General features: G+C 37.7%; 1 pseudogene; it reads left to right on the forward strand.

Moving 5' to 3' along the window:
• Positions 1-17291: 17291 nt before the first annotated feature.
• On the forward strand, positions 17292-47693 carry LOC149840698 (fimbrin-2-like; annotated as a pseudogene).
• Positions 47694-72089: the final 24396 nt, after the last annotated feature.

Here is a 72089-nt window from a genome sequence, read left to right on the forward strand (position 1 = left end):
TCTGTCTCCAGTCCGCCCCTCCCCATCACCTTGGAATGGACTGCACTTAGTATGACCTTTTCACATACCGTTTGTAATAGGTGTGCCAGTACCTGGTATGGATACACTTGATGGCCCACAAGGGCTTCACTCATCTGGTAGGGGTGATTTGTAAATGTCACCAAGTTTACGAGACTTCACAAGTTTGAAACCCATTGGGTGACGTCCCTTGCAGCAAGGTCGAAGCTAGGTGTATTCTCTAGCAGGCAGAGGGGACCTCAAGGGTTTTACCAACTAAAGGCCAGCCAATGTTCTGTCCGAGATGGAGATGGAGGGATTTTCTCCTTGGATTATAAAAAAAACTGGATACTCTTGATATGCTAATTACTTCATGTCCTTTTCTATGAAAGACTTTCGCTTTCATAGAAAATAGGGCCTTTTTCCTATGAAAACGTGAAACAAACATGTCTGAAAAATATACGATAGGACCCACCTGATAAATGTAAAAATAAAATAACTTTTATGTCAAAATGATTGAAAAAACTCTCCTTCCAAAGTGGCTCTTTTAAAGGAAAGAGGTTTTTCTTGAGTGGGAGTGCTACAAAAGCTCCCAAGATCAAGTGCCTCCTTGAAAAAGTTTCACGAGGTGTTCATACTGTGAATGATCACATTTAGATAGATGTGTATTGGTCACTTTTTTTTCATGGTAATTTCAATGTTTTATTTTTCTTTAGATAGTCAAGCTAAGGGTTTCCCTTAATGGGATGAGAGCATGTGGGCTGGACCAGCGATCTTATTTGACTCGACTTACTGAACTTATATCCATGAGAAATGAACTATAATACTGATGTAGAGCATCTAGAGATTCAGAGTTTAGAAGCGGAGTTGGATCCCAATCTAACTCTCTAGACCCAATTCAGGCATCGATACCTAAGGCGATCCACACGCTTGCAGGACATCTCTTATCTTAGTGGATCTGTAGTTTAGTCGATGCTCGTCGTGCTCCTTCTTTAGATGTTTCGATTCCATTGCATTTTTATGGAATCATATTTTTGAATATTTTATCGACATTCTTCATTTCATGTAAATTTTCTTTTTTCTTTTTTTCTTTTTGTTAAGAGCCAGATTCCACGGATCCAGATAGTTCTAATGCCCTGTAGGATTCTTTTATGGCACTAGAAGGTGTATGGAGAACGTTGATAGTTTTTTTATTTTTTCGTAATTGCATTTTCTAATACGTTTTTGTGCAGGATCCAATTCGCTGCATGTTTTGGATCTAGATCAAGATCCGTTTCTAAGGGGTCCCTAGTTGGTGCCATTTGAGAGTGGACTATCTTGGTCCTCATTCAAAATCCAGCCTTGACTAGTGCAAGTCAATATGGTTGTTGGATCTCTTAATGCCTTGGCCAAAAATAGCCTCTCAAAAAATTCATTTTTTGGAGCATGACTTGAGAAGGCCATTCCATCTTTATGGTGGCTCTTCCCCATGCTCCAAGCCTATTAATGAAGGGAGGCCAACCAAGGGGGGGGGGTGCTTCTCATTTAAAAAAATTTGGCTGTGTGGCTAGTGAGAGAAAAGCGTTTTTGAGTGAGAAGAAAAAAATCTTATTTGAGCGTGGAAGGTGCTCTTGAGAAGATCAATCTTGGCGTGTAGCTATGTAAGCATTTTGTTCATGACTGCTGAGCTTCAAAAAGGGTGCTTGATTTGCTATTTATGAATCTTCGTTTGATGTCGGTTGCTTCCTAATGACATCCATTGCTACCTTCATCCGAAAAACTAAATCACTCGTTCATTAGTTAAAGTCCATTGTTATTTTTTCTTTGTTTCTTGTTGATTATTGCTTGTAGTTGCAAGTCGATTATATGTTGAATATTTGGAATGAATATTTTAAAATATTTATGTTGATTGATTCTATTGTTCACAAAAAAATTCAATTCGTTGTGATATTACATAATTTGGTTTCCTGTCAAAATCTGAATTTCTGAATCCCGAGTTGTCTAGAATAACTTCAAAGAAATGATCATATTGGTCTCGATATTGATTGGTTTCTAGCGTTCTTTAGCTTTCCGAAAAGCTAAGACGATTATCTACAACTTTGTAGTTGAAGCCATTGCATGAATCAACCTTCTGCACCATTGAAAGGTGATGTTAAAGTGTCGGACCGACAAGAATCCATTGTCACCTGTTTGGTTCAGAATACACTTGGAGGTGTTCGGTATTTTTTAATTATCTTGAGATTCTTTACATGAAACTTTGTGTTGTTTGATTTTGTGGAAAGCTAGAACCTATATCTAAAACTTTTGTGTTCATAGTCTTAGCTGAATCCTCGTTTAGGTGTTTCAAAAATATCAGTTTTTTATTGTAGTCGAATAGTTGGAAATTTAGTTCATTTGATAATATCTCATACCATTTCCAGAATTCAAAAATTTGTAGAGACTTATAGAAAACTCAGAAAATTTCAAATCTTGGTTTGTTGAAAAGGTCTGGATTTGACCTATATTTTTTCAACGGTAGTTTTCGCGAACTTTACTGTCTGATGAGTCAAAAAACCCTTTAAACAGACTATCCACGGAGTCCGGAAGTCTTTCATAGATGTGTCTGTCTGTCCTAGTCCCAAACTCAAGCCAATGAAACAGATACCTCTGATCCAAATTCAGTGATTTTAGATTCGTTAGACAGGTGTGTGAATCGCGCACAATTTTCCTTTGGACCGCCTCTGTCGAAATAGAGTGCATAGGTCCCGAAAACCCTATTTTCCTAAGTCCTGTTCAGACTCATTTTTGTGAAAAGCTTCTACGTGTGTCAAGATCCATTTGGATCTTGAATTGGTATTCACCGAGTCCACATCAAATACATTACACACATGTTCAATAGAACTTAATTGAACATAGTTTAACATTAGTTGTAGATTGCTTACAAGGGGGTGACTTGTGAAGGTCACCAAGTTGATGGGATGTCATGATTTCGAAACGCACAGGGGTGTCTTTTGCAACAAGGTTGAAGTTGGGTGTACTCTCGGGAGGGCAAGGAGGACCTCAAGGGTTTTACCAACTAAAGGTCAGCCAATGTGCAGTCTATTGTTTGGAGGTGGGGGAATGGGGTGGGGGGGGTTTGGTGGTGGTGAAGGGTTGGGCTTTGTTTCCTTTGGCTTAGCCGAAAAGCTAAAATAAAATTAGTCATAGATCATATTGTAGTTTTTGAAATCCTGCTTTGGGCACATCACTTTGAGATCTGCATTTTGGGTGTTGTACCAATAAAGACATATGGAGTGAGATGAGCATGTTGTTGGATTTTTTTGGATCGAATCGGATCCAACCTAGATGTGACTCGTATTAACATGGGCACGTCAAGGGACAACGTGGTGGCTGTGGTTTTTTAGTTTTATGAAGGTTATGACTGTAGGAGAGTTACATGAATATGAAGAGATCACATAACTGTCCATGAATGTGATCATAACCTCCCACTAATCTCTCACTATAAGTAGGCCACCATGGGAGCTGGATGAGAACTATATGGGTGATACCAATTTCTCATTCTATCTGGTATTCAAGAATCTTGCTCACCTCTCGACCTAACGACATGTGCTCTTCGAGGACATTGATTGGCTAAGGAGAATGCCAACAACCTATCTTTTTCGAAGCTTTGTTCAAATCGGCCATGGCCGCTTCTGGTAAGTGGTATTTTTCTCGACTGTTTATGCTAACATTGGGTTATAGCCGCTTTTGGTAAGTGATCTTCTCCACACTGCTTCAGCTGCACGTGTTGTGGTTGTGGGTGTGTCGGTGCTCATATAGTGCTCATTGAATCTGTCGGCTTGATCTTCTCCCTTGCAGGACTTTCATTTGGTTTATGGAAGTCGGGTGGCGAAGGGGCCGGGATATGTCGCCAGGCGACCGACCACCATGCAGGCCCTATTGAGACCGACGACGGTCACCATTGAAGAGCAGGAACATCGGGTATTGGGATATATTTTGTGTAAAGTATCTCTTGTTTGTGAAGAGAAAATAACAACATAATAATATTAAAAAGATCAAATAAAATGAGTTAAAGACCAATCCGTTCATAAAAGTACTCTTGACATGCTAAACATTTGAATTGAATAATATTGTAGTATATGAAAATATGATAACTCATACAGAGATAATTTATTTTTATGACTCGTATAATTCTTTCTTGTGATTCAGTATAGCATATGAATCCACATGAAAATTGAATTGAGATAACACTAAAATAACCTTGATATTGTGTTTTTTCGTGTCAATGGGTCAAGTGAGAGTGCTGGATTTGTTTGGATCAAATCAGATCAAATCCAACCTAAATGTAACCCGTATTGGCAAGAGCACATCAAGGGACACCGTGGTGGCTGCGACTTTTCAATTTATAAAGGTTATGATTATAGGACATTTATGTAAATATTAAGAGATCGCATAACTGTCCATGAATGTGATCATAATCTCCCACCATAAGTAGGCTACCATGGGAGCCTGATAAGAGCTATATGGGTAATACCAATTTTTCATTGGGGGTCCAAGAGTCCTGCTCACCTCTCGAGATAATGGCCTGGGCTCATGGAGAACATTGATTGGATGAGGGAAACACCCACAACCCACCTCCACCAAAACTTCATTCGAATGGGTCATGGTCTCTTCTGGTAGGTGGTGTTCTCCACGGCAGTTTATGCTAACACATGTAGTTTTAATTAAATGACCAAGACATCATGTCAGACTGTGCTAATGGGGCAGGCAAAATCTTACAAACAAGCATAACTACATAAAACAGAGAGACACACGAATTGTTCCTCAATCTGTGATTAGATTTAAGTGTTTTATAGTCCCAAAGAACATGACTGTTGGGGCACCAAAAATGAAAACATCCACGAGAACCCAAAAGACAAGAATCAAACCCTTGGGAAATGTGGATTCTTACAACAATTCCAAATGCAACCCCACAAAAACCCAACCACAAGACTCAAGAAAGAGCATAAACCCTCCCCCCTTGGGAATGTCAAAATTACTCTAGTAACTATAGTACACCGTGCCAGTGTTTTTACTCCTTTCTAGGAAAAGGGCGAGCTACTCATACTCATGACTCAGCTCGTATTCGGCTCGTAAAGAGGTCGTTCAAACTCGTGAAACAGGCTGAACACAATCAATAATGAGTGTTCAGTTCAGCTCGGCTTGTACAGGCTTATTTACTAGTAATGAATATATTTTATATCATATGGTAATGGTTTAACTGTATGGCTTGGCAAGAAATACGTTTCCTGTTTTTTTTTTTGGTTGAAGGGAAGGGCTGGTCGAATGGTGCCCATCGTCTTTTTGTTCTTTATTTCAATATTCAATGAATTTCTTTTTTCTTTTTTCTTTTTTCTTTTTTTTTTTGCCTCCGTCGGATGGGAGGGGCTTCAGTCTTTTTTTCTAGGTTGTTGTCGGCCTTCGTCGGGTGGGAGGGGATTGTCGGCAAGGGTTCTTTTTTTTTTGCTTCCATCGGATGGGATATCAGTGATTTTTTTATCAATGCCTTTAAAAATGATATTTTAAAAATATCACCAGTTTAAAAAATTATGTTTTATCCTTGATACGAATGCAATAAAAGCAAAACCTTGTTTTTTTTAGAATTATATATTTTTATTTTTTTATGTATACTAATATTTCTTGAGTTTTCTTTTGAAAAATAAAAAAAAAATCAAATTTATAATTGGTGATATTTTGAATATTTCAATGTTTTTTTTTGTTTTTCTAAGAATGTTATGTGTGACATTAGTTAAGGACTATTTTAACGATTTAGTGAGGGTGGTGTTTTTGGAGTGCAGCATTTCTTGGTTTATTTCAGAAATTTTGTAATTGTAAAATCCATGTTCAAAAATCTTTAATTTATTTAAGCTACTTTATTGGATCCAAACTTAAGCCTAACTAGATCTAATTATGATAAATCCAATCCATGATGCATCCATGTCCAAAAATTTATAATTTGTTTAAAACCACTTTATTGAATCCAAGCTTAAGTATAACTAGATCCAAATATAATAAACCCAAACCATGATCCAATAAAAATCCATGTACAAGTCCATTAAATTCAATCCATGATCCACTATAAGCCATTGATACAATCCGATCCATTAAATTTCGCAAATTCATGGTCCATTATATTAGAGGTGTGTGGAGCCTGATTCCTTTTTTTTTTATAGGCAAGCTAGGGTTAGGCAGACCCCTACCAGATTTCTCTTAAGCCCCATGTGGCAGAGGGATCCGAACCTGGGCAGCTTGGCACAGGACCCCGCTTACCACTTGGGATACCACCTGGGTGGTGTGGAGCTTGATTCCTACCTTGATATAAATCCTTAATTCATGTTATAATTTTTACCTTTATATATGTTGCCCTAAACTCTTTGTATTTAAATAGGGCAATCCATTTTCTGTAATTGTGAGTGTGTGTATCTCAATCTAATAGGGGATCACAGTGGGGCGTTAAAAGCAGGCTCTTGTTGAACCACGTAAAATCTTTGTTCTTTGTCTGTAGTTGATTTATTTCTCTTCTTTCTATTTTTGTTCAATCTATCGATAGTGTGTTGAGTCATTCCCAACACATTACATTAAGTCCATGGTCCAATAAATTCAATTCAATGTCTATTAGATCCAATTCATGGTTAGTATCCAATTCATGATCCAATTATGTATAACATGAGAAAATGAATCTCATACAAATACGATTTCTTTCCTCAAACCAACCAAACATGAAAAGTGAAATCTCATGAGAATTCATTTAACATAATTTTGATTCTCAAGAGATTTCAAATCTCATAAGATTTACTTTCACATTTGTAAAGAGCAACCAAACATACCTTTAGAGTATAAATTCTATTATTTTCAAATTTTCTTTTTATGAAGTAACATGAGGAGCTAGTGTTTGCTATCTTTTTTTTTCCTTCTCTCACAAGGGCTCTGCTCATCAGGCAGAGGTGACTGGTGAATGTTTACAAGTTGACTGGACGTCACAAGTACGAAACCCATGGGTGGCGTCCTTTGCCTCAAGTCATTAATTCACTTTATAATGCCACCTCTACAAGCATCTCAATATAGATTAGCTAGGTGAAGATATTTGCCTTTTACACATCCATTCTCACATTTACTTCATCCAGCTATACTTATATCATCAATCATCATCCTACTGACATCATCAACATCATAGTTAACAATTGGGAATGCATTCAGACAGGACCTAAGTTTGGACAACCATCTTCCACGTCTTCAAAGAAACACAGGTTGCAAACCTCATCCCATGTCAAGCCATTTGGTGCTTGTTAAAATTTAAAGCCATGACATGAATGTAAAGAAAAGGTTGAAAACATCAATAATACTAGGGTTAGATTTTGACCAGTCCAAAATGTACTTAAATTACTTGATCGTGTCCTATATACATGAGAAGTGAAAGCCTAAAAGATGGCCATAGTGTTAAATGAAACATGCTAATGGATTTTTGATGTTTTTTTTCTAAAATTCTGAACCCATAGATGTGTTAAGCATGATTGTTTTACTAGAAATTAGCACTTGGACCATGCATTTTGGATAAAAAAGTGGTATTTGGAGCCTTAAAAATTTATGAAAATTGTAGGTGAATTTTGGTACGGAATGTTGGGCTGCCAAGAGACATCATATTCAAAAAATGAGTGTAGCTGAGATGCGTATGCTGAGATGGATGTGTGAAAATATAATAAAAGATAAGATTCGGAACGAGGAGATACTTAAAAAGGTAGGCGTTGCACCCATTGAAAATAAGATGAGAGAGAATCGTTTACGGTGGTTTGGACATATTCGGCGTAGGCCTAATGATGCTCCAGTTAAAAGGATGGAGAAATGGGAAAATATATTAGTTAAAAGAGGTCGGGGTAGGCCTAGAAAGACATGGATGGAGGTGATAGGAAAGGATATGAATGCTTTGAACCTCACCGAGGACATGGCATTGAATAGAAATGACTGGAGGAGAAGGATTCATGTGAAAGACCCAGAATGATTTTCTTTTTTGGTTCATATCGCCGACCCCAATTGTTTTGGGATGAAGGCGTAGTTGTTGTTGTTTATTATTGTAGGTGAATTTTGGTATGAGCATATTATAAAAGCAAACACTACAAGAAAAATGCCAAATAGCGACGAAGTTTTGCGACAGAGTTTTTCCGTCGCAAATTTGCAATGGATTAGCGAGAGAAAACCATCTGTCGCTAAGTTCGTAAATATTTACGAACTTAGCGATAAAAAAATTTTCGTCGCCAACTCTGTCACTACTTAGCGACAGATTAGCGACTAAAATTTTATGTCGCAAAACCCATTGCACTTAGAGACGGATATAGCGACAGAATACCTCCGTCGCTAGTTTGCGACAGAAATATTTCATCGCTAAATGTCGCTGTAAAATCTCACTGATTAGCGACGGAAAAAATTCGTCTCTAGTTTGTCGCTAATTGTTGATGTAAAATGCCCTAGGGCACGAAATCAAATTTTTTTTTTACTCACCTGTACTGCTCTCTCTCTCTCTCACCCGCACCGCTTTTCAGCCTCTCTTCGGTTACCGGCGATCGCCCCCCTCACGCTCTCCGGCTACCGCCCCGTCCCTCTCTTCGGCTACCAACGACCGCCCCCCTCACGCTCTCCGGCTACCGCCCCCTCCCTCTCTTCGGCTATTGGCTACCGCCCCCTCCCTCTCTCCGGCTACCGGCGACCACACCAACCACCTGCCGCTCTCTGGCAACCGCCCTCCTTTTGGTCTCCGATGACAGCCCCCTCCCTCTTTGGACGCCCGCTATCCGGCGACGGCCCCAGTCACCTCCCGCTCTCCCTCTTTCACCTCTCGCTCTTCAGCGATGGGCCCCGAATGCTACAACATCGGGATTTCAGGTGAACGATCTTTCGATTTCACGATTTCTAGATGTTGATATTGTTCTTGAAAATTTCTGTGTTTCGTTTGTTTGTTCTGATGCAGAGATCGTGCTTTTAGTTTCTCTTGCTTCTCTAGCTGAATCTTTCAGTAGCGTTCTTGTTTTTATTTTTCCTTCTTTTTTTTTGTTTAGAAAGCTTCGTCGAATGAGTAAGCTTCCGATTCTGGTTCTGGAAGTTTCAGACTACTCGGTTTGTTTAATTAGAGAAATCGAGAGTTCTAGTTTCCAATTTTCTAGAATTTTTTGCTAGAGCAATTGTGTTTTTTATTTTTTTTGTGGTTGTACTTCTTACCTTTATTTTTGTCTAAGAAATTGAATAAATCCTTTCAATTTTGTGAACATATATAACAAGGTTGTTTCTTGTTCTTGAGTCTGAAAATTTCTGCCATGCTGTCGCCCTAAGTTTTCTTCTTCTTGCTTCTGTATTAGTATCTGGAAATTCGTAGCACCAATCGATTTTTTAGGGAATACGAGATTTTTGTTTTCTACCATTATTTATCTCAGATTTATAGATTATTGTTAATTCCATTGCGGAGGACATGATTTTGAGATCCTCTTTCTTTTATTTGATATTTTGACATTTCATTATTGATGTAAATGATATATTGGCATTTCTGTATAGATATGAACTGTTTTGGTTAAATATGCTTTATTGGAAAATATTCAGAGTATACATTTTGATAATCTTGTTTGTTTGATTGGTAAAGCATCCAACAAAGGCTCTTGCACCTTTGATGCTCGAAGATTTCTGGAAGGTTATGGTTGAAAGAAGAGGGGAGGAAGAACAATTTACTGCTCTGCTCATCAGAATTTTCAAGCTTAAGGAATTAAATAATTTGGTGGCTATTATTTGCATTTTGCTATTTTTTTCTTTATTGCTAATAAACTGATGACACTTTGAATCCACATGCATATAAGCACCATAGAATCAACATTGGAAAAATATATAGAGTGGTGCATAGCAATTGGTTGGAATATGTTGCTTGAAAATGGGTGGTGAGTGTTCAATATCCATTGTTATTAACCTTAAAACAAAACCTTTTTTTCTGTTTGGGAAGATTCAGATTGGTTTTGGATTGAAATCACTACTAGATTAGGATCCACTTGATGTTAAAAATTTTTGTTTCTCTTATGTTACTTTGATGACTTCTTGCCACCTTATTGATTAATTTATGCTAAACCAAAAATACTAAAATTATATCAATCATAACATGAATGATATTTTAATGATTAGCCTCCCTGCTAGTTTGTTAGAAAATTTTTTAACTTTGATTTGGTGGAGCAGCCTCGTCAGAAGAATTTCTAACTTCAATTTGGTTGAACCTGTCTTACTCAGTTTGTGCACGATGAGTGTTCCAACATGTTTTGGGTTCAATAGGACTACTGGTGTTTGGAGAAGAAAGGCCTTGGAAGGTGGTCGTCAGGTATTTCTAGAAAGTATGTCGAATAATCATTTATGGCTAGTCCTTATGTGATGTCCAGATAATGGATGCAATATGATGAGGCACGCCTCACTACAAGGTGTGCGCCTCAAGGCATATGAGACGCACACTTCAAGGCATATGAGGCGCATGCCTCAGGGCTCTTTTTTTATTTTTTATTTTATTTTTGTGACGGATTACGACGAAAAGTATCCGTCACTAATGTCATCGGTAATTTAGCGACGGATTTGCGATGGAATATAATTCATCGCAAAACTAAATCCGTGCTTATTTAGGGACAGATCATGTTCTATGCGACGGATTAACGACAAATAAATTCTGTCGCATTTTAGCGACTAGAAATGTATGATGGACGCTATCTGTCGGTATTCCATCGCTAAACTCTATAGCAACGGATATCATCCATCGCTAATTAACGTTTTTCTTGTAGTAAAAGCTAAGCTTTCACAAAATCCAATGTTTTTGTGGTCTCCAATTAGTGGAAACTTATGAACATTTTTCCAAAGCCAAGCATCAACAGTGAGAAAATCGCCATCACTTCATCGACGAAAAATCATCGTCGATGAGTTTTTCGATAAGAGCATCTTATGGTATGGGTAGCATTGAAAATGAAATTTGCAATCCATTCTCTTCATAGAAAGCGGGAATGATGATAATGTAGAATAGATGATATATTGTATTTTCTCTCCACTAACACATAGTTGATGTATCTCAGAGTCAGTGTTTGATCACGTTATATGGGTGGGATAGAAAGCGGTGATATGCAGCATTCTTGAGGTCCAAGAGATAGAGGTAGAAGCGGTGAGAAAAAACCAATATAAAAGTAAAAAAAATGGGACAACAAATGCTCATACACATGCATACACACGTGAACAATAGGTGAAAAAAAATCAAAACATCATATGAATAAACAAATTTTCTTTAAAAACAATAGTTATGATTCATGCTTCTCATTGCATTGGAAACTCAAAATAAAATATGAAGAATGAACATATATTAAAAATAGCATTGATTTCATCAACAAGTATGATATAGGATCATGAAAAAAAAAGCATCAAAATCACATATAAAAAAAATATAAATCTATGAATAACATATCCAAAGCAAAATTGATTAAAAAAAAAGTTGAGTAGTAGGCAAAGTTTTACCTCACCAAACCAACGAAGCAACCATCACATGTTCTCTATGAAATCAACAACAACAAAATCACCTAATCTTGTTGTAAAAAAATAATAAATCATAAGATGCATCTTTTGCTCTTTACTATTGGGTCAACAATGATGGCATAAAAACATTTAGGAGCTGTTGATATTATGCGTGTTTCTATGTGTGAGAGAGAGAGCTCAAAAAAATGCCAACTCTTAGTCATGCAAGTTGAAAACTTAAGAACTGATTTACTTTCAAAACATGGTGAACTTTGAATGTGTTTTAACTAATACACACTTCAAAAGCTCAACCATGTAGCTTTTGAGTCTATTAAATAGGTGTAACAAAGGAAATTTAAGGTGTTCATATTGAAACCTTATAAAAACCTATCCATGCATCGGAATCAAATGCTCCAAGAAGTGATTCCTATAGAAACAAGCAGGTAGATCACATCTGTACTGTCAAAATTTCGAAAAAAACACAAGAAATCCATTAGCATGTTTCAATATATATATATATATGGAGTTGGTTTTTTATTTTGGTGCTACCAACTAAAGTAAATTTAGTATTATTCGCTGTTTCATGCAAGAATCATCCAGTTTCAATGAGACAGGAAGCCAAATTTATTGGTTCTAAAATTAAAAAATAGAGAGCCACAACCAGTGCCGTCCAATATCTCATTGTGTGTTGATGAAGGGTGGATTAGAGATAATCAAAACTTTTTGCATGAAATGACTTCTCAATTAATTAGCACCATAGTCACAAAATATTACCGATATGTTAAAAATGTCGTGACTTTATCGTGATATTCTCAAAGGGTGATATTATACAACAATGCCTGCTTGTTTTGAAAAATATCATGTTTTTAATCTAGCATCAATGCAATAAAAAGACCTTTTGCCTATTTTTTCACATATATATTTACACATCAATATTTTCAGGATATTTTTTAGAGAAACTCTTTTTTTTTTTCGTTTTCAAAATGTTACAATGTCTTATTCTCACCAAAATTTTCTTGAGAAAGAGATGCGTAACTATGCTCATCACTTGAACCTGCATTCTCCATGCTAACAGCTCAAGCACTTTACTTGCACAAAAAGGCTTCTCACTTGGCTATGTTGATCGGCTTAAGGCACTCAAGCTGAACGATGTTAAGAGTTCAATCCCCCAGGTGTGCATCGTTGCTATAAAGCTGAAGGAGCTGCCTTCCTAGTGAGCAAGAAGGAATCTTTATATATATATATATATATATATATATATATATATATATATATATATATATATATATATATATATATATATATATATATATATATATATATATATATATATATATAAACACGAGTACTTTACCATAGGGGTGGCTATTGGGCTGGGATAGGCGGCTCTGCCCAGTCTGACTGACCCGATACATATTCTGGCCCAACCCAGTTATAATCGAGCTCGGTGCAGACTCTTTAGACCGCTCCGAAACGTGCCGGGTACCCAGCTCGATGGTCACCCCTACTTTACCCTAATACCAAACGTTGTAAGGTGCAAGCCAATCAGTTGAGGTGATAATAGTCAAGCTGGGGGACCCTAAATTCTGAATGTGCAAGTGGTGATATGGGAACCCACTTTAGGTCCTAAAACTCAAGCCAACCATAACCCATAATTGGCGTTCACTAAAGAGAGGAAGATCATTGTTGCAAGAAAGGCGGCCCCAATTTGGGGTGTGTGAGGAGACATGGTGATGGCGTTGGGGCCATCCCAATTTTTTGGGTATTTATTATTTGTTAATAATTTCATGCGGTTCCACCTAAGGAAATAATGTGTTTGGGTCCCATCTCTATCAAAATCCAGTTGTAAAACTCTCCCCTTTCTCCTTTTGATCAACACAGGATCTTGGTCTCAAATGTAGGACACCCTTGCCTCAAGAAAGAATGAAAAGGATAAAAGAATGAGGCTTTGTTTGGGAGCCTTGCTTTGGAAACACCCATTTTTATGTGTTGTCAAAGTACGGTTTTACCGAAATATGGTGTTAGTTGTCAAAAAAAAACATCCTGTTACTAATGATGTTGAAATCAATGAAATGTGGTGTTGGAGTTGCCAATTCCATCCCAGCTACCTTTTCATTCAATAGAACTATGTTTCTAACCTCATTATTTCAAGAACTTCAGATAAAATGGTTTTCAGTTTTGTTCCCTTTTTCATACCCTTTGAATATTGAATATGGCTTCTATGTACCTCTTGAGTAGTAGTACCACGGTTTATTGTCTAGATTTACATTTACTCGTTGCTTTTTAGGTTTTATCTATTTTCCCTAGTGTGGTGCGTTTAGGGACTTTGCTCAAGTCCACAGCTTGACCACCCCGGGGTTTGCTCATGTGGTCAGCCAGGTGGTTGTGAGGGCGTTGAGATGAAGACGCCGCATCGAGCCCTGCTGGCGTATATGAGTGTCTGTTTCTTAGGTGGACTACCTAAGGCAGTGTGGTCGTGAACCCCACCTGAGTTTTATACCTCATAGAGGGGCAAGCCTATTAAGTGACTCAATTCTTAGCGAGGGTTCCTCGTCATAAAAAAAGAGTCCCTGGTGGTTGGTTCTTTGTCGGTCTTGACAAATCTTGAGTCCATATCCAGAAGGGTGGCATGAGTCCATATCAAAACTGTTAGCGTCCTCTACCTTAACCAATATCATGTGGTTACATGGTGCTCATTTTTTATATTATTCAGTCATTGGCTACACAACCAACTTGGTATATACTTTCCCCCGAAAAAAATGTGATTTTCATTACAAAGGTATGACTATGATTTCTGGGGTTAAGGGGTAAGCCCATGAAATTTTAGACAATGATCCTAAGTATGGTAGGCAGAATCATGATAGTAAGTATGGAATCACCGAACCAATGGGGGCTCCGACGTGGTTGGTTGGAGCAGTCAGTGCATGTCTCCTTGTGGTTGGTCATTGCAGGTTCAAACCCCAGTGTTAGGTTGAACAATAACTGGTGGGGGTCTCCCTAACCCCAGCTTGGCCTTAAAAAAAAAAAAAGTACGGCAGCACCGCTAAGGCTGCGTTTGGCACCTCGTCCTGGACTCAGGAAGGTCGTCCAGGACGTAAGCCCCATATGTTTTAGATGAGGAGTTTGTATGCTTTATTTGTTAGATCATGTCTTTGCTTGAACAAGGCAATATATATGGTTGTTGAAATGGATCGAAATGATGGCAATAAGGAGCCTCAATTACAGGCAAGTTCACTTGTTTCGTAGATGCATGTACATTGAATGTTTGGACTTATGACCATTAATCTGGGTTCTTACATCTGAAATATTGAGTTGACTACCATGGTCTTTGATTGATGAAAATGTTAAATTCTTTTTTATGGTTTTAATTTGTTTTATATTCAACCATTTATATTTTCAGTTGCATCTCTTTGCAAAAGGTTCAAAGAACAAGTTATGCAGCTCCAAGTGCCAATACAATGGATAGCTCCATTGCGTCTGGCTATTCGTAAACTTAGTCATCATCTGAACACCTGACTGCTCTACATTCAGACTTTCTGCTTTTATGCTTATTAGCAAAGTGCTATAAAGCCGGTTTAAGCATCTTGGGTGATGACATTTCTGAAATTGATCAGCCTAAGGACTTCTTTCTATACTGCTATTACGGGTTGGTTTGTTTCTTATGCTTGATTTATAGGTCTTATGGGTTCTCCTAGTTTTTGTTATTTTAACTTTTTCTTCCTCTTGAAAATTTTGATTATCATTTTCTTCGTTGGTCTATGTGTTCTCAATAGATTTTATCTTATCCATATCTTGTCCACAGACTTCTTTTTAAGCTTAATATTTCTGTTTAGTTTTGACTCGGGTTCATGCTTTGTCAGTGTAGTGGGCTGTAATTATTTTGATTGTTCATATCATGCAGAGGAATGATACATATAGGACTGAAGTGATTCCATAAGGCATTGGAGTTTTTCCATCATGTATGTTGCTAATGCAGCTCAACACTGTACTGCTGTTGAATGCTGTAAGTACAATTCACAAACCATTTAATATTTTATGCTGAAAGTGAATAAATTGTATCATACCATATACTGCAATATGATGTTTATGAAGTTGGTCGAGTTTTGGGCTGTTTCTAGATCCTATTAAAGTTCATTAAATGCTATATCTTTTTGCTTCTTGACATAGTTTATATTTGGAAAAATTGTCTTGGATTCAGTGAAACTTGTTGGGTTTTGCTTAATGTAACCGATAAAAGAGTATAGGATTTGCTCTGTTTGAAGAAGTGCAGCGGCTAACAGTTTTGCTGTATGGAAGCTTTTCTTCTAACACATTTCAATAAGTTAATTTTTTCATTCTATTAAAAAATGTTTCTTTTGGTACTAAAAATTTGATTTTAACTTTTTTGGTTCTATTCCTTTTATTTTATCACTCTTTTGCTTTGGACTGCCTTGTAATCTTTCCTATTTTTAATGTTCCCTATTCATTTTTGAGTTCTCTTTTATTTTATTTTTTTCAATAAACACTAGTCCTATTTTTTTTTTTGTTTTTTTATTCAATTTGAGTCCTTCCATTTCAGCTTCTTTAGATATTTCCTTGCATTTTCTACCTTGTCATTTTGTGCATAAATCCTGACCGACTCACCTCGAGTTAGGTGCAGGTTGGGCTGGGTGGGTTTAACCTATACCTGATCTAGACCCGAGCCACCTCGAGTTGGGCTGGGTGGGTTTAATCTATAACTGACCCACCTCGAGTTGGTTTAGGTTGGGCTGGGTGAGTTTAACCTATACCCCACCCAGACCTGACCCACCTCGAGTTGGGTTCAGGTTTTCCGGTCCCACCTTAAGTTGGATTCAGGTTGGGCTGGATGAGTTTAACCTATGCTTGACCCAAACCTGACCCATTTTAGAAGGCCGAAGGTAAGTTGATCCTTTACTACAAATAAAAACAGTGCTTTGGACAGCCTTCTTAACTAATGCGCCAAACACACCATTAATGTTTAAAAGTCCTTTCAAGTTACAGTTTCCAAACAACATTTTTTTTTATCTTGTAGATGAACTTCTAAACTGTATCGTCCAAAACTGACTTCTACATACCTTCATCCTCAATATAAGAAGCCAAATGCACCCTGAGACTCTAATCTTGGGGCAGTTTCTGCGGGTAAATATGAAAAGAAAAGGTATGACTATGATAGTCAAAATGTGTAACTATCAATTTCCAGGGCGATATTTGTCTAAGGAAAATGAATTCTTGACCCATGAAGAAGTATGAAAAACAAGTCTTGGTAATTTCTTTTGCCATGTCTACATTGCCAACATTTTTCTCTAATGGTCCTTAAAATTTTCCAGTAAACCCCATATATACTCTCAATTTTGTCAAATCGTCATCAGGTGAGCTTGACCTTTGGGTTTAGTACTGTTTTTATCTTGGGCTTTCCTCTTTTATAATACAAGAAAAAGAAGAAGGCACAGGGCAATAAATAAAAGGTGAAAAAAAGAGCCACAGAATTCAAATGTACAAGAATAGCGTTTTCGAATGACTCCTTGCCTACTGCAAATTCAAACGTTTATGCAGAGTACATTAAAAAAGAAAAAAAGGCGACCCTTCTCCTTGTTGGTTTCCTATTGCCCTACTGAGATCTCCTTTCTCTTCATGTTTCATCTTCCTTTTGTGTTTTCATTGGTGCCCACATCTTTTTTATTGCTCTGTTTGGCTTTACACTTTTTGGGTTTCCATTTTTTTGCCTTAGCAAAGGGGTGTTGTGTAGAACATCTTTGTGGGTTTTGGTTTTGAAGGCTTTGTTTTTCATCCCCAAGATGGCTGGCTTTGTGGGTGTCTTGGTTTCAGATCCATGGCTTCAGAACCAGTTCACCCAAGCGGAGTTGAGGAGTTTAAGGTCTCATACGTGAGTGGAAACTGTCCTCATTTTGACTTAGGGTTAGACCATTTATTCTTTTTTTATTGTGTTTGAATACTGATACTGGGGATTGGATGGTGGTGGCATGTTCCTCTTTTTTTTTGGATTGGTTGTGTGTGTTAAAGTTTGATTCTGTAAGGAGGGAATGTGGTAAAGTGACAATTGGGGACCTGCCATCAAGAATGTCAAACATGAAAGTGGTGGGGGAGTCTCTGACTGAGGAGGAGAGGGCCTCCTCCTTGGAACAAAATTATAAGAATATTGATGAAATAGACTTTGAGATCTTTCTTAGGGTAAGCGTTTTCTCCTTTCCTGTTTTTATGCAATTATTGCAAATTACGGTTTCTCTATTCTTTTTTCTTTCTTTCATAACTTTTTTTTTTCAAAAAGAAGCATAGAGCATGAACTCGTATCTAAGCCCATTGGTTAATGTTTTGTCTGAGTGTAGCGTATCTTAGACATCACAAATTTATTATCTCATTGTGGCAGTGGAAATAAGAAGGTATGGGTTTGTGATTATTGGACTGTGAAAAATTGTACGACCCAGATGATCAAAATTACTGGATAACACCAAAGGCATCGGTACACGGGTAAAAAACTTCTGTCCAGAAATAAAATTTAATGTATGTGATCTTACTTCCGAATTCATGCATTTTCATTATAACAACTGCTAAATGCATAAACTAGATAGATGCATGTATAGCTAGAGATTTCACTCTACTTAGTGTAACCCCAAAATCCTAAACGTGTAATCGTTTAGGAGAAATTTAAATGCTTTGCAATCAATCCTTTTTCAGAGTTTAAAATGACAGTTCAGCAAAAAAAAATAATGTTTGAAATAACAAGTCAACAGACCTTGTGCGCATTATAGGCGAACTTTCCTTTACATAATAGATTTGTATATCTGTATAAGCATTGAAACCGCATAGATTCAAAAAAATATTTTTGATAATTAAAGTCTATACAAAAAAGAAATTTCAAAAGAAAACCCTTATGCAAAATTACAAAACATGATGAGGAACGAAACGTCAGAAAAAAAGTAGGATCTTGATATCATTACGTCATCGCTTCTCGTATCGACCTAATCATTACCTGTATCTTATAAAACAGGTCAGACTTATAAAATGTGATAGGTGCCTAGATATCAAAATTTAGAACAAGACTAACATATTCGTTGTTTCTTTCGTGATGTGTAGTTCAGAATAAACAAAATGAGCATGATAATTTTGTTTCGATAATTACTTGTCCTGAGGGTATGCACAAGAAAAACATAAAAATAACTCAGACTGCCCGAGAATTTGTTATTCTATGTATTTTAATACCCCAGACAACTAGCTAAGTCTGTTCTTAAGGGGACGATCAATGACCAAGAGAGAATTCTTCATACGCCACTTGTTCAAGGAGATGCTGTTAGGAAAATCGCGAGCAAGAAACAACAAAAAAAAAATAAACAAGAACGATCAAACAAAACACAGAAAGAACACACATTTACGTGAAAAAACCTTTCCTCAAATCCGAGAAAGAGTAAAAAACCACGGCCGTCAGAGAGAAATCTTATTGCTCTTTTTCGACTGTTACAAGAGGGAAAGAAAAGAGAGAATTTATACAAGGCAAGGGCAACAATCCTAACCCTAACCAAATCAGGTCTGATCCATAAGAAACCGGGTCTCAAACATAAGCTCAAGAAAAAATTTCTTCGGGGGGGGGGGGGGGGGGGGGGGGGGGGGCGCTGCCCCCCTATAACCCCTCGCCAGGGGCGGCCCCCCTGGACCCCAGTCCGTTGACCGCGCAACGGGACCCGCGCAGGGGGGGAACCCCTGTACCCCCCTTTTGAAAGGGCAAAAACTATGAATCAGGCTTCACAACTCATCAATCTCCCACTTGGAGACTGATACAAAGAAAAATTCTCCATGTATCTTGTCTTCCTAAACTCTTCTCAACATCTCTAGAACGGCAACCCTCCTTCATGCTCAATGAAGGAGTCCAACTGAGGCAATGCATAGCCTCAGTTTCTCAGTTGTCACACCCTTTGTCAACATGTTTGTTAGATTCTCGGTACCAAGGATATTCTCTAATGACAACGTCTTATCATTTATCTTCTCTCGAATGTAATGATACTTCAATTGAATGTGCTTTGTCCTTCAATGAAATACTGGATTCTTTGCAAGGCACAAAGTACTCTGACTGTCACAGAAGAGAACACTTCTCTCTTGTTTCTTGCCAATCTCCTTCAGGAAATTCTTCAACCACACCATCTCCTTTTCGACCTCGGAAATAACAATATATTCAACTTCTGTGGTTGAGAGGGCAACACATTTCTGAAGTTTTGATATCCAACTGATAGCGGTGTTACAAAGTGTAAACACATATCCGGAAGTGCTCTTCCGTCCGTCCACGTATCCACCAAGGTCTGCATCTACAAAACCTTGCAAGTTTGCACTTCTCCCACTGAAACAAAGTGACATACCTGATGTCCCCGTTAGATATCTCAATATCCACTTCACAGCTTCCCAATGCTTTGGTCAGGGATCCCCCATATAACGGCTCACAACTCCCATTGCATGAGCAATGTTCAGTCTAATGCACACCATGGCATACATGAGACTGCCAACGGCTGAGGCATATGTGACCTTAGACATTTTCTCTCGCTCCTCGTCTGTCTTTGATGACTGTTCCTTCAAGAGTTTGAAGTGACTTTCCAGCGGGGTGCTTCTAGGCTTTGAATCTTGAACTCTAAACCTTTCCAACACCTTTTCAATGTATTTTTCTTGTGATAGATTTAAAGTTTTCTTCTCTCTATCCCGAGTGATCTGTATACCAAGAATCTGGTTTGTTGGGCCCAAGCCCTTCATCTCAAACTTTTTTGACAATTGTCGCTTAAGTATGTTGATTTCCTTCATGCTAGAACCTACAACAAGCATGTCATCTACATACAAAAGCAAAATAATGTAAGACTCACAAAAGCTCTTATAATAGCAACAATGGTCCATCTCGGATATTTTAAATCCACAGTTACACATGAAAGTGTCAAACTTTTTATACCATTGTCTTAGAGCTTGCTTTAAGCCATATAGGCTCTTTTGCAGTTTACACACCAAGTCTTCTTTACCCTTGCTTTTGAAACCTTTAGGCTGCAACATATAAATCTCCTCCAAATCTCCATGGAAAAAAGCAGTTTTCACATCCAACTGCTCTAGGTACAAGTTTTCTGCAACCACAATACTGAGAATCATTCTGATGGTGGTCAATTTTACCATGTGGGAGAATATCTCAGTGTAGTCAATACCCTCATTTTGCAAGAAACCCTTGACTACCAATCTCGCCTTGTACCTCTTGCTACCATCGGGCTCATCTTTCACTATATACACCCATTTGTTAAACAATGCTTTTTCCCCTTCGGTAATTTGGTTAGCACCCAAGTCTCATTCTTTTGTAAAGACTTGATTTCATCTTGCATTGCTAACTCCCACTTAACCAAATCTTTCACTTGCATTGCCTCAGAAAAATGTTCTGGCTCTCTAGAGCCAGTCAACAGTAAATAGTGTAAAGATGAGAAATACCGAATCAAAGGTTTAGGTACTCTAACAGATCTTCTCAACTCAGGTGCAACAGTGGTTGGCTCTGTGTTAGAGTCTACCTCGACTGTCTCAGAATTTTCAACAGGGGTATTTGTTGAGATTTCCTCTAAGTCAATCTCTCTCGTCATATCTTCCTATTTTTTGGTCTCCTCTTATTCTATATTGGACCTATATTTGTAAAACATATTCTCATTAAATGTTATATCATTAGTTCTTATTACTTTCTGATTTTCTTTATTCCAGAAACGATAACCAAAGTAATTAGAACCATATTTAATGAAGTAACATTTTCGGGTCTTAGCATCTAGCTTATCCCTATTCTCAGAATCAATGTATACATAAGAAACACAACCGAAAATTCTTAAATAAGATAAATTTACTTTCTTCCCCATCCATTCTTCTTTTGGCAGTTTCATATCCAATGGGACTGAGGGACCTCGATTGATCAGATAGGTTGCAGTATTGATAGCATCAGCCCAGAATGCCTTGAGCAAACCCGTGTGCAGTCTCATGCTCCTCGCATGCTCATTGAGAGTTCTATTCATCCTCTCAGCAACTCCATTCTGTTGTGGTCGGTTCGAAACAGTCCGACTCATTTTAATTTCATTCTTCGCATAAAATGCTTTGAACACTGCATTGTCATACTCCCCTCTATTATCAGACCGTAGGCCCTTCACTTTCAGCCCGGTCTCATTTTCCACTTCTTAAAAGTGGTAAAAACATCAGATTTATTCTTCAAAAAGTAAACCCATACCTTTCTGGTGGAATCATCAATGAAGGTCACATAATATTGTAAGCCTTCAAGGGAACAAACAAGGGCTGGTCCCCAAACATCAGTGTGTACTAACTCCAATTTCTCTGCCCTTGGTTCTCTTCTGATCTTCGAGAAACTGACCCATTTATGTTTGCCTAACACACAATCCTCATAGAAACCAGTTTGTACAGACTTCAAGTCTGGCAATAGTCCCTTTGATGCTAACACCTTCATCCATTTCTCGCTCATGTGCCAAAGTCTACAATGTCATAACTTAGCATATGCTTCCGAACTCACCGAAGCAACAATATCTCGATCGTTATCAGTCATGTACAGGGTCCCCAATTTTCTTCCCTATGCAACAACCAAGATTCCTTTCACAATTTTTCAGGAACCATGTCCAAATACCGTTTTATACCCGGCATTATCTAACTGACCTATTGAGATCAAATTTTTCTTTAAACCAGGTATATAACGAACATTATGCAATATCCATTTGGACCCACAAATAGTCCTAATATGCAAATCACCCCTCTCCATAATATCTAACTGCTCATCATCAGCTAAATAAACCTTACCGAGCTTTTCGGTCACGAAGTTGTGCATAAGCTCTTTGCATATAGTGGAGTGAAAAGAGACGCCTGAGTCTAGAATCCACGACTCGATCAGACTGTCTACGCTCAAGATCAGAACATCCTCAAAACATGTAGTTTCTTCAACTGTCGCATTCACAGATTGAGCGTTGTCCTGGTTCTTCTTCCTCTTAGGGCTTTGCAATCCCGCTTTATATGACCCTTCTTATCGCAGTTCTAACACACAAAGTCACAACGAGGTATCGACTTACTCTTTCACTTCAACCTTGACTTACCACGGTTTGAACTCTGGCCTCGTTGAAAGTTTCTCCTTCTACCTTTGAAACTCAAGGCAGCGCCTGAGGATTCTCTCGACTCCTTTCTCTGAATATCCTCACTGAAAATAATATCTCAGATTTCCAAAAGTTTCAACTTCTTCTGGTCAGACGAACTGCTCATCGCAGTTACCGTCGCACTCCAACTCTCGGGTAAAGAGGAGAGTAGAATAAGGGCTTATACCTCATCATCGAAATCGCTGCTCACCGAACTCAACTGGCTCATGATGGTGTTGAACTCATTGATATGATTTGTCACAGAAGCACCCTCAACCATCTTCAGATTGAACAATCACCGTATCATATATACTTTGTTAAAAGGCGGATGGTTTCTCATACATGTTTGACAATGCCGCCATCAAATCTATCGTTGTCTTCTCATTTGCAATGTTAAACGCAACATTGCAAGACAGGGTGAGACGAATCACACCTAGGGCTTGCCGATCCAACAATAGTCATTATTCTTCTCCCATCGTCTGTGATTTCTTTCTCGATAAAGGCTGATACAGTTTCTTCTGATACAGTAAATGCTCGATCTACATCTTTCAAAGACTGAAAACCTTGTCGTCGAACCAATCAATCTTTATCTTTTCCTCTTCCATTCTTGCTTCGACGAACCTTGCTTTGATACATGTTAGAAAAACCGCGAGCAAGAAACAACCAAAGGAAACAATGAACAAGAACGATCAAACAAAACACAGGAAGAACACACATATTTACGTGAAAAAACCTCTCCTCAAATCCGAGAGAGAGTAAAAAACCACGGCCGCCCAAAGAGAAATCTTATTGCTCTTTTTCGACTGTTACAAGAGGGAAAGAAAAAAGAGAATTTATACACGGCAAGGGCGACAACCCTAACCCTAACCAAAACAGGTCTGATCCATAAGAAACTGGGTCTCAAACATAAGCCCAAGAAAAAATTTCTTTTGGGGGGACGCTGCCCCCTTATAACCCCCCGCCAAGGGCGCCCCCGCTGGACTTTCGCCTGCTGACCGCGCAGCGGGACCCGCGCTGGGGGAAACCCCCAGACCGTCCTTCTGAAAGGGCAAAAACCATGAATCATGGCTCCACAACTTATCAGATGCATCCAAACTTCTGCATAAGTCATTGAGACCTACTACCTATCATAAATTTTAATAGCCTAGTTCTCTAACTCCGATGACTGGGGACACCGAGTCGTTGCTATCTGAGGAGTGTAGTTATTAATAACCTATCCATCAGAGTTTTTGTATCATCCCATTATCTCTCTTGACGAAATCAGAGAGACGAATGAGTATGTCAAGTTTTATTTTAACTGACAATTCATTTTATATGCTCTAGTCTTTTAAACCAAATCGAGCATCTTGCCTGTGAAGGCAAATAATCATCATTTTTGTGATTTTCTTTTAATCATCGTGTATTTTCACGCTACGAGTTTACCATAAATCTCGCATCCAATCATCGTAGTACTAACATGTTGTGCATGTCTGATAGTACCACTACGATGAGAGGGATATCAACTTCTCAAAAAGAAACCTTGACATTTATTTAAAAATTTCAATGTTTCGTACTTTAGATCAGAGAATATCTGGGTCATTTTGGATACTAAAGAGAAGGATCGAACGTACGTACCACCTAGGGCTACGTAGTCAAAGCTGTTTCGTTATGCAGGTTTGAGAAAAAAACTCAATTGCGAAAATGCAAATGCCAAATACTTGTTTTGCTTTTCAAGACAACGAATGAGCTTGAAATTTCGCATGTGAAACTCTTTTAAAAATAGAGATTTGGTGAGGATGCACAAATATACGTCTTTAAATGCATGCGTAATTTGAAATAGGTAGGAGTACGCGTACCTTATAAGGTTATATATATATAATAAAGTATAAGCTTGTGCACGTTACGATGCAACGACAAAGTAAGTGAAATAAAACAAGGCCTGGTATGCAAAACTGTACATCGAGCTAAATAAATTGCATAAATGATGCATGATGTATGAAACCGTACATCAGCTAAATAAATTGCGTAGGTTTAACTTTCCCCCACCTCGAATATGGTCTAACTTACTGACAATTTCGAGCATGAGTTCTTAAAGGCTTGGGCCTTGGTAAGCATGTCTCGTTCGTTTGCGTCGATATGGTATGCTAAAAGATATTTTATTGTGCTGTGAAAAAAAATAATGCACCAAACTTAATTTAACAGAATAAGTGACGTTTGTATCGCAGGGGTCGAAGCCAAACCCAATTCGGGTCGATCGGACCAAGTCGGCGTCCATTCCTGTGCAAAAAAGGAAGGAGGTCAGGCTTGGTAATAGGGTAAGGAGAGCAACGTCCTTCCACTGCCAAGAGCGAGAGAAATGCACGACCGAGCAGGGCTCAATTTTTACTAACAGAGCCGGCTTGGTCTGAAAGCATGGACCAAGCTGAGCTCGGTTCCTAACCGAGCTCAGTTAGGCAAGCTGTGCAAACCGAGGGAGGGGGTGAGGTTTATGGTCAGGCCGAGCCCAGCCTGGTCCCATTTCGCGACAATACCGAGTCTTGCTCGGTCCACCAAGGGGGAGGCGAAAGGGCCGACAACCCGATGCTGACGGTAGGAGCAGAGGCAGGGATGGAAGGTGGGTGGTGGCTTCAGCCGCCCCACCTGGTCGGCATCCCAAGGCCACAGCAGTAGCCAGCGGCTGTTGGTGTCCTCTGAGAAAACAGGGGAAGGAGAAGAGGAGAGGGTGCTCGGCACCCTCTCTCCTGGCGAGCCAAAACCACCATCGCAGGTGGCTCTGGTCTGTCTGCAGAATCAAGGAAGAGGAAAAGAAGAAGGGAGGTGGAGTCGGCTGCCTCAAGCGGTTGGGGAGAGGCGGCACCAGGGTGGTGTCGCTGCTCAGGGAGTCGCTGGGTAGTCCCGGCGACAGAGGTGGTGGTGGTCCCGTGGCTAGAGAACTGCAGTGTGGGTGTTCGTCAACACTCACAGCAAACGATGAGAGAGGGTGAGCAACGAGAGGGAGAGAGACTTACAGGGAGAGATGGGTCTCCGGCAAGGTGCAGGGACGGGGTGTCAGGGTTGTGTGCGCTGGCGTGAGAAAGAGGGAGACAAGGCAGGAGGCGATGAGGGGGTTTCAGCAGGGAGAGAGAGACGAGGTCGGGGCTGGTTGTGCCGACGAGAGGAAGAAGAAGACGAGGGGAGAGAGGTTCGGGTACTTACAGTGCGAGAGAGGCGTCGGGAGGTGGTTTCGGAGAGGGTCCGACGAGGTCAGGCGAAGGTGAGGCGTTGGGTCACGCTTCGGGTGCTCAGGGAAGAGTCGAGAGAGGGGGGAGTTCTCTTTTCGTAAAGAAGAAAGTTTAACTAAGTAGACCACGGGGGGGGGGGGGGGAGAGGGGTGTGTGTGTGTGTTCTGTGACCCGGATCTGGGTTGGATCCAAAACCCTTTTTTTTAAATGCACGAGTCTTACACTTAGTATGATGTTGTTCATTTAGCCATATTGAAATAAGGAAAGAACTCAGAGAATGATACCTCATCACTCCCTGGTTTTTGTATTAATTCTTCCCATCTTTTAATTTGAGTTAACTTTGTTTCGGAAAAAACTAAAGAACTGGAAGTCCTTTTACGACTCCAATTGCACACAGTGTTGCCCAAGTATTTGCAGAAATATAGGCAAATAAGTTCTGGTTGATTTTGCTCTTATGGTTATTAGATTATGTTATTCATCTCAGTATGTTTTCCAGAACAAACGTGAAGACTTTTGGCTGTAGTGAGAGCAATATGAGGATCTATGTTTAGTTGACATGAAGTTTGTGATCATTAAATTGGTTGAAACCAATCCTGGACTAAGTGCCCTCTCCAATATGAATTATTAGAATTGCCAATGTATTCTTCATTTTTCATTGATGTCACTGTGATATTTCTTGAGGAATATCATATTACATTCTTCAGTTCAGAATGATTCTGTCTTGTTCAAGAGGGCCCATACTTCTAGGTTATTAATGAATGCCAACAATCATTTAGTGTCATATCAGAAGTTTGAGTTTGGTGGTGAGTCATGAATGTTTATCTTTTTAAAGGTTACTTTCCATCCATATATCTGCAGGTTTATTTGAGTTTACAAGAACACGTAAATGCTAGAGTCGGCAACACAAATAACTCATCAGTATTCTGAAGGCAGCTACAACCACCTTGTTGCACACCATCAGTGAATCAGAGAAGGCTTCTTATGTTGCTCACATCAATGGCTACCTTGGATAAGACCAATTCTTGCAAAAATATCTTCCTATTGATCCTTTGACTAATGATCTTTTTGAAATTGCAAAAGATGGCATCCTGCTTTGGTACTTTTATGGAGTTCCCTTGTTCTTCTTGATGGAAATTTCAAGATTCCTGTAAAGGTTGACAACTTTTATGACCATGATGCAGTAAGCTTATCAATGTGGCTGTTCCTGGTACTATTGACGAACGGGCAATCAATACAGAGGGAGCACCTAATCTATGGGAGAGGAATGAAAGCCACACACTTTGCCTTAACTCTGCCAAAGCCATAGGATGTACAGTTGTAAATATCGGAACTCAAGACTTATAGAAGGGTGGGTAAGTTCTTAGTGCTTTGGCATCTGTTATGGCAGCCCAAATTTATAAAGCTTGTGTATAGTATAAATATGTATTCTTCCAAAGACTCTTCAGTGAGCCATTGGCAATCACTTTCATGAGAAAATTTGATGCCTACAATATGTAAGTTTCTTGATCTAACAATAAAGAAAAACTCCGAATTGACATTCAACTATGGAATGAGTCGACTCAGGCAACTCTTTTTGTTTGGAGGAGTTGCCTGATTCATTTTGCTAACTTTCACGTATGCTGATTGATGTTCATGGATGCTGCTTTCACAATGACTTTATGAGTTACATGATGTATATATTTGTTTTCCATTTTCAGCCACGTCTTGTGCTTGGATTGATATCTCAAATTATCAAGGTAAAGTATATATATATATATATATATATATATATATATATATATATATATATTTCTAAGTTTTCATAGGAGTAATCTTCTTATTAGATTATGTTTAATTCTAATCTAGAAATGGGGTGGATGCAAGGTGGGTGTGGGGGTTGGTGAAGGATTTAGAGATGATGGTTTGTCTATACAAAATAATGACTTTGGGTACGTGTCATGGTATATCTTACACATTTGAGGTTTTTTCATAGGGCACATGCACATTACGTTAAACAGAGCAACACTGAATGCTTGATTTTTATTTTGTTAATGTTAGATACAACTGCTGGCAGACCTAAACCTGAGGAAGACACCTCAACTAGTGCAGTTGGTGGGTGATAGTAAGGTGAATTCACCGCAGTCTGTCTCTTCCACATTTCTCACTGACTTTTGAAATTTGCTCACTGATTCTTGTTTACCTTTAGTATATGATTTGCTTCCATGATAGGATGTGGAAGAGCTTATGAACCAACCACCTGAAAAGATCTTATTGTGATGGATGGATTTTCATTTGAAGAAAGCAGGATATAAGAAAACCATAACCAACTTCTCTTCAGATGTGAAGGTAGGCAATAAAAGGTTAATTCTAAAATATCTTTTTCCTTTTACTCTAGTATGATGTTGCCTGTTTTAGGAAGCATGCATGTTTTAAATAAAAACAACTTTGGAGGTTGTGCACATTGGTTCTGATTTTGTTTTAATGTGCTAAAAATTTTTGTTTAGAGCAGCCTGCACCTTCTGCATTTTTCTTTTCTTGTATTACTTCTTGCACTTGGGTGCGATCATGCAAGCACTAATGGACAGGATCCCGTCAAAACTCTTGAAGGTAATGCTTGGCTGAGAGTAGAGTTGAGATGGTTGACCTCCTGGGAAGTCCTTGTATTGCATCCCTTTTATAAGTTAGTGGCTTTTTACTTCCCATTGATGAGTATTTGACTTCTCTTGGCAAAATTTCAATAACGTTACCAACTTATAACAAACAAGATTTGTCTTTCATATATGATTTCATACATAATGAGCATTACACTAGTAAATTCTTCTTTCTGTAAACTTTTGCAGGTACAATATTGTTAGAAAGTGACTTTGAATACATTAGGTTCAATAATGAACCCATACACATGCACACGAAGTGCGAATATACCCACTCAATGGAACAACACAAGCACATCATGTGCTAATACATAAACCCATAAAAGGGGTAAATATGACTTAAAGTCATAAGTTGAATATTATTGAGGAAAAAGGAAGAAGAGGGTAAAAACCCTATACAATGGAGCATAAGCTCCTCCAAGGAGTGAGAGAATTATAAGGAGGAGACCCCTATTTATAACACAAGAGAGGAGCCACCTAGGGGGCTCCCAAAGGAGTCGTTGGGAGCCCCCAACGGTCACATTTGTGACCGTTGGGGGCTCCCCAACGACTCTTTGGGGAGCCTCCCTAGGTGGCGCAAACCACAAAAAAAGAGAAAAAGGAAAAAAGGAAAATTAAAAATAAAATTACAAACATATTCCAAATGGAATATGCGTAAAACTGTGAAATGTCTAAACTACCCCTATGCCTATAAATAGTGAAATATATATTTTATACATATAATTAGGATAATACATATGCATATATACCATATATGAATATGTATTATCCTTTATATATATATATAATATATAATATTACAAATGTTGAATGATACATTTTAACAAATATAACCTTATTTGAGAAGGCCTCCTTTACTTACAGTTTAAATAGCTTCTTCTTGCTAACTGGTTCAAAAAAAAATTCTAAATGATGGGCAGGACTTATTGTCAGACAGTTTAAGTTAATCTTGATGTGATGATTTCTGTTTCTTCAGGATGGAGAGTCTCATGCTGTCCTATTGAACGTCCTTGCACCGGAACATAGTAAAAAGTCTATTCTTGATGTAAAGGATCCCATTGAAAGGGAAAAGTTAATTCTTGAACATGCAGACAGAATGGGTTGCAAGAGATATTTGACCCAGGGATATTGTAGATGGCTCACCAAATCTGAATCTTGCATTTTGTTGTCCACATTTTCCAGCATAGGTGAGAAAAAGGTTTTCCTTTAAGTGATTAGTATTCTATAAGGTGATTGATGTAATGAAACAAGATGAAATACAAAAAGAGTGCCTCTAAGGGCTACAAGAGCACAAAAATACACAAATACAAAGTGCCACTTATGGGCAAAATACAAGTCCACAAGGAATCTCACAAACACAAGCCACTAGAGGGACACAACATAAAAAATATAAATATTATTGACTGGCAAAATACTTGAGAAAGCATGTTACAAAAATGGGGACAAGTGTCCCTATATACATAACAATAGAGGGAGAGAGAAGAGCTCCCAACAGTCACATTTGTGACTGTTAGAGGAAAAGAGAGAGAGTTCCCAACAGTCATAAATATGTTCCCAATGGTCATAAATATGACCGTTGGGAGCTCTAATGGTTCTATAGTCTAAAAAGACTATAGTGACATTTCCCCTTTTACATAAATACAAGGAAAAAAATAAAAGACAAAAAAAATATAAAAGCTGTCCATAGTGGACAGTACGTATTACAAAGAAAAAAGACCAAAATGCCCTTGATGGACATGGTCAAAGTCAAGACTGTACACACACACACACACACACACACACACACACACACACACACACACACACACATATATATATATATATATATTCTAACAATTGACTTAGTCATTTGCTATCTTTATTAAATTATCTTCAAGATTTTTGGCACCCTATTTTAGTCATGTTAAAAAAAAAAAGCAACACTTTTTAGAATTGTTATCAAATAAAAGATATTTATGGTGCCTTTGCATGGTAATGTTGTATGGCAGAACTTTCTGTTGTTGTTCTTTTTGTTATTTTTTTAATGTCGGACTGTTTGACACAGATAGTAAGTTGAAATTCTTCATAGGACACATCCATGTGCCTACTGTAATGTAGTGGATTGAATCCGATATACATGCAAGAACTCACTTTCAATCAAGTAGAATACTTGATTGAATCAAAGAAACTAAAGAAATCACCCACACAAGGGTCTAGCAAATGTTATTGCACAAGGATACTCAAAAGAGAGATACACTTTACAATGCCTAAGAGGGCATATTTATAATACAAGAGAGGCACATGGGGGCAGCCCCATATGGCTGTTGGGGCTGCACCCAATGGTCACATTTGTGACCATTGGGGCAGCTCCAACAGCTATATGGAGCTGTCCCAATCAGTGTTTTAAAACTCGCCGAGTCAACTCGTTGACTCGGCTGACTCGGCTCGGCTCGCCCCTCCAGCGAGTCAACCCGGCAAGGCAAACTCGGTTTGCCAAAACTCGGGCTTGACTCGGGCCTGACTCGGCCTGACTCGGCTTGACTCGGCTTGACTCGGCCTGACTTGGGCGAGTTTTGGGATGTTTTAAATTTGTTTTTTGAGTTTCAAATTACAGTTTCGAAATATATAAGTACATATATTTTAACAAGGGTTACCCCCAGATTTTGTATAAAAAAGAAAATAAAAATCATTTAAAGATAAAAAAACATTTAAATCCATAGAATAAAATCGCCATGTTGTTCGAACTACTGTTCACCCTGTGTTATCAACTTATTCTAGCAAAATATTTTAAAGAAATGATTCTCATTATATATGGCGGGTCAATTGTGCCTATGGGAAGTCACATTTAGGTTTCATCATCCATTTGTTATGTGAACAAGCATTGTACATATTCAAATTGCTTATTTATGTACAATGCTTGTACATAAATAAGCAATTTGTGGATTCTGCATAGTTTTATACATGAGAAAATTGCTTATTTATGTTGATATTGGGCATTCTGTAAACTTTCAATATGCACATATATCCTTGTTTTACATTTATGGATTTGTTAGAGAGGGAATTAAAACTTTTAAAACAAGCTAGCATATATGATTGGCCATTTTAGGAGCCTTAGGTAGTAACAGACTGAACTCATGGTGACCAAATCCTCTAATTCAAGTCATGAATTAGTCAAAGTGCTTGTATAGATATCAAATTCAATTATTCAAGCAAACCTCTATAGCTCTTTGCAGTTGTTTTTATATTCTTACAGACATTTGGAGACTATGTTTACTCAAAAACATGGTTTCAGACAAATTATATATTGTTTTTCTTTTAAAATCAAAAGTTAACAAAACCCGGTCCGAGTCACCGAGTTGACCCGCCGAGTCACGAGTCAATAAAGAACGAGTCGAGTTCCGAGTCACGGGTTTTAAAACCTTGGTCCCAATCACACAAATACAAAAGAAAAGGTGAAAAGGACAAAAAAAATAAAGTGCAAAAAGACAAAAGTAAAAAAAGAAATAATAAAGTGGGCTGAAGAAATAAAGTGCAAAAGACAAAAGTAAAAAAGAAATAAAGTGGGTTGACGCCTATGGAGTAAAAGGACCGAAATACCCCTGATGGGTATTTTGGTTTACAGTAAAGTATATACACATGTACTTATATGTATATGTATATTTTAACACCCCCCTTCAAACTCATGGTGGAACAACTGAGGGTTTGCCAAGTAGGAAGTGAAATCTGGGTGATGGAAGCACTTTGGTGAAGAAATCCGCTAGTTGATATTTTGATGGAACATAAGGTAATGTGATAGTTTTCCAAAGAAATTCTTTACGGACATAGTGGCAATCCATTTCGATGTGTTTTGTCCTCTCATGGAACGTATGATTGCTTGCAATATACACAACACTCTTGTTATCACAGCATAATTTGGAGGGTTCTTTGATGTGAATTCCCAAGTCCTCCAGTAATTGTCGAAGCCATACTAACTCTGATGTGGTCGTTGCCTGTAATGAAAAGAGGCGGAAGCACCAATAGAGCGAAAGACACTCTTTAAGAGTGACCACAAGAGCCAAGAACACAAGTACTAAAAGTGCACACACAAAACTCTCAAAAGTAGAAAATGACTTAAAGTCATAAGTTGGATATTATTGAAGAAAGGAAAAGAAGGGTGAAAACCCAATACATTTACAAGGGGGAGCCTCCTCTATATATAGAGGAGGAGAGCATAAAGGAGGACCATAAAGGGGGCTCCCTTCTAGTTGTTGGGAGCCCCAACGGTCATAAATATGACTGTTGGGGCCCCAACGACTAGATAGGTGGGGCCCCTTATGGTCCTACAAAGTAGAAACTGAAAAAGTAAAAAGGAAAAAGAAAAAGGGGAAAAAGAAAGAAAAAAGAAAAAAGTAAAAAAAGAAAAGGTACAAGTGGAATTACCAAAACACCCTTATCGGGTTTTTGGTTTATACAAAACAGAAAAAATATATTATGTATATATACATATATACGTATATATACTTATATATATATGAATGTATATATATAAGTATATGTATATATATATATATATATTTATATATACATAATTTAACATGCCCCCTCAAACTTTACGGGGAGAAGACCGAAAGTTTGCCAAGAAGAAACATGAATCGTGGAATTGGGAGCGCCTTGGTTAAGAAGTCAGCCAGTTGATACTCTGAAGTGACATATGGTAATGTGATGGTCCCTTTGAGATATTCGTCTCGAACATAATGGCAATCCATTTCGATATGCTTGGTCCGCTCATGAAAGGTGTGATTGCTGGCAATGTATATCGCACTTTTGTTATCACAACAGAGCTTGGTGGGAGTGGAAATGGGAACGCCCATGTCACCAAGGAGACTTCTATGCCACACAATTTCTATAGTTGTCATCGCCATAGCCTGATATTCAGCTTCAGTGGATGATAATGAGACCTTCTGTTGCTTCTTGCATCTCCACGAGATGAGAGATTCATCTAAAAAAATGCAAAGACCCGTAATTGAGATACGATCATTGGGATTTCCTCCCCAGTCAGCATCAGTAAAAGCAGTCAATTCAAGAGATGAGGAAGAGGATAAGAAGAGTCCCTTGGAGATGGTATTTTTGATGTATCACACAATTCTCATTACAGCTGCCATATGAACCGAAGTAGGTGCATGCTGAAACTGACTCGCTGCATGAATCGCATGAGCTATGTCTGGACGTGTGATGGATAGATAGGTGAGGGATCCGATTAATTGACGGTAGGGGGTTGGATCTTCAAGAAGAATACCATCTTCAAGTCTTAGTTTTGAATTGATAACTTCGGGAGTCTCAACTTTCTTTTCATCAGATATTCCTGATTTGGTACAGATTTCTGCAGCTAATTTCATTTGAGATAAGATGTATCCAAGCTCGGAATAAGCCACTTCAATTCCTAAAAAATATCTCAAATAACCAAGATCAGACATATCGAAAGTTTCTTTTAACATAGACTTAACATCATTTACTCCCTTTTTGTCATTCCCAGTGATATCATATCATCAACATACAGCAGAAGCATAATAATGGAGTCACCTGTCATTTTAACAAAAAGAGCAGTGTCAGTATTGTTAAAATATACATATATTTATATATAAATATATATATATATATAAGTATATTCACTCATACCCGATAAGGGGTATTTATGTAATATCGCCCAATAGGGGCAGTATAGTCTTTTTTCCTCTTTTTACTTTTTCTTTTCTTTTCCTTTTTTTCCTTTTTCTTATTTTTTCCTTTTTTCCTTTTTATGCATTAAATGCACCTTCATTGGGGGGGCCAACAAGGAGTCGTTGGGCCCCCAACGGTCACAATTGTGACCGTTGGGAGCCCAACGACACCTTGTTGGGTCTCCCAATGGTGCCTTTCCCTCTCTCTTCTCTAACCCTCTCTTGCCTATAAATAAGTGGGGTCTCCCCCTTTGTAATGTGTGGCTTCTTCAAGCCCTTTAGTGCATTTATAAGATTTTATGCTTTCTAGCCATTATTGGCTTTTGTGTATGTCCTCTTTTGGACTTGTTCTTTGATTTCTATGTGAGAATGTCCATTGTAGGACATACATTTCTTTTCCGCATATTTCATTACATGGTATCAGAGCATTGGTTGTGCTCTTGATTCATTTTGCTAGTTGTCTAGTTTTATCTCTCTTTGTTTGTCCTCCATTCTTGATTATATAATGGAAGGAGAACAAAAGATTGATCTCTCTTTCAAGCTCAATGGTACTAACTACATGATGTGGGCCGCCGCTATGGAGAACAACCTCAAAGGTAAAAAGCTTTGGGGATACGTTATGGGCACCATTAGGGAACCTCAACTTCAACTTACGAAAATTGATGGTGATGAAGAAAAAGCTCTAGAAGGAAATGCTCACATGAAGGCTATTGAAGATCACCAATCCAAGGTAGAAGATTGGGAAAGTAAGCATGCAAAAATTCTTGCATGGTTCATGAACAACGTGGAGCTAAAGATTTGTGCCAATATTGCTAAATTCTGCCTAGCAAATGAAGCATGGTTCTTTATGAAAGGTATGTATACCCAAAAAGACCTTGCTCGTCAATTCTTTATCCAAGAAAAAATTCGTACCATTAAGCAAGGTGAAATGAGTGTAAGAGATTACTATAGCACTCTTGGCCCTTTATGGGATGAGCTATCCCTTCTTGAACCCAAATGGGTATCAAGTGAAGATGTAGAAATGAGAAGAGAACAAATGGAGAAAGAACACTTTTTCCAATTTTTACATGGGCTTAGGCCCGAATATGAACAAGTTAGGTCCTCCCTCCTTCATAGATCGAAACCACTTCCATTGGAAGATGCCATAGCCGAAATATGCCAAGAAGAAACACGTCTTGGCATGATTAAAGGAGGAGATGAAGTTCTTGCCGTGTCTAAACCCGGCAATCATATGAAAGCCTACAAGCCTCCACACTTTGGGAGGCAAAACAACTATAATGGCAATTATAGGAAAGCCATTTGCCATCATTGTCAAGAACCGGGTCATATAAGACCTAATTGTCCAAAGATAAATGAACCTCCAAAAGGTAAAGTTGCTATTATTGAAGAAATCCCACAAAAGAAGGAGGAGCCAATGAAAGGGAAAGAGTCCTTCTCCCTTGCTCAACTATCCGAAGCACTTCAAATTCTACTCAAGTCGCCATCAACTTCGGGAGCCGCCATTGCTTCTTCTTCTCCTCCAGGTACGCCTTCTTGGATTCTTGACTCTGGAGCATCTTTTCATATGACCCCTATTGAAAATGGACTATCCAATGTATGTAGCAACTCCAAAAATTCTTTTGTTTCCACCGCCGATGGTACCTCTTTACAAGTTAAAAGTTTTGGAACCTTAGATTTTTCAAAAGATTTTTTTGTACCAAATGTAAGAGTATTACCTCAACTTAATTTAAATCTTTTATCTGTCTCTCAAATATGTGATCATGGATGTGAAATCTCCTTCTCAACCAAGGATTGCTCTATACAGGATCTTCAGTCCAGGAAGCGGATTGGGCAAGGCCATAGGAGGGGAGATCTCTACTACATGACCAATTTGAAACTCCCTACTAACTCATTTTGTAATCATGTCCAAGATAAAAATATAAAAACTTGGCATCAAAGATTGGACATCCAAGCTTCTAAAAAATGTACTCCTTTCCCTTTGGAAAGAAATTTTGTAATGAGAAACATTTTGTTTGCAAGAGTTGTATTTTTTGAAAAATGAAATCAACCCCATTTCCAAAAAGAACATTTGTGTCAAAAAGACCTTTTGAATTAGTTCATTCGGATGTTTGGGGTCCTTCTCCGGTCATATCAAAAGGAGGGTACTCATATTATGTTACTTTCATTGATGATTTCACTCGATATGTGTGGATCTATTTTCTCAATCTAAAATCCGAAGTTTTTAACTTTAAAAAATTTCATATGATTGTCAAAAATCAATTTTCAACTAATATCTCCATTCTTCGATCCGATTCCGGTGGAGAATATCTATCAAATGAATTTCAAGAATATTTAGAAACCAATGAAATTTGTCATCAAAGGTCATGTCCTAGGACTCCCCAACAAAACGGTCTAGCCGAAAGAAAGCATAGACACATCTTGGAAACCACTAGGACCCTTCTCATTTCCAAAGAAATTCCTAAATATTATTGGGCCGAAGCCGCCTTAACCTCCACTTATTTGATAAATAGAATGATATCCTCATCCCTACAAAATATATCTCCATATGAAAAACTTTTTGAAAGAACACCCGATTTTAATAGATTAAGAATTTTTGGGTGTAAGTGTTTTGTCCTTACACATAAAAGAGATAAGTTATCTCCCAAGGCTATCGAATGTGTGTTCTTAGGATACGGAGAAAATCAAAAGGGTTTTAGGTGCTTCGATCCCAAAAGCAACAAACTATATGTATACAAAGATGTTACCTTTTTAGAAAATGAGAATGGTTTTGAGAAAAATAAAGATATTGATGAAAGCGAATATGCTTTCTTATTTGATCTTCTCTCTCAAGAAGATGTGACTCCTCACGAGGAGGATATTCCTAATGATTTAGAGGATACTCCTCTTAGTAATGTTGAAAATGAAAGTAATGATGTTGAAAATAGGTCAATTAAAACCTATGTTAGGCGTGGTCAAGAAACTCCCATTAGCGCTTTAGAAAAATATTCTCAAAGTTCCAACATAGAAGAAACCTCTTTAAGGAGATCTAGCCGGATCTCCAATCCTCCTAATAGGTTAAGTCCCTAACACCTAAATATAGAGCATGCCTTATTGCATTACACTCTTATCATGAACCGTCACACTATAATGAAGCCAAAAACATTCCTCAATGGGTTGAAGCCATGAAACTTGAACTTAGTGCCCTTGAAAAGGCTAAAACTTGGGAAATAACCTCATTACCCACTGGAAAGAAGTCTATTGGATGTAGATGGGTCTTCAAAATTAAAACTAAAAGTGATGGGTCCTTAGAACGTTATAAAGCTAGGTTGGTAGCCAAAGGATATGCTCAAGAGTACGGAATAGACTATGAAGAAACCTTCGCTCCCGTAGCTAGAATGACTAGTGTTAGGACTCTTATTGCGGTTGCATCCGTTAAAAAATGGCCTATCTATCAATTGGATGTTAAAAACGCATTTCTTAATGGCGAACTAAGTGAAGAGGTCTATATGGATCCTCCACCAGGAGTATCTATTGGTGAAAACAAAATTCTTAAACTAAAAAAGGCGTTATATGGGTTAAAACAAGCTTCGAAAGCTTGGCATGACAGATTTAGTAATGTAATGACTAGCTTGAATTTTCGTTCATGTTATATTGACACTGCGTTGTTTGTGAAAAATGCAGGGTCTTCAGTAGTTATTTTACTACTATATGTTGATGATATGATCATCACTGGAAGTGATGAAAAAGGAATCTATGATATTAAGAAAGTTTTAAAAGAAAATTTTGACATGTCTGATCTTGGTTTCTTAAGATATTTTTTAGGTATTGAAGTAGCCTACTCTCCCCGAGGGTATATTCTCTCCCAGATGAAACTCGCTGTTGACATTTGTTCCAAATCTGGCATTTTCGATGATAAGAAGACACACCCCTGAGGTCATCAATGCAAAGTTAAGGTTGGAAGATGAAATACTTCTCGAGAATCCTACTCCCTACCGTCAACTTGTTGGGGCCCTGACATACTTATCTATCATTCGGCCAGACATAGCTTATGCAGTTCACTCAGTCAGTCAGTTTCAACATGCACCTACATCTGTGCACATGAGTGCAGTCTTAAGAATAGTCAGATACATTAAAAACACCATAACTAAGGGAGTTTTTCTTTCATCTTCATCATCTCTTGATTTAATTGCTTATACTGATGCTGATTGGGGAGGAAACCCCAATGATAGAGTCTCAACTACAGGTTTCTGTGTTTTCTTAGGTGACTCTATGATCTCTTGGAGGTGCAAGAAGCAGCAAAATGTGTCATTATCCTCAACAGAAGCAGAATATCGTGCAATGGCCACTACAACCATGGAGCTTGTATGGCTTAGAAGTCTCCTCAATGATATGGGCGTAATCATCTCTACTCCTTCGAAGATGTGTTGTGATAACAAAAGCGCCATTTATATTGCAAGCAATCACACCTTCCATGAGCGGACTAAACACATAGAGATGGACTGTCACTATGTTCGAGATGAATACTTAAAAGGAACCATAGCACTGCCCTACGTCACATCCGAGTACCAGTTGACGAATTTATTCACTAAAGCTCTTGCTGCTCCTCGTTTCATGTTTCTTCTCAACAAGCTTTCGGTTGTATCCCCGTAAAGCTTGAGGGGGGGTGTTAAAATATACATATATTTATATATATATATATATATATATATATAAGTATATTCACTCATACCCGATAAGGGGTATTTCTGTAATATCGCCCAATAGGGGCAGTATAGTCTTTTTTCCTCTTTTTACTTTTTCTTTTCTTTTCCTTTTTTTCCTTTTTCTTATTTTTTCCTTTTTTCCTTTTTGTGCATTAAATGCACCTTCATTGGAGGCCCCAACAAGGAGTCGTTGGGCCCCCAACGGTCACAATTGTGACCGTTGGGAGCCCAACGACACCTTGTTGGGTCTCCCAATGGTGCCTTTCCCTCTCTCTTCTCTAACCCTCTCTCACTCCTCTCTTGCCTATAAATAAGTGGGGTCTCCCCCTTTGTAATGTGTGGCTTCTTCAAGCCCTTTAGTGCATTTATAAGATTTTATGCTTTCTAGCCATTATTGGCTTTTGTGTGTATGTCCTCTTTTGGACTTGTTCTTTGATTTCTATGTGTGAATGTCCATTGTAGGACATACGTTTCTTTTCCGCATATTTCATTACAAGTATAGCAAGAAGAAAAACCTAAATTGATTAATACATTACTAAACTTGTCATACCAAGCTTTAGGAGCTTGCTTAAGTCCATATAAGGCCTTTTTTAATTTCAAAAGTTTTCCATTTAAATTCATACCTGGAGGCGGTTCCATATAAACTTCTTCATTTAAATTATCATTCAAAAAGACATTTTTGACATCAAGTTGAAAGATTGGCCATTTTTTAACTGAGGCTATAGCAATAAGAGCTCGAACACTAGTCATTCGAGCAACTGGGGCAAAAGTTTCATCATAATCTACCCCATACTCTTGGGCATATCCTTTGGCTACCAACCTAGCCTTATATCTTTCTAATGAACCATCACTCTTAGTTTTTACCTTAAAAACCCATATACATCCAATGGGTTTCTTGCCATTGGGAGGATCAATGATTTCCCAAGTTTGCGCCCTTTTAAGAGCATTAAGTTCAAGTTCCATAGCTTCATTCCAATGAGCATATTGTTTAGAATCATTGTAATGAGATGGTTCATGAAAGGAGTGAAGAGCAAGTAGGCATGCTCGAAAGTTAGGAGAAAAGGAGTCATAACAAACAAATCTATTTGGTATCTTGGAAATGCGATTTGATCTTCTTTGAAAGGTCTCTTCAATCGACTCACTTTGAGAGAATTTTTCAAGGGCACAAGGAGGATTTCTTTCATTCCTTCTAGAGTAGACTTGTATTTGTCTTGAAACATTTTCTTCTAAGTTTTGATCATTATTTGGATGTTCAAAATGATCTTCATTAAGAGGTTCACTAGGATCAACATGATCATCTATGATGTTTTCTTGAGGTAACAAGTCAAATAAAAATGAATAATCAATATTTTCATTTGGTTGGTGCGAAAAACCATTTTCTTCTTCTAGGAATGTGACATCTTTTGAGATATAAAGTTTGTTCTTAAGTATGTCAAAACATCGATATCCTTTTTGTTTTTCGCCATATCCCAAGAAAATACATTCAATAGCCCTAGGAGAAAGTTTATCATTTTTGCGAGTTAGAACAAAGCATTTACATCAAAAAATTCTTAATCTTTTATAATCGGGAGACATATTGTAAAGTTTTTCAAATGGAGAAAGATTTTTCAAAGAGGATGAAGGGGTTCTATTGATGAGATATGTTGAGGTTAGAACCGCTTCGGCCCAAAAGGATTTTGGGATATTTTTTGAAATCAATAACGTTCTTGTAGTTTCTATTATGTGCCTATGCTTTCTTTCCGCAAGACCATTTTGTTGCGGAGTGTTGGGACAAGAACGTTGATGACAAATTTCATTTTCTTTTAAATAGCTTTGAAAATCATTGGACATATATTCTCCTCCCGAATCGGACCTTAGAATAGATAGATTTCCCAAAAATTGATTTTTAACCATTGCATGAAATTCTTTAAAGAAGGAGAAGACTTCGGATTTGCGACTTAGGAAGTATATCCACGTAAATCGAGTGAAGTCATCAATAAAGACCACATAATACGAAAAACCTCCTTTAGACAAAATAGGGGAAGGTCCCCACACATCGGAATGAACAAGTTCAAATGGTCGAGTGGTAAAGTAACTTCTTTGAGGAAATGAAGTAGCTTTAGATTTCCCAAAAATGCAATCTTTACAAGTCATGTGATTGTCTTTACAAGTATTGTTCAAAAACGGAAAAAGAGACATTTTTACAAAATTTGGATGACCAAGTCTCTCATGCCAAATTCCAATACTTTTGTCTTTTACAAGATTGCAAGATGACTTAGATGGAAGCGTCAAAAAGTCCATAAAATAGAGATCACCCCTTCTATGGCCTTGCCCAATCAGCTTCCCTGACTGGAGATCTTGCACGGTGCAATCTTTAGGTGAGAAAGAGACTTGGCATCCATGATCGGTGATTTGGGAAACAGAAAAAAGATTTAAATTAATTTTTGGAACGATTCTTACTTTAGGAACGAAATTTTTTTGAGAATTTTTAAAGTCAAGTGTTCCAATACTTTCAATTTTCAATGATGTTCCATCGGCCGTTGAAACATAGGAGGATATGGGTTCAGAAAAAACATTTGAAAGAGAGTTTTTATGAGATGTCATATGAAAAGAAGCACCAGAGTCTAGTATCCACATACCTGGAGGTGATGAAGAGTAGGCGATGGCGGCTCCGGATGTTGAAGGAGAAGTCTTGAGAAGATGTTGGAGAACTTCGGAGATATGATTAAGAGTTTCTTTGATATCTCCCTCTTTGGCACTTTCTTCCTTCTTTGGAGAATTTTCTCCAACCGTGGCTACTTTTCCTTTAAGTTTTGGACAAACCGGTCTAATGTGTCCCGGTTCATTACAATAATGGCATATTATTCCCTTTCTAGGCCCATTACTATTTTTGTTAAAGTGGAGAGGTCTATATGCTTTAACATTCGATCCGGGCCTAGTGACGGCCAAAACTTCATCACTCTTAATGCTTAAGCCAAGTCGAGTTTCTTCTTGGCATATCTCGGCAAGGGCATCTTCAATAGGTAGGGCTTTGCTTCTATGGAGAAGAGATGCCCTAACTTGTTCAAATTCCGGGCGAAGTCCATGAAGAAATTGAAAAAAGTGCTCCTTTTCAATTTGTTCCCTTCTTAACTCAATATATCTTGTGGAGCTACCCATTTGGGCTCAAGAAGAGCAAGTTCATCCCAAAGAGAGGTAGAGAGCTAAAATAGTCCCGGACACTCATATTCATTTGTTTGGTGGAACGGATTTTTTCTTGACAAAAGAATTGTCGAGCAAGATCCTTTTGGGTATACATACCCTTAAGGAAAAACCAAGCCTCATTGGCCCTTCTAAATTTGGCAATATTAGCACAATTTTTAAGGTCAACATTGTTCATAAACCATGCCAAAATTTTGGCATGGTTACTTTCCCAATCCTCAACTTTGGATTGATGATCATTGATAGCTTTGATGCGCTCATCGCCATCTAAAGCTTTTTCAACCTCATTTTCGATTTTAGTGAGAACAAGAGAGGGTTCGAGAGTAGTTCCCATAACAAAACCCCAAAGTTTCTTACCTCTTAGATGATTTTCCATAGCGGAGGCTCACATGAGATAGTTGGACCCATTTAGCTTAAAAGAAAACTCCACTTTAGAGTCACGTTCCATCGGCACCAAATATCCTTCCTTTCTTTAAAAAACTTTGAGAGGCACGCGTTCCAAGATAACAAAAGAGAAGCCCAATCACCAACCTTGCTCTGATACCATGTAATGAAAAGAGGCGGAAGCACCAATAGAGCGAAAGGCACTCTTTAAGAGTGACCACAAGAGCCAAGAACACAAGTACTAAAAGTGCACACACAAAACTCTCAAAAGTAGAAAATGACTTAAAGTCATAAGTTGGATATTATTGAAGAAAGGAAAAGAAGGGTGAAAACCCAATACATTTACAAGGGGGAGCCTCCTCTATATATAGAGGAGGAGAGCATAAAGGAGGACCATAAAGGGGGCTCCCTTCTAGTCGTTGGGAGCCCCAACGGTCATAAATATGACTGTTGGGGCCCCAACGACTAGATAGGTGGGGCCCCTTATGGTCCTAAAAAGTAGAAACTGAAAAAGTAAAAAGGAAAAAGAAAAGGGGAAAAAGAAAGAAAAAAGTAAAAAGTAAAAAAAGAAAAGGTACAAGTGGAATTACCAAAACACCCTTATCGGGTTTTTGGTTTATACAAAACAGAAAAAATATATTATGTATATATACATATATACGTCTATATACTTATATATATACGAATGTATATATATAAGTATATGTATATATATATTTATATATACATAATTTAACAGTTGCCATGGCGCGATACTCAATTTCAGTTGAGGAGAGAGACACTTTCTGTTGCTTCTTGCATCGCCATGAGATTAGAGAGTCATCTACAAAAACACACAAACTAGTTGTTGAACGTCTATCATTCACATTCCCTCCCCAGTCAAAGTCTGAGTACGCAATGACTTCTAATGAGGAAGGGGATGACAAAAATAGTCCATGACTTATAGAATTCTTAATATATCTAATAATTCTCATTACAATACTCATATGTACTGTAGTGGGAGCATGCTGAAATTGACTGTCAGAATGAATAGCATGAGAAATATCAGGACGAGTAATAGAAAGGTAAGACAAAGCTCCAATCATTTGTCTGTATGGAGTTGGATCTTGCAGAGGTTCTCCATCATCCTTCTTCATTTTTGTATTTATGACCTTTGGAGTGTCAACCCGTTTCTCATCTGAGAGTCTTGATCTCTCAATAATCTTTGTTGCATACTTAGTTTATGACAAAAAATAATTACGAGGTGAGTAAGCCACTTCAATACCAAGAAAATATCTTAAAAAACCAAGATTTGTCATATCAAAGTTGTCTTTAAGCACATCTTTGATATGATTTACTCACCTCCTGTGATTATCATATCATCCAGGTAGAGTAGCAATGCAGTATCAGTAAAATAAGATTTAAAATGAAGTTGAGTCATTAGATTACTAAATCTATCATACCAAGCTTCGGGAGCTTGCTTTAATTCATACAAGGCTTTTTGTAACCTAAGAGTTTTTTCATGTGCTAAATTCAAACCTGGTGGAGGATCCATGTAGACCTCTTCATCTAAATTACGATTCAAAAAGGTATTTTTTACATCCATTTGAAAAATAAGCCATTTTTGAATTGATGTTATAGATATAAGGGTTCTAGCAGTCGTTATTCGAGTATCTGGGGCAAAGGTCTCATCATTGTCAATTCTATATTCTTGACTATACCCTTTATCTACTAATAATACAAGAGAGGCACATGGGGGCAGCCCCATATGTCTGTTGGGGTTGCACCCAACGGTTACATTTGTGACCATTGGGGGCAGCTCCAACAGCTATATGGAGTTGTCCCAATCACACAAATACAAAAGCAAAGGTGAAAAGGACAAAAAAAAATAAAGTGCAAAAAGACAAAAGTAAAAAAAGAAATAATAAAGTGGGCTGAAGAAATAAAGTGCAAAAGACAAAAGTAAAAAAGAAATAAAGTGGGCTGACACCTATGGAGTAAAAGGGCCGAAATACCCCTGATGGGTATTTCGGTTTACAGTAAAGTATATACACATATACTTATATGTATATGTATATTTTAACACCTACATGAGGCAATTATTATGACTATAACAATATTGTTGAAATAGTACATGCTCTTGCATGATTGTGCACATGTATGCACGAGGATTGTACCTTTGAAGCATAACTGGATATTTGCTAGTTGATATATTGTAATTTGTACCATTATCATGTGGCAGTATAATATGTAAAGTCTTTCTAATATGCAGGTTAAACCTTTTAATTTTTGCTCCTTGTTTACTACTGTAATCAGATTGTTCTGCATGATTTTTTTCCTGTTGTTTTTTACTGACTATTAAGCTTACTGGAAATATCTGTGACGTTTTCAATTCATGGCTCTGGTTTAACATTGACTAAACTAATGATTCCCTAGGAATGGTTTGTCATCTCGCTCTGATCAAACCCCTGTTGTCACAGAGGCTATTCCAGAAGATGTGCTAGTTTCCATGGAAGAGTAATCTTTTCGACTGTGGATCAGTAGTCTTGGAAATTTTACCTATATCGACTATGTCTTTGAAGATGTTAGAAATGGGTGAGGCGGTCACTCTTTTATATTTCTACTAAAGTAAATTGCTAAGTTGCTGCTTCCAAAGATCTTTGCAACGGTGAACTTTTGTATGTGCAGGTGGGTCCTTCTAGAGGTTCTTGACAAGATATCACCAGGAATTGTTAACTGGAAACATGCAACAAAGCCTCCAATTAAAATGCCATTCAGAAAAGTGGAGAACTGTAACCAGGTTGAGGATTGGTAAACAATTGAAAATTTCCCTTGTTAATGTTGTTGGAAATGATATCGTTCAAGGAAATAAGAAACTTATTCTTGGTAAGCCCCTGTGCCCTTTTGCTTCCTTTTGCTTCTTCGTTCTGAAGAATTTTTTTGTAAAGCTCTTGTCTTCTGGAGCAATAAGTTTTTGAATTTTTTTGTAACTATCAAATTGCACACATTAAACATTGATTTTAACTTTTAAGAATTTTACAAACTAGTGAATGATAGGGAGCTACAATCTTGCAACCTGAGTTCCACATAAATTGTTAGAGGCATTAGATTGCTTATAATCCACAATCAAAATCATGGCTTAAATTGTTAGAAACATTTTAATATGTAAGCTCTGTCATTTACCATAGTGTTTACTTTTTTTTTTTTGCATTAGACCTTGATTTTAACTTTTAAGAATTTTACAATCTAGTGAATGCTAAGGAGATACCATCATGCAACTTGAGTTCCACATAAACTGTTAGAACTTAGAAGCATTAGATTGCTTATAATCAACAACCAAAATCGTGGCTTAAATTGTTAGGAATTTTAATACGTGAGCTATTTATCCTTTACCTTAGTGTTTACCTTTGTTTTTTTGTTTTTTTGAACTCTGTTTGTCCAGCTTTTCTGTGGCAACTGATGCGCTACAACATTCTCCATCTCTTAAAGAACCTGCGACATCATTCCAGTGACAGAGAGATGACAGATTCAGATATCCTGACCTGGGCTAATGCTAAAGTTAAGGGCTCAGGAAGAAATTCTAAAATGGAGAGCTTCAAGGTATGCTTGACTCACCTCTGAAAATTAAGGATATAACATTGGGGGCACTGTTTTTCCTTTAAATGTGGTATATATCGGGCTTAAACCAATTGTGTGCCATCATATTGCACAAATGTACAGAACAAGAATCTTGTAAATGGAATATTTTTCCTTGAGCTTCTTAGTGCAGTGGAGCCTCGAGTGGTGAGTTGGAAACTTGTCACAAGAGGAGAAAAAGGTAATCTAATGTTTTCATAATTGTGGAGTTACTGCTGTGTTTGTTAGGCTTGTTTTAATTCTATATAGTTGTATATTGTAGGATTTTTCAATACTTCATGTTAATAGAAATTGCTATGTATTTTCGTATATTCACTAAACACTCTTCTAAAATTATACTGGATAAACACTTTTGAAATTATACTCTTATCTGTTTCCTCTTCATTCTCTTCGAATTGATCAGTTGCAGGATAATTGGAAGCAAAAAGAATAAAAAGAACTTTCTGACAAATCCTTTTTTGGGAGGTTATTGAACTAAGGACCAATTAGATAATGGCATATGATCAGTCCATGACAAGTATTTAGGGTTTTATTTATCCTAATGCACATGGCTTGAATTGTTTGAAAAGCAATTTTCTATTCATTCTACTTATCTTATCAACTTCATTAAATCAAAGTCCATGTGAGATTGCAAGTAAATTATGTTCTCATTATTTGAAGGCAACTTTGAGCATTCCCAATGCTTATGAAACATGAAGTGGAAGCGATCCTTTTAGTGTTTTTTATTTTGGGATTCTAAGCAGTTACCTCGATTGGTTGTTGAACACAGGCTTTGACTAAAGCTTTTTAATAATGGACGCACCACACCATTGTCTTTTTAATGGGCTTCACAACAGTATCTTATTACTATTATTTCTTCTTATTTTTTCAGAATATGAAAATTTCACAAAATTGCCTCTGTTTGTATAAAAGTTGTTTTTGAAGTTTAGATGCATTTCGCTTCTTTCCTTCTCGAACTATGTCTCTCTTTTCAGATGCAAAACACACCTTGCATGCACACATGTGGGCATGCACATATTCTGCGGTCAATTTTATGGACAACTTTTTAAGCACATTAGAGCCTCAACCTACATGGGCTGATAGCCTAGTTTGGCCAGCTTGGGTTTGTGATTAATGCCACAGCTAAATTAGTATACTATATAACGGAGGCAACTGGAAAGGGCTAGGATGAATCATGGATTCATACAGTTTATGCTTTACTCCGATTCACCCCCCATTTACTTCACTACTAATGAACATACTTTAGACTAAATAGCATCTTGGAGTGGTATTTAATGTTTTGGGATATCCATGCAGGTGAAGAGAAAAAGATGAATGCTGCCTACATTATGTGTTGTAAGAAAACTTGGATGCTCTATTTTCCTCTTGCCAGAAGATATTATGGAGGTGATTTAGTTTGTAGTTCATTTCACCTTCTTTTTTTCCCCTTATTATAATGGTTTGCTTGGTTTCCATGGTTATCGTTTGATCAACAGGTGAACCTGAAGATGATGCTTACTCTTACAGCTAGCATCATGTATTGGAGCCTCGAAAAACCTTTGGAAGAAACATATTTTGGAACTTCAGATAGTGAAAATGGTAGTTCAGCAGAGAGTTTGAGAGTTTGTCAACTTTGTCTATTGATGACAGTGCCTCTGAGAATTCTTTGGAGGACAATGCTAATGTACAACTCAATCAGTCGCAAGAAAATCGGATATAAGTTTTTTTAATAAATGTTTTAGAGTTTTAATTAAATCTTTAGCGTCAGTTCGGATAGAAATCCCATATTTTTTCAAATACAGGAGTTACGCAGGCAAATTATGAAATGGTTTGATTTTACAGTCAAGTGTAAAATGACGTGAGTTGTCTTGTTCAGACAATGATGTAAATTGTCTTGTTCAGATTTTACATATATATATATATATATATATATATATATATATATATATATATATATATATATATATATATATATATATATATATATATATATATATATATATATATTGGCTACTAAGAAAGGTACGGAACTAATGAGTAGAAATCACTTTTTTCTTCAAATTTTTTATTTATTTTTTGTATGTCAAATGTTAAAGATATGATCTACATGGTTTGTTTAGTAGGAAACTTGTTTGAAATTATGTGATTATGAAAAGTAATTAGATTTTTAAAGGGGTACAAAAATCAACGGCCCACAATGTGTGAAAATATCATAACTCAAAAAATCACATTTTTACATTAGAAAAGCACGATCTAAGGCTTGATCCTTAGCAAACAAACCATGTTGAACACATCTGTGTGGTTAGATTGAGTATATATATATATATAGGTAAATATTGGTTACTAATGAGTAAAAATCACTCTTTTCTTCAAATTTTTCTAATTTTGTGTAGATCAAATGTTATGGATATGATCTACATGGTTTGTTTAGCAGGAAACTTGTTTTGAATCATGTGATTATGATAAGTAATTAGGTTTTTAAAGGGTCCAAAAATTATCGGCCCATAATGTGCCAAAATTTCATAACTCAAAAGATCATATTTTTATATAAATAATCATGATCGAAGGCTTGATCCTTAGAAAACAAACCATGTTGAGCAACTCTATGTAGTTAATTGAGTTAATATAACTTGTACCTATGATTTCTAACTCATTAGTTCCTTACCTTCATTAGTAGCAAATATTTTTCCTATATATATATATATATATATATATATATAGAGAGAGAGAGAGAGAGAGAGAGAGAGAGAGAAATGTGTATCTTCTAGACAATTTATCTCTGACTTCTTTAAAAAACATATTTGTGCAAGTTTTTTGCATAATCCAAACCTGTAGATATGCTTATCATTGCTTATTTCTTAAAAACCATGCTTTAGATTAAATCAATTTAACAAGAATTCTTGTTTTCAGTTCATTAATTTTTTGGTGCAATATATACCATTGATTTTTTCATTGAGCTAAAAACACATCTAAATATAAAAAATGCTTAAAATAATACATGTTTTTTGCTAAATAAAATATAGAGATCACATCCATAGGTTTAGATTAAACAAAAAACACATGCAAATATGTTTTTTAAAGAGGTCAGGAAGATACACATCACTCATTATATATATATATATATATATATATATATATATATATATATATATATATATGTGTGTGTGTGACGGATGTGCACACGGAATCAATTAGTTGAAACAAGCAATGTCTTATTGTTTGTATTTTTTTAAGTGAATCTAACCTTACCTATATGACCTACATAGTCACGGGAATCTTATGTGCTGTGTTTTTAGTAATTAAAAAATCTAACACCATAAAATGCACCAAAATAACATGATCCAAGAGTCAATCTCTAACAAATTGACTATGTTGAACACGTGATTGAGTAAAAACAACTTGCACCTATGAGTTTTCATTTGCACATTTGCACCAGACGCACACATACATTGATACATACATATATATATATATATATATATATATATATATATATATATATATATATATATATATATATATATATATATATATATATATAGAGTAGCTACTTACACCGATCTGTGCCTACCACAACTTACATACTTTTTAAGGGTCCTTTTCTATGTTTTTCTCAAATAATACCATATAAATGCATTTTACGTGTTTGGTTTTATAGGAATTGACTCTGTGTCATCCGATTCTGATCCACAAGTAGGTTTTTGTGGGGTTTGAAAATTGACGAGAAAAATTTTCTATAAATATCATAGACATCCAAGGCTTAAAAATTCATGCTTTTTTATCAAAGGACATGATCCAAGTGTCGTTTTTAAGCAAATTGATCATGTCAAACATATAATTGGGGTCAGATTTGAAAAAAACTTGAAAATCTCTTGTCCATTTGTGGTAGGCACCAAATGGAATAGGCAGATAAAAACATGACCCAAGTATTGTTCCTAGCAAATCTTCCATGCCAAACTCATATGCGAGTTAGATTTGCAAAAACCAACCAAAAAATTCCTTGTTCACTTGTGGTAGGCATGAAACATACTAGGCAGCCAGATACCCATATATATATTGTCCACTGTTATTGGACAAATTGTTAGGTGTAAGAAGGAAGGGAAGAGAAAATTCAAATGTGAAACGTGGCTGTTTGGAGGAGAATGGTTTTGATGATGTGGAATAGTCCCATATTGATTATGCTTGAGTTTGTTGTGGGCTTTATAAGCCACATGTAAATTCTTATACTTGTTCTTGAGAACAAGAGGTTGGGATGACTACCACACACACACGCACGTGCGCACGCCTGCCGCGCCGGTTCGGGTTCGGGTCATTGGCCCTTTAGGGCCATATCCAATCAAGACCAAATTACCTTTTTGCCCAAAGTTTCTATGGATATTTGAATTTTGTAACGGGTTACGAGAAATGATAATGGGTCATGACTCCTCGTAGTTCATGCCCGTTATGGCTCTTCGGATTCTGTAACGGATCTCGATCCTTCGAAGTCCGTTATAGGTCACGTCCCCTCGGATTCCGTAACGGGTTCCTTCCACGCTTTGTAACCGTTCGTGGGTTATAAAAGCATGGTTAGGGACAGGGTTACACACAGATTCGAGATGTTGATTTCTGAGGAAGAGCTCTGCGATTTTTCTCTTTTCCCGTTGCTCTCTCTCTCTCCTGAGTTGTCCCGAAAGGGTGGTTCCCGCAACTTTGGTTCTTGGAGGTTGTTTTCGAAGGACGATCCGTCGGAGTGCACCAGTCTGATCGTCGAGGCTATTGTATCCTGGGGGAAGGACACCGGACCCTGTTTTGCACTGTATGTGGGGGCGAATCTTCTCTAAGGGGAGTACTTTCGTACGCCTTAGCCTTTTACACAGTATTAACATGCCTCTGTTGTTGTTATTGTGTTCTATGCACATGTTTGTTCATTTGCATATGTCTGGATTTTGGTATATGGTGGAACTCGACATGCCTACTCCCTGTTTATGTTTCGATCTGCTGAAAATCATGATTTGTATTCTGCTGCATATTATGATTTATATCATGCTTTATATCATGATTATGATTGTGAAACTGTGTGATCCAAAATACGATCCAACAGTCTTAGAGAAGATTCTAAGCATGTCGACCTCTTCCGCTTTTGTACCAAAAGTGGACATGTCCGGTATGCCAGAAAAGTTTGTCGGTCAAAATTTCAAGCGTTGGCAGCAACACATAAAAATTTGGTTCACTACGATAGGGCTGTTGTCGGTTCTGGAACTCGACTGCTTTTCAGTCTCTGATACTGACCCTACTGCAGTAATTGCGGTTGTAGAGTGGAAAGAAAAGGACAATATATGTCGTGGTTGCATACTGTTGGCTTTGTCCAATACGTTATTCGATGTATACTGCTCCTCGTCTACCACTGCTAAGGCTCTATGGGATCAACTTGACAAGAAGTACAATACCAAAGACCAAGGTCTTGAAAAGTACTTTGTTGCCAAGTTTCTGAAATATCAGATGGTTGAGGGCAAGTCGGTCACTGAGCAAGCACACGAGTTTCTGTTGTTGCTTCATAGTTTGGCTGAGGCTGATATGAAGCTTCCTGAGAAGTTTCAAGTTATGATCATCGTGGAGAAATTCCCTAAGTCCTGGGTAGACTTTGGTATGTCACTCAAGCACCGTAGAGGAAAGATTTCCCTGGATGATCTTATGGTAGTCATTGCCATTGAAGAGGAGCATAGAAGCCAGAAACATGTCCTAATGCCAACTGAATAACCTAAAGTGAACATGATGACCGGATCTTTTAAGGGAAAGGAACAAAAACCGAAATCTGCAATGAAAAACTAGTTTAAACCTAAGGCCAAAATCCACAAAAAGGCAAAGAACAAACTGTGCTGAAACTGTGGGCAGGTTGAGCACTAGGCTAAAGAATGTCCTTCCAAGAAAGCCAAAGCTCATGGGACCATAGACGGAACGCTTCAAGTCAACATGGTGACTGAGGTCGTTGGGACCATGACTGGGTATGTTTCTGTTAACCTGCAAATCTATCACGTTTATGAGTCAACTGAGTGGTTGGTTGACACTGGGGTTAATTTGCACGTTTGTGCTGATAAGTCTGTCTTTGTCTCATACCAAGCTGTTGCAGGCAGATCCGTGACTATGGGCAATTCAACGGTTGCAAAGGTGTTAGGGATTGGACGCGTGAATGTGAAGTTTTCTTCAGGACGAGTTCTCTTTTTACACAAAGTGCACCATGTGCCTGTAGTTAGAAGGAACATTCTAAGTGGTTCATGTCTTGTTAGAGAGGGTTATGAATTTAACTTTAAATGTAATAAAGTTGTTATTTTATATTCTGGAACATTTATTGGCAAGGGGTATTTAAATGATGGTTTGTTTAAACTTCGTGTTGCACATGTTTGCATTGATAAATTAGAAAATGATGTTTCTTTTAATTCATTGTCTAATGTTGCATATAACATAAAATCATCTGATTTGTGACATAATAGATTAGGTCATGTGAATTTCAATTCTGTGAAATGCATGATGAATTTGAAAATGATTCCTGAGCATTCCATTGATAAAACAAAAAAATGTGAAATTTGTGTGCAAGCAAAATAATGTAAGAAACTTTTTCATACGATTGTTAGAGATTCTGAAATATTGGATCTGGTACACACAGATATCTGTGAGTTTAATGGAGTGTTAACCAGAAATCATAAAAAGTATTTTATCACTTTTATAGATAATGGCACTAAATATTGTTATGTGTATCTGCTAAAATCAAAAGATGAAGCTTTTGATAAGTTTCTTATTTTAAGAATGAAGCAGAAACACAATCTGGTAGAAAACTGAAAAGACCGAGGTCTGATAGAGGGGGAGAATATACCTCTAATAAACTCGATGAATATTGCAAGTCTGTTGGCATAGTTCATGAGTTTACTGCACCATATTCTCCTCAATCTAATGAGATTGCAGAAAGAAAGAATAGAACCTTAACTGACATGATAAATGCTCTACTTGGGAGTTCTGGATTACCTACCTATATGTGGGGGGATGCTCTGAATACGGCTTGCCATATTCTGAATAGAGTTCCTCAGAAGCATGAGAACAGTAGCCCTTTTGAACTCTGGAGAAATAGGAAAGCTAGCTTGAAATACCTTAAAGTGTGGGGGTGCCTTGCTAAGGTACTTGTCCTAAAGCACAATAGGAAGAAGTTGGGTCCTAAAACAGTAGATGCTGTCTTTTTGGGTTATGTAGAGAACATTTATGTCTACAAGTTCTTAGTAATTAAGTCTGAAATATCTGGCATAGATGTAAACTCTATTGTTGAGCTTCGAGAAGCCACATTCTTTGAGGATGTATTTCCCATGAAAGTTGGTATACCTCAGAATCTTTCTTCTTTAGATATACCTTCAACTTCTGGTTTCATTCATGAACATGTGGAAAGGATGACAGATCTGGGGGTAGAACCATCTTGTTCTCATTTCAAACTCTTTGAGTCTGAGGAAGTGGTTGAACCTAGAAGGAGTAAGAGACCAGACTCCCGAAACAATTATTTTTTTTTTTAAGCCCAATCCTATTCCAGCCTTGATTCCATATGAAATAGATTTTTATCCATTTGTTTAGCCCAGCACTGACTGCAATAAATATTTTGATTTGTCCATATGAAATAGATTTTTATTAATAATTGTAGCCATTTTTTATTTTATCTCAAATTTTTTTTTTCGGGGCCACTGCTTCCGAACCCCCGACTATCACACCAATTTTTTTTTGCTACACTCCTGTTTGCCCCCCTCTCACATGAATCATAGCTATGCCCTTGTCCGCTGATGGCATGCAAATCAATGGCAGATAGAGGTGGGCATGTGCCGGGCAGCCCCCCATGGGCTGGGGCCAATAAATTTGGCCTTGGCTTGGCTCAAAGCGAGCCGGCTCGGTCCAGCCTGAATATATACATATATATATGTGTATCTTTCAAACCATTTATCTCCCATACCATCCCAGACCCTTTTAGAAAACATGCTTAAATCTGTTTTTTGGTTAATTGAAACCCATATATTTGATCTCTATGCTTTATTTAGCATAAAACATGTATTAGTTTATGGCTTTTTGATATTTAGATGTGTTTTTAGCTCAATGAAAAAATGGACGGTATATATTGAACCAAAAAATTGATTAACTAAAAATCAAACATTCTTGTTAAATTGATTCAATTTAAAACATGTTTTTTGGGAATTAAGCAATGATAAACACATCTATAGGTTTGGATTGTGCAAAAAACTTCCACATGTTTTTAAAGAGGTCTCACACAATTTGGGAGATAAATGGTTTCAAGGATACACTTTATTCTGACACACACACACACACACGCACACACACACACACACACACACACACATATATATATATATATATATATATATATATATATATATATATATATATATATATATATATATATGAGAAAACATTATGGAAAGGTTAGAAGCCTGAAAAAGAAAGAGAATTGGACTATGACTACCTAAAAGATACTATTTCTTTGATACTTCACTAGCCTCGGACTATGAATTGGGTCATGAAATTTGTGTGAAGCTTACACATAAGCGGAGTATAGTTGATAGGATGGAGTTAAGGAAGTGCCTAATATAAAATGGTGGATGTTGGGTAAGATAGGACTTGTGCATTTGGAATCATTTTTCATAATCCATGAGGGTCGAGACAGGCCACACCATTCGCAGAAGTTTTGGGAGAAACAAAAACCGCCTCCTTCACCCTTTACTTTTTCTTTTGCTTTGATGTAGATTGGATTGGGATTTTGAACTGTGCGGAGCAAGTGTCTTAGTAGCTTGTCTGCCATTAATACATCTCTTTGTTCATCCATCCAGATCTGTACCATTCATCATCATAGGGGAAATCTCATTGTATCTTTCTATTTGGTTGGCTTTTCAAAACAAAAAGTGCCTCTAAGGTTCGGCGATGGAGTTAGTGAAATTTTATAATTCATTTTGTCTTTTTTTAATTAGTTAATAAGAGGCCGTGCAATTCCCAGTCCTTGAACTGCAACTATAAGACCGCAATCACTTGAAAAAAAACACATTCTTTCTGCAACTTGCATTTGCTAGCTTACTACAAGCCGCTGGCTTGGCTTCCAAGTTATCCTGCTTACTTTTGCAAGGCCTCACCCATATATATATATATAATATGAGAACTGAACTTTTTAGGCCCCGTTTCTTGTTCTGCTCCATTATGCTTTATAGGTTTTAAGTGTTTTATGATAGATCTGAACCGTTAGATGGGTTCAACATGATTGATTTAGTGAGAATAGACTCTTGAATCATGCTTTTTTGATGAAAATACATATTTTTATGAGCAAAAAAAATTGGCACCTTCATAGCCATTGATTTTGGATTACCAAAAAAGCCTGTATATGAGTAAGATTTCAGCGATCCAAAAGCCGGTTCCTACTAAACAAACCCTATAGATCACATCTATGGTGTTAGATGTGCAAAAAATACTTACAACTATGATTTTTGAAGGGGTCTAACGAGACCTAAGAAACACATTAATATATATATATATATATATATATATATATATATATATATATATATATATATATATATATATATATATATGCACTCATTCTGCTCCATGTTCTCGTTTTGCCCTATTAAGCCCCTTAAAAAATAGTAGTTTTTGGTATTTTTCCTCACATCTAACCCCATAGATGTGACCTATATGTTTTGTTTAGTGAACCTATATGTTTTGTTTAGTGGGAACCAGCTTTTGGATGACCAGAATATGACCTGTATACATGTTTTTCTGATGATCCAAAATCAATGGCTATGAAAGCATGAATTTTTTCTGGCTCATAAAAATATATTTTTTTGTCGAAAAAAACATGATCCAAGAGTTGATTCCCACTAAATCGAGCATGCTAAATACATTTAATGATTCAGATCTATCATAAAACACTTCAAACTATTGGACCTAATGGGTAAAATGAGAAAAGAGAGCCTAATATGTTCAGTTCTATATATAGTGTATGCCGGACCCATATGAGTCTGATCGCACATGCTTTCATAGGAAATAAAGTATTTAGTGGCAATCATGACAGCCGGTAAGTCCCTTTTTTCCACCCAGGCATTTTGCGGCAGTCACACACACTTGGACGAGCTAGGCGCGTCCGATTTTTTGTTTGACCAATGTTACCCCTTTTCGTGTATATATATATATATAAAGTAACAGCTGCCTACCATGTTTCTAGCCTACTGCCAGCCTACCACGAGTAAACGGTTGTTTTTGGCAAATTTGACCCTCCAAATGTGTTTGGCATGGACAATTTGCTAAGAAATGACACATGGATAATGTTTTTTCTATAAAAAACATGACTTTTTAAGCCTTGAGCATTTATGAAAACTTTTATCATTATTTTTGTAAATTTTATAAAAACCTACATGTGTGTTGGAATCCGATGATCCAAGGGTCGATTCCTACAGAACTCATTTTCATAGTAAATTTAAGAAAAACATAAAAAAACTCTTCAAAAGCCAGGTGGCTGGCAGGCAAAAAAGTGGAAGGCAGATGCCACCAACTTATATATATATATATATATATATATATATATATATATATATATATATATATATATATAATGACTAACAAACATCATTTTTTTTCTTATTTTTTTGGTCCAAATGATCCCATGGATATGAATCAGCAGAATCAGACTTGTATGCAAGTTTTTCTGTGGTGGGCCCCACAAGAGAATCACCGGAATCCGACTTCCATTTTCACGGAAAAGAGAACCAGGTGTTTAGACTTTGGTGGTGGGCCCCACAAAAATGCACGGTTTTGCATGCATTTCCAAGGAAACCTGAGGGTTTATGAGGCAATCAAACACCACCTTAGAGAAACCATGAGAGAGAGAGAGAAAGAGAGAGAGAACATTCACCATTCAACATTACCAAAATACATCCAACAGAATATTGGATGGGAGAGACAAAAGAGAAACATAAGAGCAAAACAACCACAATCTAGATGGTGAAGAGAGAGAGAGAGAATAAACTGTTTTTTATTAGTTCGTAATGTTAAAAAATGCAACTGGGTTGTCCATCCATCACAGCTAAGTATGAGAAAGGAGGCACACACAGCATAAGCATGTCACTTTCCGCCTGGAGCATGTCATTGATGTGTAAGAACCGAAAAAAAACAGGGAATTTGTATTTGTATAATCCAACTCCTCAAAAAGCAGAATGACTTGCAGTCCGTTTTGACTGGCAAAGCTCACGAGCATCCTTTGCAAACCAAACTCTCACTATCTCACCAATGCCTGCACATGCCATAATACATAAAGCCACTGATTCCATCATGAGAACAAATGTTTTATTGTTCCATATCATAATAATAAAAGTATTAAAAACAAGAATCAAAGACAAAGATGCCCTACCAACCCCTAGTGAAAATTAAGAATAGACATTTGTAAAAGGAGAAATCATTATCCTCGTTCACTTGCATTAGATTAATGTTTGTAAAAATTTTTATGACAAATCAATGTCAAGGAAATTGGTAATTTTATATCTAATATAAATACAATTTTATTGTCGTCCAGAGGCAGAATCAGTCCCAATTAAAGCAACTTGTTGAGAAAAAAATCTGTACATTTTCCTCCAAACAGATATAATGCATCCCTTTGTTTAGTCCCTTGCTTGCCACAAAAAAAATGCAAAAATTTAAATTAAATAAGCCATTCTTGAATTGCTAAATTGACTTGACATAGACTTTTATAATTAAATTGGTCACTATCACATTGTTCGAGGTGCAATTTATTTCTGTTTTCCCAATGCATAGACCAATCGGCATGTGAACACCTGCTTATCTACAGAAAATAAGAGGAACGAGTCTCATATTGTCCCAATATCTTATTTATTTAATGTTTTAAGTTCATAGATTAGTAGATAGGTGGGAAGTCTGCGAAACTCTCGCATACTCCTTGCTTTTGAAACTTGATGAGAATCTTGATTTTTCCACGCTTCATCTATTCTTCTTATATGTTTTCTCACTCTACTTTTCTTGTTTTTTATGTATTTCTTCTCACGCTTCTCATTCACTTTCATATGCTTTCTCTGAATCGGCGGTCACCATTTTTAGATTTTATTAAAAATTTAATTCTTATGCTAAAAAATCATGAAATTTAAGAATAGTCACTTTTATTTTAGTTTGTATTTGTTTTCCATTTTAATTCTCATTCAATTCTTATATTGTTTTTTTATTCCTCGCTTTCCGCTTCCTATACATTTTCAAATGCATCACTTCTCGCTTCCGTTTCCTAATCTGACAATCTTGGTACATCCACTAAGAAATGCAGGTGAGACTTCATGGTTTTATAAATATATTAGTCAATCAATATGAAAATAGCTTGTACATATACACAATAGCATCTTATGCACCCTAATATTTTTAAGAGTATATAGTGATCCTACTCATGCCACGCACAATTAAAAAATGAAAAAGAAAAAAAAGGTAGCTTCATCATCATTATTTAGTAACAGGAATCTAATTAAAACAAATGCCACCATGAAACTCACTCATTGAGCTGAGCTGCAAAGTATAAGCTATAAACATGCAGCAGAGGTAGAGCTCTGCATTTGGTGCAAGAATGAGGAGAGTTCTAGCAGTTGAGTGGTCATGCTGTGGCAGAGACAGGTTCTTACCAGATTCTTATGGGCGGCGCCATCGAAGGCGAGGCAGCACTGTGAGGCTAGGGAATAAGAGGAAGAGAGTGACACTAGGCTTTCGCGTCGGCCGGTCATGTGTGTGCTTGCGCTTCCGGAACATGGTGGCGCTCCTCCACCGGATCAAGAAGGCATTGCTTCATAGACAGTTGATAGACTCATGCTGTGATGGATGGCATACCTTACCATTCAGATATTCATTTCCTTTCCCTGCCATATGAAAAACTCCTGCTTTTTCCTCTAGATATTGCATCTTTCTAGGTCCTGGACCAGAAAGGGCCAGCTCATACTGAACTTGCCTTTGTAAGTATTTTCTGTGTGCATGTCTTGAGTGTTTGTGTAGAAGAAACTCCTTCAACAGAATCCATTTAGAGATCGGAGGGTCCTTCCTGTGTTTGACATAGCATGGACTCCATTTTGATTACTTTTTCCCTCTTCGTGTGTTTGTATGCATTGCTTTCAATCACATGTAGAACAATCATCAAAGAAACATCTAGGACATTCGGAGAGGTGGGAGGTTCTTGACTGGTCAATAACATCAGCATAGTTATTAGTATGTTTTTTTTCCATCATTTCTACTTTTAACCAAATTTAGGACAGTGAATCAAAATAGGACCTACAAGTCCAGCCCACCATATCATGCTTCCACATGCACAAAAATTAGAATAAATTTGTTTAATAATAGAGAAAAAAAAGATTTTGGGGATAAAACAACATAACTTTGTGTGGCAGTCGATAGCTCCCAAGACTTGTTATTCAAACCCAGCTACTTGTCTGAGGAATTTTCTCTCTCTCTCTCTCTCTCTCTCTCTCTCTCTCTCTATATATATATATATATATATATATATATAGGGAGAGAGAGAGAGCGATTTACACAATTACATAAGAAAGATCAGAAACAAGCTTCAGCTAGTTGGGAAATATTTGTTGAGGTATGATTTTCAACACAAATTCAGTAGCCATTCACAATTGTGAAAGAGAAAGTGTCAGGCACATATACAATACTCGTCATGTTTAGAATCGATCCTCATAAGACTTAACATATCAGATCACCGTGTAAATGCATTAACCTCATTCTTCAATCCTAGTGCATACTGGTTTCTTTATAATTCCATTACACATCCCTTCTCCCACCTCCACATCATCCCAAGTTCCTGCAGATGCAATCACATGCGAGAGCGTAGCGTGTGAACCACTATCGTTTGGATCTAATGACACAGCTAATTCCATAGCCAAATTGGCCAGCTTTTCTACACACAATCAACAAATTCCTCCACATGACTGAATCAGGTTCAATGGGCATTTGTCTTATGAGCAACTTTTAGTCTTTTTTCTTAAGCGAATGTTCTGCAAACGACTTTACCTCATGTAGTTTACCAGCTCTGCCTAAAGGCCAATCATGCAAACATAATGTCCCACTCTGTGATTGATGTTAAACTCACGCTTCATTGAACGGAAATGCTGGAGTCCAATTTCAGAAAACTTGACGTGGTTACAAGGAGAGGAATCCAACAAAAGTGATTCAATACCTGTTTCCCTGAATTTTCCTCAAACATCTGAAAAGCCTGAAAAGCATATCTATGTTGTGCATAGCAAACAGTTTGAGTAGTCTCCACATTTTGAATGCATGTAAGTAAGCACGATATTTACCGAAACAGCTAAATCACTTTGATTTCTTGTAACGTAAGCATAATCTTTTCTGGCCATTATCAAGCAATGTCAGAAGTGAACAAGCATTAATCATGCTAGAGAACAAGGGCTTATTGGAAGGTCATAAGTTTTCGTCATCTGGCAAACTAATTCAGTGGAAATCTCACCCTTTCAGCCAGTACCCAGCAAGAATTGCAGTTTAAGTAACAGCATTCTTCACCGGAACTTTATCTAAAAACAAATCGTGCTTCCTTAATGTAACAATTATTCAAGTGAACATCAACTAAAGCGACACCAACAAAGATTAGTAGAAACCAACTTTGATTGCATAATCATGTAGCTGGGCATCCCCTTTCACCGTGCTTAACCCTGAGCGTGCTCCCATAGAGTCACAACGAACTGGTCAGGCTTCACATGGGCCATCTGGAGCTGAAAGAAGAGTAACGGTAATTTTGCTCCACGCCTGTTGAAAGGCCAAAAATGATCGACAACCACGATGTGGCATTTTGTCGAGCAGATGGAGTGCGTCTCCAACAAAACCTGTTATGGAACACATCATGGGACATTGTTGTCTAAGAATATGTCCAGTGAGGCGTGAATAGGTGATCGAGCCGAGTATTCTACAAAGTGCTCGGGGAATACAAGACACAGAAAATCGCTGACGTGTGCGGTGATTTTCTGTGTAAAACACATGCAGAAAATTGCAATGCGGGCAAAGATTTTCTGTGTAAAACTACACGCATAGTGATTTTCTATGTTTTGAAAGTACTCAGGCCTGATCATTGGTTGTGCTCTGCCAATTAGGAGGCCTGTAGGAGGAAGAATTTCATGGAGGTACTTGACTGCCACAGAATGGGAAAATTCTCTGTGTTTCTGTTTCTGACCTTGTGGCTTGAGCACACGTGGCAAACAGGTGTGGAGACACTCAAGATGAAGTTTGCCGATCAAACAATTTTCCATAAGTGTCTGTGCCCTAGATGCTGCCTACCACTTTTCTAACCTACCGCTATTCAAACAAGGGATTTTTCATACTCTCCTTAAATCTGATTCGTTGCAGGAGCTATCACTTTTCACACACACACATATATATATATATATATAAAGATAGATAGATAGAGAGAGATGCCAAATGATGTGTAAATGAGTTTTTTAGGGTCAAGGGTTTCGTTTTATTTTTAAATTCTGATAGTACTAATGTGATCTATGTACTTGACTTTATAGGGATCAGCTCTTGAAGCATTGGATTCCGACACATGGGTGGGTTTTTATAAGGTTCAAAAAATCAACGGTCCAAAATCTTTGTTTTGAGGCTCTAAATATCATTTTTTTCATCAAGAACACATGATTCAGGTATGAATTTCTCGTAAATCAATCATGCTCAACACATTTATAGGGTCGAAACTGCAAAAAAAAATACCGAAAAGGCAGAAAAACCCTTTTAGCACTTATTAATTTCGCACCTACCCATTTCTCTCTCTCTCTCTCTCTCTCTCTCTCTATATATATATATATATATATATATATATATAGAGAGAGAGAGAGAGAGAGATGAGTAATCAATAGGTGCTTGAACATCTACTTGGTGTTGTTGACGCACAACTTTTTTTTATGCAAAAATGGGTGAAAAGAGTATTAGTGGTGCTTTTACAATGCCCCTAAAGGTCTCAGTTTCCCTGTGGACCATTTAGCGACAATTTTACGTGTCGCTAAAGGTCCCAACAAAATTTAGAGATTTAATGGTGCATAAAAATGCTGCTAAATAGTTTTTGCTCATTTTTGCACCAAAACATTGTCATTTTGTTTTTTTTTGTGCACTGATTGTCCATCACGCCCACGATGGATGGTCAACATGATTAAGCACATGTTAAGTATCTATTGATCAAGTAACTATGCATTTCAATATATATATATATATATATATATATATATATATATATATATATATATACACGCACACTAGATTCTTCTGGCCTACTGCCAGCTTACCAAGCTTTTGAAGGTTTTTTTTTAACATTTTCCTTAATCTGACTCATAGATGTATTCTACATGATTGGTTTTACAGGATCGACTCTTGGATCATCCGATTTAGACATAGAGGTAGGTTTTTATGAGATTAAAAAGTCAATAGTTTAAGATTTTTATAAATATTCAAGGCTTAAAAATTCATGTTTTTATAAAAAAAACATGATCCAAGTGTCGTTTGCTAACCAATAGACCATGTCAAACAAATCTGCAGGTTCATATTTGTGAAAAGCAGCTTGAAATCACTTGTTCGCTCATAGTAGGCTAGAAAAGTGGTAGGCAACTACTATTTTTTCTCTCTCTTTATATATAGAGTAGAGCTCAACGCTTTTCTTGCGAGCGTGCTAAAATATACAAAGTCACAAAAAAGGGCCTTTAGCGGCACTTTTGAAGGTAAGTTTTCTTTTCTTTTTATTTCTTCCCATCTTCTCTTTCTTTTTAACATCTTTTTTCTTAACTCATTTTATGGTATATAAATGTATCATTATCTCTCTTTCCATATATATATTTTTGAAATATTGATAGAGATAGAGAAGAGGTCGATCCTGTCTTTGAAGGAAAGTGGGTCCCATAAGGGGGCGACTCACACTTCATTTCCTTTTCATTTTTGGGAAATGGATTAGGTAAGTGTTCTATCCTAATCTAGGGTTTTAGGAGATTTTGATTCTATCACATGCATCATTGTTATTATTTTTTTTTAAGATTTAATTTTTCTTAATAAGGTAGGTGAGTCCCATAGGTGGGCGAGCCAGTCTACCTTTCTATATCCTATGTATACAGATATAACTTATTCTTATTTTCTTAGGATTTTAAATCCTTACCTTTCCTATTTGGATCAGGATCCAAATTGGATCCATTCCATAAGAATTGGGATCGCTTTGTATCCAATCTTGGGTTGGATTTTGGATCCTCTTGAGATCCAGACCCAGGTACTAGATTCAAATACTATCGATACTGGATCCTGGACCTAGCCAAGATCCATATCCGATCTTCCACCTAAATACCAATTTAAATGTGGGGTTCGACTTTCCAAATTTAAATTCTTTGAACCATCAATCTCACTAGATCTCATGATTTAAATAATAAAAATATTATTTCAAAATTCGGCATAACCTCGTGATAAAAATTTACAAAATTTATAGGTCTTACAGTGTCTCTCTCTCCACTACAAGAAAATGGAGTTTTATTGGTGCAATAATTGTGCCAGTGAAAGCCTTTACTGGTGCAAAACTTGCTCAAGTAAAAGTCTCACTGGTAAAACTTTCACTGGCGCAATTATGCACCAATGAAACAGGTTCTACTGGCACATATTTGCGCCAATGAAAAAGGTTCTATTGGCACAAATCTGCGCTAGTGAAGAAATTTTCACTTGCAATAATCTACTCAAGTGAAACACGTTCTACTGACACAGATTTGTGATAGTGAAATAGTTTTCAACTAATCTGTGCTAGTGAAACAGGTTCTACTAGAACAGATTTATGCCATTGAAGATGTTTTTATTAATGCAGAATTATGCCAGTGAAACTATGTTTTTTTCCAGCTTATTATGTGTCACAAATATAGCAGTTACAAAAATAAATAGAATCCTGCAACAATTTCAGTGAAATGAATAATTAATGTCACAGACAACGTGTGGAAAATATTTAATAATTTTATTGAATGAAAAAATATAACATGTGCATGATTCCAAGTTTTGTAATTTACATAAAATGGAAGTTAACTGGCACTTCATATAGTATGAAGACCACACAATCATATCCGACACTATGCCAAGTTTTCTGGGAGCATTTGGGAGGAGTTAGTCCAATTGGAGCTCTTGCTAGGTTGCTGCTTTTCTCACCCGGTCTGCCTTTCTTGTTCACCAACATGTGGCTAATGAGATCCCTCTGATCACCAATCCCCAAGTAACATAGATTGAACCCATAGTGCACATCCTTTGCCATGAGGCCGAAGCTAGGTGTACTCTCTAGTGGGTGAGGGGGATGAGTTTTTTACACTAGAAAACTTAGTGAGCAAGGCAATTTTTCAAAGTTATCCAAAAATAAATAAATAAATAAACTCTGTATGTGGGTAACTTTTCCATAACCCAGAATCTTCTCTAGAAAATTTCACCCACCACTGTTGGTTATGGAATTGAAAAATGTTATTAAAACATTAAACTCTTGGAGGTGGTACTTTTACATCCACACAAAACAAAAACAACTTTAATCACTTACCATTCATTGAACACGAGATTAACCGCTCTATTCTTCTCATTTTGATGTTGGGTAGCAACTCTTTGTAAGTGGTGACCTTCAAAGATGCTCTACGAATTGGCCTTCCATGTGATGAGATCATAGGACGCAGAGTCTCCTCAATTGGTTTATTTGATTTCATAGTACTCTCATCTTTTTGTTGTTACTTCTTAACTTTTATTTTGTAGAAACTACCTTCCCACTGCCAAGCTTATGTCCAGTTGACCAGGATTGTAGTGCACTAGATTCGTCTTGCATATGATCATCAACTCAAGAATCTGACCTAAAAATTGTTTCCTCAATCTTAAACAAGTTTCCGATTACTTTAGGTTCTTCACATTTAATACTTGTTTGCCTTTACAAACAAATTTTACATATTACATTTATTATTGCCATAAATGCTTTCTAAAGGTATAAAAAACAAATGTACTCACCTTTTGCTTTATGTACTTCCTTTTTTTTTTCAACTTGGGTTGTATATGAAGGCACAAGTGTTGCACACACAACCTAAACATCATCATTGTCAACCATCACAAACAATCCAATGAGCATATAAACTTATGTTAGTTACACATTCAAGATCTCTCTTACATGGGATTGTTGAGGAGCGCCTAGGATTGCCAGTAGGTGGATGAGATAGTTCAAGTTCATGTTCCTAACCACACAAAATATTTTCTATTCTGTATAATGGAGAAAAATAAATTAAAAACAAAAGAAAATATATAATAGAGATACAAATAAGAAAATAACTCATTGAATTGTAATGCAATTTTAATTTTACACAGGCATGATATACACAACCTTTATGCTAGCATAACAACTATTGGCATGACAAGACACATTCATTACTTTCTCCTCTTCATGAAGGATATGTTTTATAGACGTAAAAAGGCCAATACCTTGCATTATCCTCAAACACTAAGGTAGTAGAGGATACCAACCTCGAGCTCCAAAATATTTGCTTTAAGCATTCCAAACATAATACCAAATTCATGTTGCTATAACTTCATCTAAAAAAAACAATTACAGACCTATAATTACTTAAGTTTTCACATATGAAAAATATTGGAATTTATCAATGACTGCAAAATAGTAATGAAATATTACATGTTTTTGAAGTTTTCCTATGATAAGAGATCCAAACCTCTCTCAAGTCTTGTATTGCTTGGTACTGGCGCATGATACTATGTATGTATGCATCTGATCATAGAGACAGAGGGGAGAGAGAGAGAGTTCATACACCCAAAATTTGCCATGTGATGCAAAAAATATGATTAACAAAATGTACTTACAAGTATATGGCATGAATCTAGTTATTGATAGAAATACAATATACTTAACATATTGTACTTACAAGTATTTGAAAAGTATATGGATGCAATTTATTAAAAGATTTTCAAGTTATTGAATTTGCATGATGCCTTGGAACACCATGTTTAGTGCAACCTTCATTATGCCATCTCATTTGAGTAGCAATCTTGGTTGACATAAACCTCTTCAATGTTGGTATCAAGGAAAAATGACATGAATTTTGTGAAATTTTCTAAAAGATGACGATGTCATAATGTTTGATTGACCTTCACCTCCTTTCCATCTTGAAACCTTACAAAAATTGCATACCTCTTTTTTAACATATTTTTTCAATATAACATACAATTGTTTTGACATATATCTGTTTTTTAAATAACTGAGACCAAATTTTGCAATTCTTGTCTTTATGTCATAATATGACTTTTGGCGATTGTATATCTTTAGGGAATGCCTCGTGCACTAATTCAAGCAACATGTCAAATGATTTATTATTCCATCTATTAAGACATTTTATATGAAACAAGCAAACAATGATTGACAACTTTATAAATCTAACTCATTCAAGATATAGTTTTTGTTCAACATCACTTAGCAAATTAAAATATGCATTAAGCTCATCTAATCTATCACCATGAGAATCACATATTCCAAATGCATCATCTATCAATTCATCCATTGAATCCATGTTATCTTTACATCCCATGCAACCTGGCCCAAAGTTCATAACTAATGCATATCCAACACCATGTATGGGGAGAACATACAAATCTACCAAATTTTTTGCCCCTTTCAGCTTTAATGGGATGTCTAGACCATGGTTGTCAGTCGAGGAAGTGGGAGCGGGAAGCAAGGCACTTTCAAGAATTTAGGAAGCGGGAAGCGTGGGGCAACTTAGAAGCGAATCACGAACCGTCTCGGAAGCGAACCGGAAGTGACCTAGGAAGCGAACTGGAAGCGAGGGGAAAGCAAAAAACAAAAAAAAAAGAAAGTGTGGGGGAAGCATGCTTCCGAAACGCGTATCGTGAAAGCACGCTTCCCCTACTGGATAGGCGCTTCCGGTAACTCTGGTCTAGACAAACCTCCACACACTTGAGGTTCATCTCGTTACCTACCATAACATCAAAAACATAGTGTTCTTTAAATCTACACCCAATTTTCCAAACTATATCCTCATATATGAAGTTGTGGGCACTCCCCATATCGATCAAGACATTTACCTCATGGGAGCTTACCAACCCCCTATATGCATCGAGTTGGGTATAGACACACCAAAGAGGCATGATAGGAGATGTCATGCTCCTCCTCACATGCTGATCTGTTTGATGGTACATCATCTGGTGGCTCATTCTCGTTGAAATTTGAATCTACAACCAAAAGAATATGCAATCGCTTGCATGTGTGACCCTTGAACCACTTCATATTGCAGTTGAAGTAGAGACCCTTTTTAATATGTTCATCCCGTTGTGCATGCTAGATCTTCTCTACTTTAGGGGTTATTGCAGTCTCCTTGGTTGCACCCAACTTGTTCGGTCCGCCCAAAGATCATGCACGAGAATCAGTAGACCGATTCGGTCTTTGCATTGCTTACAACCTTTGTTTGCTTTTCATCAAAGAGTTTGGCCATTTCTTGTAGGTTAGATCAACAGTTCACCATGACAATGCCACCGTGTGTAATTTTGAACAAAACTGAAACATACCATGTGATCAACACCACTTTTTATTGACTGAAATAAGCAATTGTTGCATCTTATGCATGGGCACCTTATCTTTTCTTCATTAATGACATTGTTCTTGTGAGCAAAGTTGATAAAGCTACAAACTCTATTCATATATTCAACACTCCTCTTATCAAATGCAAAACATAATCCAAATTATCTGTATGTATCAACATGCATTATATATTTTAATTTTAAATCAATGTAATCTTATTTGTTGGCATAAATACGTATCTTTTTTAATCCAACTTCTTTCATTCATGGTTGCTTTGTTATTTTGATCACTAGCTTAAAATTTATGCAAACAAAAACCAATATAAAAGTAAAAAACTTTATTATATATATGTATAATATATTAATATATATAACTTATATTAATATATATAACTTATATTAATATATATAACTTGTTATATATATTGCCTACCTCATGGGTTTCAAAACTCAATTTTCTGAGTCCATTCAATTTTTCCAATGTGATGGAGGTGGGGAATTCTCATCCCATGATTTTATCTTTTTTCTTCAAAGTAATGGAATAAGAAGAAGGGTGTCCTGTCCTCACACCCCTCAACAAAATGTAATTGTTGAACGAAAACACAGGCATATCGTTGAAAGTGCCATGAGTATGCTTCATGACAGCAATCTTCCCATCAACTTATGGACAAAAGCCTTCCATTCTGTCGTGCATGTGATAAACAGACTGCCTATGGTTATTCTGGAAAATAAGTCTCCTTATCACTGTCTTTTTGGAACTTATCCTAGTTATTATGATCTGCGTGTTTTTGGATGTGTTTGCTATGTGCATATCGATCAGTCCCTGAGAAACAAGTTTCAAGACAAAGCCCAAAAGTGCAGATTTGTAGGATATGCAGATGACTACAAAGGATATAGGTGTTATGATCCCACCAACAAACGTATCAGAACCTCAAGAAATGTTGTCTTTGATGAACAAAATTTTGATCACGGAGCTAACACAACGAGTATGCCAACTGAAATTTACCATCCTTGGCTAAGCTCAGAACTTTTTGCTGGCTCCAATGAAACATGTTCCTCAGATTGCGTGCAACAAGAAGAAGAGGTTTTTGAGAACACTGGGACGTCGGGGTCACAGAATGCAGAGGAAGTACCAGGCAGATACAAAGGCATTGTCTATTCCAGATAGAGACCGACAACATCAAGCCATTTAGATCAGGTCTCAGCCGCCAATCCTACTCCTTCTCATACCCTCGCAGTCAGAAAATCAAACCGCATACGGCATCCTATTGACAGGTGGGTTAGTTATAATAACTTCTCATTGGATTTTCAATTATTTTTAACTGCCATCAATAAGGATGAAGAGCCCATCATGTATTATCAGGCATCAACTTCTATGAAATGGGTAGAAGCCATGAATGATGAAATGCAAGCCTTGCATGAATGTGGAACATGGGAAGTTATTCCCAGACCACCTGACAAAAATGTTGTCGGATGCAAATGGGTCTACAAAATCAAGTACAAGTCAGATGGAACCATTGAACGATATAAAGCAAGGCTTGTAGCAAAAGGATTCACTCAAGAAGCAGGGCAAGACTATGATGAGACTTTTAGTCCGGTTGTAAGAATGGGAACGATTCGAATTATCATTTCCCTGACTGCTGAACATGAATGGAAGTTGAGTCAGCTTGATGTAAAAAATGCATTCTTACATGGGGATTTGAAGGAGGAGGTATACATGGAACAACCCCCTGGATATCAAGAACAAAATTGCAAAACCCATATATGCAGGTTAAAAAGAGCCATCTACGGCCTGAAGCAAGCATCTCGCTCTTGGTTTGATAGCTTCTCATCTGAGATTCAGAAACATGGATTTTCACGTTCCATGCTGGACCACTCATTATTTATCTTTAAAAGCCAGTCTGTGACCACTCTATTATTAATTTATGTCGATGATATTATCATCACAGGAAACTCTGCGGACCACATTCAAGAAATAAAAGACTTATTAGGTTAAAGGTTCAAAATGAAAGACCTTGGAGTTCTACGCTATTTCCTTGGTGTAGAAGTTGACAACCAGGCTCATGGATTGACACTCACTCAACACAAGTACACCGTAGATGTTCTCAGCAAGACAGGCATGAAAGACTGCAAACCTCTAGGAACTCCGAGTGTACTTCATCAAAAACTTAGCGCTCATGATGGAGATCTGATGCAGGGCAGGACCCGATTGGGCCCATCGTGCCACCCGATCCACCACACAGGGCAGATGAAGGACCACGTGAATATGACTCACTTGCAGGGACGGAGCCACGACGCAAGGAGGTACCTCTGCGCATCTACGTCAGGCGTGGTGGAGCTCGCACGCCCCAGAACCAGCTGCGAAGAGATACTGACCCGGATCGTGGGTCGGATCCAAATCTGGACCCACGACCCGGTCCAGTAAACAGTCTTTAAGAAGCCCTGTCTAGGGTTGCGTGAAGGCAGAGAATATTAAAACTTCAGCCGTCTTCTACCTTCTGCAGTTTTCCTGTTTTTCTTTCTGCCTATTGCTTTCTTTTTTTTTCATTCTTTAATTGTTATTGAATTTCCTTTTGTTATCAACATCCTTGTTGAGATTAATAAAGAGTTCGGCCACTGTTTCACGCCTCCTCCAAGACAGTTGCATCAAAGTGGTATCAGAGCCGCACCCTTTTCTTCACCAGCAAGATGGCTCTTGAAGCAGGGACCGATCCTGTACGCAGCAAGGAACGTGAGGAGGCTCGCAGCGAAGATCCGATGCTGTGTGTGATGGATGTACTTACAAAAATCCAAGAAAATGTGATGCGGATGAGCAGGGATGTTTCCAGTCTATCAAAGCAAATGGATGGTTTCGATGAACGACTGGTGGCGCTTGAAGCATCCGGGCCGCAACCCCTAGTCGCAGGCGCAGATCGGGTGGATGGCGTAGCGACAGGCGTGAACCCTGTTCAGTCTTCAATCTGTCCGTCAACCCAACTTTAGCACAGCAATGTTTCTTCACTCCTAACGGCACCAATGCAAATCCCCAATCTGGGTACTTGCCAGCAACGCCAGGGAGCCCCGATGAGCAGCAACCCCCTGTTAACAGCCCCACCGTCCAAACCGCGCCTCCCTGCGTTGGGTTCACAGGTAGGACCGACCCTGCAGGACCCCAGCCGTGTGTGCAGGAGACACCTGCTGGGCCCGGCGAGTGGTCGCGCGTGCCTGGGGCTATGCTGCAGGTCGACCCAAGCCTGCAGGGTCCCAGCTTTGCGCTGGGCCCACCTACAGGTCCAGACTCGTGGCAGGGCACCACGCACGAGGCGCAACACTTGAACCTGGGTCGACAGGGCCCCAGCGTCACGCTGGGACCAGTTATAGACCCAGGTCCGTCTGTCCGAATCAGGGGAGAGCCATTTCCCCCTCCCGATCCCGCACGAAGAGGCTTCGAAATGGTACCTCTACGAGCGGGAGCGGGCCAGACCCATTTGGAGGGACCTGACATCAGAGGGTCCAACTCGGTTTTTGTTCCAGCAGGGCACCTTGGGTCACAGGGAGCGGGTTTGGGTCTAGGCCACCCGTACCCAACCTACCTAGTTGGTTCAGGTGCGCGGGCAACCCCGCACCAAAACCAACCCAATAATTTTGACCTACAAAGTAGATCTCATGCCGACCCTAGCCCATATCGGACCCGGACGGAGCTCCAGTTTGGATTTGAGCCGGGTCAAAACCAGACCCATAATCTCTTGGATCGGGGATCGAGTTCAGACCAAGCCTATTATCCCCAAAACTCGACCCTCGATCCTTCCCATCCATATCTGGGTCCGACGAGTAGTGTAGGAGTGGGCCCGAACCACATCCCATCGGGCGAGTCAACCCATCCATAAACCCATCAAGCCCCATACCCATACCCAAACCCAAACCAACCTGTTTACCCAAACTTGACCCAAAACCCAACCCAGTATCCGGCCCAACTCCATACTCCTAACCCACAACCATATTATACCAATTCTACCCATCCGGAACCGGAACCTCAACCGAACCCTCCCCCGAACCTTGGACTTCCCGTCATTCCAGTACCACAATATCGGCCGCAGATGGTGCCCGCCCACGGACAAACCTGACCGAGGCAATGTCAGCAAGAACCGGCGCAACCCGACCGCCGACCCCCCATCGAGAGAGGTCGACAGCACCAGCATCCCGGCGAACAATACCGCCATACGGGCAATGAAGCAGCATGGGACGACGACATTTTCTGGAACGGGCATCCTGCGGGAATAGTGGAGCCGCGACAACAGAGACCACCAGACCACTCCTCCACCTATGGCGTGAAATTGGATCTTCCAGAGTTTGCGGGGCGATTCGACGCAGAGCAATTTTTCGACTGGTCTTATGCAGTGCAGTTCTTCTTCGATTATCACACAGTTGCTGAACATCGTCGTGTCTCGTTAGCTTCTACACGATTGAGAGGCCTGGCACAGACATGGTGGGTGGATCTACAATGATCAAGGGAGCG

Source organism: Nuphar pumila, chromosome 4 (genome assembly GCF_984573655.1).
Source record: "Nuphar pumila chromosome 4, dmNupPumi1.hap1.1, whole genome shotgun sequence".
Classification (NCBI taxonomy): domain Eukaryota; kingdom Viridiplantae; phylum Streptophyta; class Magnoliopsida; order Nymphaeales; family Nymphaeaceae; genus Nuphar; species Nuphar pumila.